The 72089-nt window shown below is 37.3% G+C and overlaps 1 protein-coding gene across 2 annotated transcripts; it reads left to right on the top strand.

The window, feature by feature from the left end:
• Nucleotides 1–30990: 30990 nt before the first annotated feature.
• On the top strand, nucleotides 30991–64106 carry LOC126480915 (mitochondrial inner membrane protein OXA1L). Of its 2 annotated transcripts, none has more exons than XM_050104322.1 (7): nucleotides 30991–31073; nucleotides 42861–43269; nucleotides 48338–48481; nucleotides 56334–56419; nucleotides 58988–59260; nucleotides 63511–63676; nucleotides 63799–64106. In XM_050104322.1, the coding sequence occupies exons 1-7, from the start codon at nucleotides 30996–30998 to the stop codon at nucleotides 63963–63965; spliced, it is 1323 nt and encodes a 440-aa protein (XP_049960279.1). In that variant the 5' UTR covers nucleotides 30991–30995; the 3' UTR covers nucleotides 63966–64106. The 2 variants fall into 2 exon arrangements, with proteins under 2 accessions (XP_049960279.1, XP_049960280.1); XM_050104323.1 differs by having other exon boundaries at nucleotides 30992–31073; nucleotides 42891–43269.
• The last annotated feature ends 7983 nt before the right edge of the window (nucleotides 64107–72089 follow it).

Here is a 72089-nt window from a genome sequence, read left to right as displayed (position 1 = left end):
AAAACAGTAATTAAACATTTTAATGCCTAATATTTATGTCTTATGTTCTTGTTTAACGATTACATTTATAGAGTTTAATTAGTTGATGTATTTTAAATATACATCTTTCAAAAATATTACAACCATATTCATCCAGACCAGATTTATCATCATTTCTAGACCATGAACAACTACTGTAATCTTCACTAAACCATCATTCAATTTTCTCTAATTTTTCATATTGTTTTAAATAATCAGTTGCTTATTTTAATTCATTTATGTGTTGGGGTAAAACACAATCACTGTGTTCTAATATATATATATATATATATATATATATATATATATATATATATATACACGATATCACCCTTTAAAGTACTCATTTAATAAGGATAAAGAACATTAATACTTAATGAAATCCTGTATTTTCTATCTGAACTTACCTTCATTCGGTTTTCTAGTCATATCTATTGTAAAAACTCCAAACTGATCATTCCAACATTTACTATACATTTCTTTAAAGTCATCAAAATTTAAAACAACGCAACGAACTCATGATAAATACAATTTAAATTTGTGTCATCTTGTTTGAAAATATTCCAAAAATTAAGATTATCTGTAACTAATTGTTTTGGTATTTTTGAGTAAGTTTGAGCTATATAAAAACAATCTATTCCTTTATGTCTTCTTCTGGTAAAATATATAAAAACAATCTATTCCTTTATGTCTTCTTCTGGTAAAATATTCCCTCACTATTTTATATTTTGACTTTCAAGAATGAAGTTATCAAACACTGTTACAGAACGATCTATACATTGATCTAATGGAATAATTTCATCGTTATTTTCAATAAAAGTTGTAATTTTTTTGTAGTTTTTATTTTCAATTTTTTCACATCTTTCTATAAATTCTTGATACATCGATTGACCTAAACTTTTTGAATAATCATATAAAGTGTCAGATTTATTCTAATTCAACCATCCTGCAGATAAATTATAATTGTCATACAAGAAGGTTATTTTTCCACGACCACTTGGACCTATGATTACATATCAAATAGAAATTGGTAAAAGTTTACCGTGTCTATTTTTTGTTTTTTTTTGTCTGGAATTCGCAGTTTTGGTTCCCAATTTGCCATTTAGTTGGTAAAATTTTTTAATAGTAAGTGGAACGCAGTCAAGACTTCTATCACAGTAGATTATTTCACTTAAGTGATAAGCCATCTATTCTTAAAAAAAGATTAGCTCTTCCAATAAGAGAAACTTATAAAAATGTTTGACTAGTTGGCTTTTATTTCATTTTTGAGCTCCAAATATTAGATCGAAAAATGATAAACTTTACTATGACAGAGAAACAATGGAAATTCCTGTGGGTCAATACAGTTTGAAATATTCAGAAAAATTTATTCAATGGAAAAATCCAAATATTCATATTAAAGCAGATGAAATTTTAAATAGAGTGGTTGTTGAAAGTGATGTTAAATTATTTGTGGATAAAAAAGTTTGGGTGTTCAATGTTTAAGGAATTAATAATCAAATTATTGAAGATAATAAAAAACTGCTGCTAAAGATGTTGGGAGACCAATAATTTATGAAATATGTTCTACATCTACATTTATACTCCGCAAGTGTGGTGGAGGGCACTTTACATGCCACTGTCAGTACCTCCCTTTCCTGTTCCAGTCATGTATGGTTTGCAGGAAGAACGACTGCCGGAAAGCCTCCGTGCGTGCTCGAATCTCTCTAATTTTACATTTGTCATCTCCTTGGGAGGTATAAGAAGGGGGAAGCAATATATTCGATACCTCATCCAGAAACGCACCCTCTCGAAACCTGGACAGCAAGCTACATCGCGATGCAGAGCGCCTCTCTCGCAGAGTCTGCCACTTGAGTTTGCTAAACATCTCCGTAACGCTGTCACGCTTACCAAATAACCCTGTGATGAAACGCGCCACTCTTCTTTGGATCTTCTCTATCTCCTCCGTCAACCCAACCTGGTACGGATCCCACACTGATGAGCAATACTCAAGCATAGGTCGAACGAGTGTTTTGTAAGCTACCTCCTTTGTTGATGGACTACATTTCCTAAAGACTCTCCCAATGATTCTCAACCTGGTACCCGCCTTATCAACAATTAATTTTATATAATCATTCCACTTCAAATCGTTCCGCATGCACACTCCCAGATATTTTACAGAAGTAACTCCTACTAGTGTTTGTTCCGCTATCATATAATCATACTATGATGGATCCTTCTTTCTATGTATTCGCAATACATTACATTTGTCTACGTTAAGGGTCAGTTGCTACTACCTGCACCAAGTGCCTATCCGCTGCAGATCTTCCTGCATTTCGCTGCAGTTTTCTAATACTGCAACTTCTCTGTATACTACAGCATCATCCGCTAAAAGCCGCATGGAACTTCCAACACTATCTGCTAGGTCATTTATATATATTGTGAAATGCAATTGTCCCATAACACTCCCCTGTGGCATGCCAGACGTTACTTTAACGTCTGTAGACGTCTCTCCATGGAGAACAACATGCTGTGTTCTGTTTGCTATAAACTCTTCAATCCAGCCACACAGCTAGTCTGATATTCCGTAGTCCCTTTTTGTTTATCACGCGACAGTGCGTAACTGTATCGAACGCCTTCCGGAAGTCAAGGAAAATGGCATCTACCTGGGAGCCTGTATCTAATATTTTCTGGGTCTCATGAACAAATAAAGCGAGTTGGGTCTCACACGATCGCTGTTTCCGGAATCCATGTTGATTCCTACAGAGTAGATTCTGGGTTTCCAGAAACGACATAAGTGAGCAAAAAACATGTTCTAAAATTCTACAACAGATCGACGTCAGAGATATAGGTGTATAGTTTTGCGCATCTGCTCGACGACCCTTCTTGAAGACTGGGACTACCTGTGCTCTTTTCCAATCATTTGGAACCTTCCATTCCTCTAGAGCCTTGCAGTACATGGCTGTTAGAAGGGGGGCAAGTTCTTTCGCGTACTCTATATAGAATCGAACTGGTATCCCGTCAGGTCCAGTGGACTTTCCTCTGTTGACTGATTTCAGTTGCTTTGCTATTCCTTGGACACTTTTTTCGATGTCGGCCATTTTTTCATTTGTGGGAGGATTTAGAGAAGAAACTGCAGTGCGGTCTTCCTCTGTGAAACAGCTTTGGAGAAAGGTGTTTAGTATTTCGGCTTTATGTGAGTCATCCTCTGTTTCAATGCCATCATCATCCCGGAGTGCCTGGATATGCTGTTTCGAGCCACTTACTGATTTAACGTAAGACCAGAACTTCCTAGGATTTTCTGTCAAGTCAGTACATAGAATTTCACTTTCGAATTCAGTGAACGCTTCATGCATAGCCCTCCTTACACTAACTTTGACGTCGTTTATATTCTGTTTATCTGAGAGGTTTTGGCTGCGTTTAAACTTGCAGTGAAGTTCTCTTTGCTTTCGCAGTAGTTTCCTAACTTTGTTGTTGAACCACGGTCGGTTTTTCACGTCCCTCACAGTTTTACTCGGCACGCACCTGTCTAAAACGCATTTTACGATTGCCTCGAACTTTTTCCATAAACACTCAACATCTTGTAGACATCCATATATTTGATCCTATTCAAGATTTATAAATTGCTATAACTGTTGAAAATGATAATATGATTTACTTTAAAGGCTCTTCTGTAATGGCTGTTTTCAAAATGTCTTAATAAATTTTATCCTTAGTAAATCATGAACAAGATCTTCAATTATCAGTTTTGCTCATTCCCTGTGAATGAGAAAACAAAAAATAATTTAAGTGCACCCAACAAGGATACAGAGCTTGAAACAAATATTGGAGATCGATGGCTTCATCCAAATCATGCACAATTATACATGAACTTTAGAATTGTTACAGCTGATCCAGGTGGATCAGAATCAGATTATCCAACATCTCACAAAGTCCAGTAAAAAAATTAATCGACAATTGTGTAGCTAAAATGTTTGATTTTGTGACCATAAAGAAAGGAAATATTATTTTATCTAAAATCGAACATTCTTTTATATCATCAACAGCTATGTTATATTTGACTTCATTTGTTACTAATAAAATAAGCTTTGAAAGACATATTCCTTATAACAGAAAAATTAAGAGTAAGAAAAATGAAGTACTTTATCCATTATCAATGCTTCGTGAATTTTTTAAAGATTATAAAGAAATTATTTGGGAAGGAGATTTAGCATAATTTTTGCAAGGTCTTCTAGTTCTGGAGATACAATTCTTAGATGGACTTATTGTATTGATGCTGCAATGGAAATTGAAGATACACTTCCTAAGGAAGGAAAAATTGTAATAGAATCGATGGAAATCTATGTACCAATTGTCAAATATGAATGAACTTAAGAGTTAGAATAATGATAAAAAGTTCTGAAAAATCTGAAAATTCTGATATCTCTTTATGAACTACAAAGTGTAGAAGTTGCAGGATTAAGTGGTAAGAAAAAGTTTCTAACTTGATAGGCCTATTACAAATTACTGTAAGTCAGTGGAATTTGATATGCCATATTTCGTATTTGTTACATTTCACACAAATCGCAAAAATAATCAGTTACTCGAGCCCTCATTATTCGACCATGTTAATCTACAGAATATAGGGTGAGTCAGGAGGAAATGTACATGCTTTGAGAGGTGATAGTATTAGTGATTCTGAACAAAAAACTTCATATGGATGTATATCCTGTTCCGAATTGTTTCCAAGACAGAACACATTTAATATCACATTTGTACGTTTTTCTTGAATGACTCGGAACCAACACCCTTCAGCGAAAACGAGTCGAAGTACAAATTTAAACTACATTAAATCTCCTACAAAAGAAGGTCCTATTCATTTATTCTCTAGAACTAATTGTTTGTGAGAAGAGAACGAGAGAATGTTGAAAAACTCGCTCGACATGCGTGCGCTGTAGCTTACATAGTTTTTGTAGGCCAATTTGAGGTGGTTTACCGACTTGATAGATCACAAGTGTCCCGTATCAAACTGTACGTCTCAACTTGCTACCTCAACATGTTACCTCAAGTTGGCCTATAAAAACTACGTAAGCTACAATGCATGTTCGTCGAGTGAGTTTTTAATATTCTCGCACTCTCTTCGCGCAAACCATTAGTTCTAGAGAAAAAATGAATAGAAACTTTTTTGTAGGAAATTTTATACAGTTTAATTTTGTACTGCAAGACATTTTCTCTGGAGGGTGCGGTTTTCGAGTTATTCAAGTGAAACGTACAAAAGTGATATGAAATATGTTCTATATCAGAAACCATTCGTAATAGGGCATATGTCTATGTGAAGTTTTTTGTTCAGAATTTTAATACTGTCACTCCTCAAAGCATGAACCTTTCCTCCTGACTCACATCGCATGTTCTTGAAAAATGGAGGAAACGAAGTTTTCCCATGGGAAATGTGGAATATTAATCTTTTAAATAATTTCCTCAAACCAGACGATGCATTTCACTATTTTAAACGAGTTGCACTACTCAAATCAGACACTGACATAACTACATATAATTTCATAACGGTCTACCCAGTCTATGTAATTAACATGACTCATAGAAAGAATGTTGTATCTTTACAGAAAACGACTATGAAACTTTGTACAACTTTTAGTGAAAAAATTCCTACAGACACTTTAGCGTATGTAACGATGTATGGTAAGAAAAGTGTAACTGACAATGCACAGCACAGAATATTTCCTGAAAATTTTTAACTATAAATGAATAAAAATTAGAAAAAAACAAGAAATCTTTACAGCTTGTTTGCATTTCATTTTGAAGTAATGTCAGAAAGAAAGAAAAAATAAAAACTGCAAAATTCTGTGTGTCAATTGGAAAATTATATCCAATAATCATTTTTCTGAATAGCTCTTTTTATGTAGATTACATTAGCATTTTGAATTTTCAGACTCAGTAAATATCTGCGTGACATCAATGGACAGTGCTCATAGTTTGCAATTCTTATTTTATCTGGCAGCATTCAGCCTCTAGAAAAGATATCGCAACACTTCCCATCACTGCAAGCAAGGTCATGCAATGAGTGAAGTTTCATAGACATCTTCTTGTGCTGTTTGCAGAAGAACATTCTTTCGCACTGTTCAGGGCAGAACATGATCCACTGAAAATAATAGGGGAACGTGTTTCTCTTTAAACACAAATTATTATTATTTAAGTTGTTTTCAGTATTCATACTAACTTTTACATGTTATTTACATCTCATTACTTCAAATAAAATACGAAAATGTGAAGAAAATAATTTATTTACACCCGAAATAAACTGATAAAAATGCATTTAGAAAGTAGTTAGTGACTCGAGTACCAACTATACATATAAAATCTTAGAAGTTCTTTACTCTGTCAAACCCCTTAACTGAGTACATTAACTGAAGGACATTTCGCCATTATCTCACAGAGTCATCAAAAAGTTAGTATTTGGAGGAGAGCTAACCATTTGACAAAACATTCAACACTTTAGCCTATGTATTAATAACAGCATGAATAAATGAAGCAGTTCTGTTAATTCACAACTTAGTCTTCATGTAGCTCTGTGTACATAGGGTCAGAGGAGTCCAAAAAAGAACAATGTGGTGGTTTTTTTTGCGGTTTTCAAGAATGAATTTTTATTTTTCCTATTAAATTTTATAATTTTTAACATGGACAATACTAACCAGCTAAAGCACTGTGGTGACGGTCTAGAACAACCAAAATGAAAAAGAATGTTAAAGAATTTCATAAAGATAAGTATAGAAAAGATGGATTTTGTTGATTTGTAAAGAATGTAAAAAATATTACCTGAAAGTTAATTGTAAATGTGGTAGAACTGTAAATAAGACTTCTCTCAAAAAACGTTTACAATCGCCAGTTCATAAAAATCTTAAGACTGCTCAAGAAGAAAGAATTAGGAAAATTTTAGGAAACGAATAGAGTTCTTAAATTCACCCTAATGCATTTTATTTAGTTTCTTACATTCACCTTTTATATAAAATATTAAATTTTATTTCCTTATGTTCTTCTTATGAAAGAAATAATTATTTTGTAAATTGGTAAACGTAATATAAAAAAATATTCATGTTTACAAATTTTTCTAAGTAATTTAAATGAAATTAAGGGATTTAGACTTGAAAAAGTGATTATAGTATGATGATTCAGTTGGTTCTCGGTAAGATTTCGTTTTCTAGTCTAGGAATGCGTGAAATTAGTGAGTGAGCTAGAAAATGAAAACTGAGCCAGAACCTATTGAATCATCCCACTTACCACCACAGTGATCATTGCAAAGTATGAAGAACACGAAATTTCTTTATACCACATAGCACATTGACTACAAAAACACTAAAGGACAATCCACACTGGACATGACAGCACCGTCACATCATGACAACATCCCACCAAGGTTTATTCACACTGTCAGGTGTGTCATGGCACGTTAAGTCAATTCACGTCATGTGATCCCAACTCGCATTGCTGTCCTTAAATGTTTCTTCATGAGAACTGCAGTATTCACAAGATGATTTTCAACTTTTTTATACTCGAAGTGCACATAAACAGCACAGTAGCTTATCTATGTGGACACTGGAGTCCACATTTGTACAAAAATGGCATTTATTGGGCTCAAATGGTTTGCAGCTTGCAGGGATACCATATATACATTAGAGAAGGAAGGCAGAAGTGCAAAACAGCGCAAAAGAGAGTGTGGGTACGAAAAATGTCATTATTTGGTTCAGAAGGAGAATTCCACACACTATACAAGGAGCTTGCGGAAGAAGAATCTGCATTTTATATTTTAGAAACCTGAAGCATCCGTTTTTTTTATTTGTTGCATCAAGCTGCACCCTGAATTGCTAAAAGGAACATGGTGCTATGAGCTACTATCACATCCGGTGAAAAATTGGTGTGTTTAAGGTTAAGTTTAGTTGTGAGTAAAGTGCAAATTGTTGTGGAATAGTCATATTTCCTCCAGTACCTTTCCCTTCAAGATCTTTAGGTTTTATTTACACTTTGTATTTGGTTATTAATAGTTCAAGTGCCTTATTTGTACTGAGATTAGCTAGTGAGTCTACATAAATATTGATCATTGATACTTGCAGAACTGTTTCAGGTACAATCCACAGAGCTACTTAACAATAAATAAGCCTGCCACAAAAACATATTTAAACAAGCAACTAGCAGTATCTAAAAGTTTCAATCCATTTCTTGATGAAACACTGCAAATGCATGACAATGTGCAAATAAATTCCACCTACTGATCAATCTGATTCTACACACAATTCTTTTATTTTTACTTCAAGTTGCAGCCACATTGCTATCCATTTCATTGTAAAATATTAAATATGGTACCAGTATATGTACACTTTATAAAGAAATATGAAATCCGCACATGGCTGCATATTGAGAGGAAATGAGCGTCAGGGCCACGTGATCAACAACAGACAGATGACATCAGCCATCACAACTTTCTTCCCATGAAACTGTGACAGTGCTGTGATATGATGTGTCGTGACGTGACAGCCATTATGAATGCAACCATTTGAAATGCACTGCAGAGCATTTTGATGGGACGTAATGTGATGTGATATGAGTGACGGCCAGCATGAATTAGCCTTAATAAGCGGTTGGAATTTTACAAAGAAATAGTTACAGCAATCATCTGCATTTTAAGTTTCTGTACTATGGATGACGTTAAGTTTATGCACAAAAAGAAAGGATATGTAAGGAGATATGAAAATCCAGGTGCATTGAAAGTGTATATGAGTGAAATAAATTTATTTAATTTTACTCCAAATAACCTGTCCAAACCTACATAAATTCCTCATTAGATGATTTATATATTGGTTTGCATGTTTGTCAAATAAAATGTAAAATGGTACACTGTAGGATTTGAGTATTATATTGAAAGGTGGAATACATTTCGCCTGTAGCTAGAAATCGAAACTTCGCCATGAGACGATCTTTAGCAGACATAGTATTCATGATTTAAATACTAAGACATGACACCAGTTATATATTTTTTGTCATTGGCGCAATGCTTTGCCAGAATGTAGCTCATGAAGTACAGTTCGAGCTTCTCCACTCGCTATCCACAGTTTCACCCACAGCTGTTTCCATTTCTCTTTCACATGCTGTTGTTAATTGTTTGGCATCTGTTTCCAAACGATTATGACGAAAAATTTTACCATCATGTAATAGCTCCAGTGACGTACCTATGAGAATTACAGTGGCTGCGCTACTTTTCAAGATATACATTGGCTGTCACAAAGGCATCAATAGATCTCTCTGTTGTCAAGGTAACGTCGTGACTGAGGCAGCCACTCTAGCAGATGAAGTAAAGCAGAAGTTCATTATATGTTTAAATGGTTCATTCATTGCAAATTTGGAAACAAGTACTGCCTTTTCTTAATCTGAAAGTTACAATCTGCCCACTTTATACTCGTTATTTACATAGAGGTATATAGTACAAAAATACTTTAGAAGCTCCCCCAACGCTCCATAAGTGAAGTATGTTCTAATTTGTGCGAAAATTACAACTATTGCCGTATTTTCTCTCTTTACAAGTGAGAATCTGTCAACTACATACTACTCATTTAGATAGTGGTATATATTAAAAAAGTACTTAAGGAGAATTTCCCCCACTGTTGAATAAATGTGCTGGTTATGTGAAGTATTTTCTAGTTCGTGCGAAAAATTGCAGTTCACTGCCAGGAAGGTAAACTTCTTCCTTTGCTGTTGGAAGTAACTGAAACACCAGCAGAAATATGCCTGCACCAGTACCAAAATATATTTCATCTGTTTACGTGCTTAATTTGAAGACATTCTTGAATGGAAAAAAGGAGTCTCCTAAAAAACCTAGCTTGTACATTTTCTTTTATACTTCATAGGCAGCTGACGGTGAGACTAAGTCACCTTTTAATTCTTTCTCACACATGTCGCTCTTTTTTAAGTTTTCTGCACTGGCTGTGAGTGGTATTTTGTTTTCATCAGATAATCAATGTGTTTTGAATATTCACTCCCATTTCCATGTTTCATGCTTAATTTGTGAATTATTGACAACGACAAGTCCCAGAAGCTCTCATATGCTTGAAGGTGAATAAGAACATTTTTACAGATGGCAAGATGCGAACCAAAACTAGCGCATTTGCAATCCGACCTCCTTGTCTACTTCTAGGGATGTTAAGCCACATCCACACTGCCACTGGAAACATGTTTCAGGTGGAAAAATTGTCTCCTGTCGTGTTTTGCGCCTGTTCCTAACTTCGTTTCCTGTCTTTGTTTCTGTCCACAGTGTTGGTTGGGGAAACGTTTCTCCTAGTGTATTCCTAACGTCTACAACGCTATAGTTTTCACATCGTCTGCTGCTATGTTGGGTGATGAGGAAATTGTAATGATGCGTGGTGCTGCACCGTCAATACTGGAAGCTGAATGCAAACAAAATGAAGGATGTTATCGTCATCGTTGGTGGGCGAAAACATATTATGGAAGAAGTGGTAGGAATAATTTGCTACAGGAGCTGAGTATGGAAGACAGCTCAGGTTTCTGTAACTTCACTCATATGACATAAAGTGAATTTGAATTTCCGGCAAATATGATAGCACCAATTGTTTCAAAAAAAGACACAAACTTCAGGAAAGCGATTTCTGTGAACCAAAGACTTGCAGTTATTCTTGGTTTTTTAGCAATGGGAGAATCATTTCAGAGCCTGGTGTATTTATTTCATATTTCAAAGCTAGCTATAACTCAAATAGTAGCTGAAGTTTGTGGAGCACTAGTGGAAGTACTGAAGGATTATGTAAAGGTAAGCAAATAAAAAATACTTTTAAATAAGCATATTATCTATTTTTTATTTCTTCTGTATTCCATTACAAAAATCGTCAAACACTATTTCATCTACCACTTTGTTGTCATATCAGTATGACAGGGGAATCAACATAAGTTGCTGATGTCCTGAAGCATCCACATCCACTGATGACTCCAGACTTTCATAATAGTCTATTTGTTCACTTAATAGCACTTCCTCCAGTTTGATCATTGTTATGGTTCTTCATACCTGTGGCATTTTCCTCAACATTGGCGCCATGTACTGTCTGTAGGCACTACATTCATCATTTAATTGCTGTTCCTGTCGCTTTAGAACAGTACTTAATAATGTGAAAGCCACATTCTATGTTCCGTTGTCGGTCTTTGCACAGCCCACTCACCTTGATGATTTCCTTGGTTGAGAAGTCAATGTTGAAGGACCAGCAATGTCCTCTTCCTCATCGTTCCCACCATCTATCGAATCTTCCACAATCTTAAATCAAATTTATTTCTGTCAGATGCCGGAGACTGAAAATAACTAGCATGTGTGTTCACACAAATACTTCACTTCCTCCATTGTGTGGAAGCAATTGATAGCAGGCACATAGTCATACAATCCTCTGTTGCTAGTGGTAGCGAATTTTGGAACTGCAAAGGTCCATTTAGCTTTGTGCAAGGACAGCATCTATAGCTTTTTGTATGCAAGTATTCGTTGCTAAGGAAGAATTTCAGATGGCGATGTCTTCAAGAATGCGAGCGAAGTAAACTTACTAACAAGAATAAGCAGAGCTTGCCACAAGCTGAATGCCAGCCTAGGGGGCAAAGGCCCTACCCTTTATTTTCGTGCCAGACGACGTCTTTCCGTGCAAGAAAACATAATGAAACGTTACCCGGGAAAGCATATTCAAGGTTCCAAAAAAATAATTTTTAATTTTTGTACCGATTGTCTCGGGCGAGAATGGAGGAGGGAACGCATTCGGGATTATGGCTTCGGTTTTTCGCTTCTTTAGAAGAGCGATGTTGCTGCAACCAGAAAAGAACTCTTACAGCTGTGTGTCTCCACCATTTTTAAGGGGAAATGTTGGAGCACAGAAGCAATTTAGCCCTCAAGGAAGCTTCGATTCTTATGACAGACAGACAGGAGAGATATTCCCAGGAACATGGAGTCGAGATGACATTGCATCGATTTCTGCTGCATGCCAAAAAGTATCACACAAACCTTCTAATACAGACAAACAGATTCGAGAAGAATTTACAGATTTCTTTGTAAGCCCAGAAGGAAGTGTACCATGGGAAAATAACTATGGATGAATGTTATTGTATCCTGTTTTTTATTATTGTTTTTATAATTCTTCTTCCTTATGTCCCACAAAATGTCCTCTGTCTGGCAAAGTCATAGCAATTCCACTGTTCGCTGCATAGTCCACTCCATTTTCAACCAAAATCGATCAAAATACTCACGACATCACGACGCTAGACAGCTCGTGACAACTGACAAACACAACACAACATACAAACAAACACTTGAGGCTAGCAGCGGTGATGTATGGTAATGGGCCTGAAACACTGTTTCCTTTGATCTGTACTGACACTGCTACAGATTGATGTTTCCATGTTTCGAAACATGGTTGTAAACAGTGTGGATATCAAATAGGAGGAAACATGTTTCGAAAACAAGTTTCACACTCAGTGTGGACGTGATTTTGGACTAAACCACAATGATAATTTGCTTGTCACAGCTTTCTCCTGTGCCATAGGTCTCGTGAAACCTATAAACGCAATAACTCATTATCTGACATTTAACATCAATAAATTGTAGCTTTTCGAGAAATCCTCAATGTGCTAGTGTTTTGGAACAGCATTTATTTATAGGAGATAAGTTATAATATGGTTATAATGTAAGACATGCCAAATACGAGCTGGACGACATCCAATATGGCCTCACTAGGTCGATTCAGAACTGTGTTGTAGTAGAACTACATTACTATTCTGGTGTAAAAAGTATACTTAAATAGACAACATTACAATACGTACATGATTTTAAAATGGATGAGTAGATCACTTAAAGTGAAAAACAGATAAAATCGAAAAAGATGAGGCAAAATATGGCTTATTTACTACTGCAAAATCAATAAATCAATTTCAGTCTTTTAATACTAATGAGGTGCACACAATGATTTTATGTTAGAGACAATTTCTGAAAGAACATAACCTTGTTGTTCATAAATTACTTTCATGCTTGTAAATAATTAGGTGTTAAAAACAGCAACCAGTCACATTATTTCAGATCGGTAAACTGCTGTTCCAAAAACTTTCCCTAGGTGGTGGAATGTACCAACATGGACTCTTTTGGCTATTGCGTGAAATATTCTCCCCATTTTTCGTAGAGTAATTTTTATTAATAGAATAATAATACAAATCATAATTATCATTTTTAAATTGCCATTGACAAAAGTTGTACATACAGTGATAGCTTCATATTGCAGAAATGGAATGTAAAAAAGAAAACAAGCGTGTTTTCAGAGGCACACGACAAGGAAAGGTGTCTGTGTGATCCTCTAGATACGCTTTACCACTATAAAGTACGTCCAGACATATTTAATTCTGAGTTTACATGTTTCACGAAAGTGTGGATCTAATTTTGCTTTGGATGTGTACCTATCGCCTTAGCTGGTGAAAGTACAGCATTTATTTTATTTGATTGCATCTTTTGTACTATTTCAGCATGACAGGAAGGGTAGTGTTGTGAGAATAGCCGCAAGAGTCAGAGTAGTTGTGCTAGCCACGTCCAGTGAGGACTGAAAAAGTCGCTGTGAATATTCGCGGTCACACTGATATCAAATAGCGTCCCTCATTGTTCTGTCACTTGCGCACGTCCTGTAGTGTATCATCGATAAGGCACATCCATTCTGACAGAGTTCCTAAATTCTTGTGGATCTTCGGTCTTTAACTCCTGCATTAACAGGAGATATATGCCCTCCCTTCAAAATGGTTCAAATGGCTCTGAGCACTATGGGACTTAACATCTGAGGTCATCAGTCCCCTAGAACTTACAACTACTTAAACCTAACTAACCTAAGGACGTCAGACACATCCATGCCTGAGGCAGGATTCGAACCTGCCACTGTAGCAGTCGCGCGGTTCCAGACTGAAGTGCCTAGAACCGCTCGGTCACTGCGGCCGTCGTCCTACCTTCACCCCTTCTTCCCAACCAGAGTCGAACCCAATTCCTGCTTCTGGTATTACCTCGTCGTTCTACCCTTCTCCTAACGGCTAAGGCGGGTACTTAAGGCAAATGATGCATAGGTAACTACGTCGTCCATGTATAAAATGCTGTGAAACTTAAACACAGATAATCATTTTCTTGTACCAACGGGACATAAAAGGAACACATTGTCCATAATGCTGTATAATGGTAACGTAATTTCATTATAGCTGCACAATATAACAATAACTGCTTAATAAAAACGAAGTTACACCTCTCACAAGTTTTAGTGAGAATAAATAGTAGCTTTACTAAAATATCACCTTTCACACTCAACGATGTAACTGACGCAAACAAGCCTGTGGTTCCGCGTATGTTCCCTTGGAGTACTAGTGCAGACTACACGTTAGGCTGCAGTCGCAATGGCACCGATATCGGTTGATTCCGCCGACAACCGACGTCATTCGAAGACTGCCGATCTTTTGAAAACAGTGCGTCACTACGTGTGAGGTCACAATGTAGCTGATCTCGTCGCCCGAGAGTTTGCTATTTTCGGTCACGAATGGCTAACACAACACAACACAAAACATGGGCAGTGGGAAAATGATGCATTCAGTCAAAGGAGTAGTTTGTGGTATCCTGAAAAGGAGAAACATCATAATCGGATATAACACTGAATCTATGGACTGAAATCGCAGGTTTACTGGAAACAGCAAGTAGGAAAAAATCATCATCAGAGATTTCAGGTGTAGATTATCACCTCGAAAAATAATTTGTTCAAGTGACAAGGATGGTTTTCCTTGCGGTTAAAGTTAGTGTAGTGGGTCTTTTTGGGTTGTGGTAGGTGGACATTAGCTGTCTATAAATTATTGTTACTTCTTATTGGCGTTTTCATGCCAGTAGTCTGGTTATTCTGTACCGTAAAGTGGTTTGTGGCTTGCAAATGCGGTGCACGTATGTTTTTCCACTTTACAGAACTTTAGATGTGCAAAGTATCTTATTCGATAGTTCATGTATGTCTTTCATACATATGCTGAATGACAGTCATTGAAGGTTACCTGATATATGACTGCACAACTTCAAATAAATTCAGCAAAACAGACTTCTAGTGCTTGCCTAGACATGTGATTTGAACTCTATTATAAAATCAGATATTCACATTGAAGATGCAATTCTGCCTCAAGTAAAACTAGAAGTGACACTCTGAAATTTTAAATCTGGTGATTATGTCTTTTCAATGATTAGGCATTTACCGCATTCTAAAAAGTGCAGTTTCAAAGTTTTTGTGAGATATGTTGGATGTTACTTATCAAGCCCAAAATACTAATTTAAAAGCTAATGTTTTCACTCTTGCGTCCCAAATACTACAATTTTTTTGATTTAGCCTATACAAAATTTTGGAGCTATGCTTCGTTGAAGTGCACTAAAAGACACTATAATATAGCTGATTGTTCTTACTAAAGGCTCTTCTCAAGTTGAAATAATACGGCCACCAGAAATCTTGTTATATCCTTTCTGAAATCCAATGGGCAAGTGTTTAAGGGACAGTGAAGTTTCCAGTACTAGAATCTGACTATCTGAACATACCTACTGCCAGTGTGGAGTTAATATACGCCATTCTGAGAATAAAGTAAGCTGCTGTGAAACCGCAAATCTACTTTTCATTAATTACATGATACTTGCTTATGCACAAACACATTTCGTGCATTCATTGTATAATAAAAACATCCACTTTCACCATGTACATTAACGTTTATGTGCACGTGGCCTAATTGGCAAAACCATTATACACCAAAGTTGTCAATGTAGCATATAAAACCTTTCTGCGAACAACATGTTTTGAAGAGATCCTTAGTGTGGTGTTCATTGAAACTACATATTTTCGTAATATATGGCTATTTCGTAAAGCTTCTCTGGTAATTTCAATAACTGAAGCCAGAGTATACAGTACTCAGACCGTTCTTTTCGAGACAGATATAGCTCATTAGGCATCTTTTAATAGCAAATGTCACATGGCAGCACTCGTCTCCAAGCAAAGAGGACTCATGGTATCCATCCCACCCATGGAGGTTACAATCTAACCTCCTTCATACACAGACTGGATACTAACCTAACCTAACAGGCTCATCCCCGCCAAAAACTGACGAATGAGATCAGACACAGCGTGACCAAGCTGTCATCCGCTGTTATCGGGCGATCTCTGGAGAGAGGGTCTGACGATTGTTATCTGGGTCACTGAGGACGCAAGTGCATCGTGTAACAGGTTAATGAAAAAGTTGGCAGTTCCAGACCTGTACAGTTGGGTCGCAGGTGCAAAAGTGTACCTGTCAGTGCCTTTTTAGAAAGGAGACTGCAAGCTGGCTGCAGCGAACCACTTAAGACAGCTATTGGACGCTTCACTGAAGTTACGCCAGCAGTTCACACGAGCCTCACCTCACACCTTCACATCACAGTTGTTTCTAAGCTGGTGATACTCATAACATGCTGGAAGTGGAAGAATTTGCCATTGTCGCAGCTCTGGCTGTATTTAAAAAAAGGAAGAGGAGGACGGGGCCACAAAAGTTTTTTAATTTCTATTGTATGCCAGTATCATCGTTTGATCAGCTCTGTGCTATTTCGAAACCACAATTCAATGTGCAGGACACCAACATTAGAAAATACGTTTCTCTTGAGGAGAGGAATGCCGTGACTATGAGGTAAGAAGAAAATGAAATAATGTACTGAAGTGTAAAAATATTTATTGTTTCTTCTTTTCCCCCACATGTCATCAAAATACAATACTATTTATTACATGTAATCTGCAATGTGCCGAAATTCTATTCATTCCAGTGATGTGACGAAGCAGATCTATTAGACAGAAGGAGTAACAGATGGGTTGTCACATGATGATTGTTCCTAGGGCAGTGTTGACTGAGGAATGCGGTGACAGTGTATTTTTAGTTAATAAATCTGTTGTGCTGATTGTGGGCAGTGTGTCTTTTGATGTGGGATTTCTGGAAAAAACACTGTTTGGTTGGGATGAAACAGCTGATTTGTGTGTTGTGGAAAACTTTGCAAAACACGATTGGAAAGAAGCTGTGTTAAAGACTGGCGTGAAGATTTGTACCTAGCAAGTAACTTGTACCAGTTGAAAGGTTGTTACACTGAGTCACAGCGCCAGAGATCGCGCCATAGTGTTTTATTCCGCCGCCTCCACTGGCAGTGCTTGTTCAGAAGTTGTGTTAGTGCTTTGCTGAGAGGATGTTGATAGCTGTATTATTTGAGGCCATGTCGTGTGCAGTTGTTTTGATGGGCTAGACAGCAGATGTTGTTCGAATGGAGATGTTGTAATGATCAGAGTGTATTTTTAGTCAATATATATGAAGGTAAAAAACATTTTTTTATTTTTTTTTTATTTCCTAACTAATAATGCCTCTTGGTCACAGGTTCAGTCAAAAAAGCATCTGGCGTGTGTTCATGTATTAGACTGTAATTCGGGTTTCTATGTGCAATTTCAATTTTATTTAATTAATTCAGTGTAAGTGGTATTTAAAATATCTTGTCTTATTGAGGAAGAACCGTGCCAGATGTGTACGTTGAATCACACTTCCACACACAGAACAGTTACACTTGTGCTTTGTTGTTCGTAGTTTTTGTTTCGTAGCTTTTATAGTTGCTGGGGACTTAATTAATTAATTGTGGTAACGGAAATTTCCTTTCATTCTTTGTTGTTATTCTATGCAGTCAGATTGCGTACTAATACTAGTCAGGGCCAACGGGTTACGAGACTTCGTAATCGGACAGTCAGCTACTAAAATTAAAATTATTTGCATTGTATTTAATTAAGCCCCCATGCACGTGGCGAACGCTGCTTCGGATCTTCCTTTGGAAAGCTTTTGATAGTAAAATAGCAGACAGTAGTATTGTTGAAATAATTTGTAGTTTAGTAATTGTAGTCTATATTGCATGTGTAGATTTGGTAATGAACATTTGTAGTTGTCTTGTCTTTCTTCTAATGGTATTTTTGCAGAATTTAATTTTTGATGACTTGTATACGCGTTTGAAAATTTTGTGCAATTATAAAGATTTCAATTGTTTGTTAATCGTGTTTGAGAGAAGCATTTCGTGTGAATGGTACTGTTGGTGATAAAGTGTCATATTGTGTGTAATTTTCGTATATTGACGAGTTTTGTATGTATTGTAAATGATTACGCGATCGATGAAAAAGGCAAAAATGATGGATAGGAAGAATGACGAAAATGTTAACATGGCGAACTCGCCAACACAGGAGAACAGTAAGATGAATAATGAAGTAGAAAACAATTTAGTAAGTCGGGAAAATAGTCCAGAACCAGTTCAAAATTTTTCTCATTCAAAAAATTCACAGAATACGAGATTAACGATAGAAGATTCTGAAATAGTATCGAACACAGATAGCTTTACGGCTATGACGAAGGAAGTTAGTTTTATGGGAAATATTAGGGGCGAAAAGAATTTTGAACCAGTTAATATGGAGCAGTTGATGGGTGCTATATTAAATTTAGGATCACAGTTAGGATCTGAATTAAAAACAGTGGCAACACGGTTAGAAACTGATATGGGAACAATGGAAACACGGTTAGACTCACTGGGATCACAGTTAGGATCTGAATTAAAAACAGTGGCAACACGGCTAGACTCACAAATAGGAACAATTAAAACAGAGATGGAAACAATGGAAACACGGTTAGACTCACGAATAGGGACATGTTTCAAAAAGATGAAAGATGAATTAAACAAAGAAATCAGAGAAGAAGTACAACAGATTTTGAATTCTCACAATAATAGATTAATTGCAATAGAAATTAGACAAAAGGAACAGGATAGAGAACAGGAAGAAAGAGATCGCATGATAGTACAAAAATTTTCAGAGTTAAATTTACAACGTGCACACGACAAGGAAGAAATATTTGAAAGAATCGAGGAATCCGTACCAAATGACAGAATAAATAACCTAACACAACAATATGAACAGTTAACTACTAAATGTGTTAATACTGAAACCCGAGTCGCGACACTTACGGAAGACGTAAATAAACAGAAAGAACAAATAGGTGACTTATCGGAAAGAGTTAAGGAGATTTCAGATAAATTGACAAGTCTTAGTTTAGATGGGGACAGAGATTCAGATGATACAGCTCCATTGCAATTTGCAGAAACAGAAGAGTACCAGAGCATAAGTAAACATGTTGAAAATCGGGGAAAGCTTAATGAACGCGTTAAAAGGGAATTTGAGGCATTATGAAAGCAAGTCAAACAAATTGAAGGCGAAATCGTAGGAAAAGACAGCAGAAGAAATTTAGAATCACAGATAGCAGCTGGTTTTGAAGAAAATAATTTATTTCATTTACGAGATGCAACAAGAGAGCGCCAGGCGCGCGAACTTGACAATAATCGACATTCGGACTGGGACAGGCGCGGTAGGTCTTTGTCGCCACGAGGCGAAAACTTTGACTATAAACACTTTTTAACTGTTCGTAAATTTAAGATGTTTAGCAATTCTAAGAATGACATACATCCATGTTCATGGTTAGATCAATTTATGTACGCACTTCCACCAAATTGGCCACTAAGTCACAAACTGGAATTTATGTGTGGATATTTAGAAATCGAACCAGCGACGCGGATGCGCGCACTTATTAGAGATTGTAATAATTTCAATGATTTTTATCATGCATTTCTATCGGCATATTGTTCCGAAAACACGCAAGACAGAGTCAAAAATAGTCTTATTATGCAGCGTAATTTTAAACAGTCTGAGTTCCGCACGTCAGCAGAGTACTTTGAAGACATGATTCGAAAGAATCAGTTCCTTTCCAACCCTTATAGCCCGACTGAATTAATTCGCATTTGTTTAATTAAGCTGCCACAATCGATAAGACACATTGCTTTAGCCGGAAGATGTAAAGGTCCTCAGGGGATTCGCTACACTAAGTGAATATGTGCCGTAGCGTGCACAGGGCCCCAAGCTGTAGTGGTGCTATTTCCCTTTTAGTTTTCTGCACCGCTGCCTACTCTTTTACTATTCTTTGTATCTATCAAAACAACTCTTCAACTATCAATCTATCTAGAGAGTCGGTAAAGAATAACCGGATATGACTAGTTTACCCAAAAGTGATTTCAGAAATTTCCGTTTGGACTTACTGTATCTTCAGCAGCATTCATTCGTAGTTTAAATGAAATTTTACCTGTTTATCTTCGTGACAATATTACTTCATATGTTAACGATATTCTTATTGCTAAACGTTCTTGGAGTGAGCACAACAAAATTTTGGATTCATTATTACGTATTTTTGCAAGAGTTGGCATTACAGTGAACTTGGAAAAATCTGAATTTGGTCGTTCTCAGGTGAAATTTCTTGGTCATATTACTTCTACAGAAGGTATTCTTCCTGATCCAGAGAAACTAGACTCTATTCGTAATTATGCTGTTCCTACTACAAAACGTGATGTTCGTAGTTTCCTTGGTGTCTGTAATTTTCTTAGACGCTTTGTTAGATTGGAGGATTTGGCCACACCTCGTTTATGTGAACTATCTGGAAAGAATTCTAATTGGTGTTGGGATGAGGAAGCTCAATCAGAATTTGAACAACTTCGTGATGCTTTAGTTGCTGCTCCACTTCTTTCACATCAGGATTTATCTACAGATTTTTGTTTGGCGACGGACTCATCATAAAAAGGCCTAGGTGCACATTTATTTCAAGAGATAGAAGAAAACGGCGTTGTAGTACAGAAAACTATTGCATTTGGAAGTCGTGTTCTCTCTAAATCAGAAAAGAATTATTCGATTACGGAACTTGAAGCTTTGGCTGTTATTTGGGCTTTCACAAAATTTCGCATATTTTTGTATGGAGACATACTAAGGTTTACACCGATCATCGAGCTCTGGAATTTCTTATGTCAACAAAACTAACTCATGGAAGATTGTCACGATGGGCGCTGTATCTACAGGAATTTGATTTTAGTATTGTTTACATACAGGGTTCTTCAAATATTATTGCTGATGCTTTATCATGTGCACCTATGGGTTTGAAACAAGGTGCTGAGGAGCACTGCAAGGAAAACAATTATTGTTTGATGTATATTCAAGGTGCTGCGTTTGAAAATTTTATTTCGTCTTCGCTCCAGGGCATCGCTAAGGAGCAAAATAAGGATACAATCTGGAAGGACATTAAGGAGAAGTGGATGAGAAAGGAAAGCGTAGTGATTAGACAGTATTATTTAGTTCGCAATGATATTCTTTTTAAACGAAAATCGGTCGACAACTCTGTTTGGTTAGTTTGTATTCCTGATGAGTGGGTTAATAAATTGATTTGGTATACACATTTCAGTTATGCACACTTTGGTCCCAGAAAATGCTTTCATAAATTACGAGAAAATTGCTGCTTCAGTAATATGGAAAAACGTATTCGATCTGTTCTTGCCAAATGCAAATTATGTCGAAAGGCTAAGCCGTCAACTATTTCTCACAGAGCACCCTTGTTTCCTATCATTCCAGCGAAATTAAAGGAGATGGCTGCAGTCGATTTGTTCGGTCCAGTGGTTCGTTCTACTAATGGTTTTGCGTACATTTTGGTAGCAGTGGAATTGACATCAAAATACATGTGTTTTACACCTTTAAGCAAAGCAACAGCTCGTTCAGTATCTAATGCTTTCATCAAACATTTTCTTAAAGAAGTGGGTCATGTTGATAAGGTTATATCAGATAATGGATTACAGTTTCGCTCTAAAATTTGGCTTCGTACTCAATGGCGTCGTAAGATTAAACCAATTTTCATTTCACTTTTTCACCCTCAATCTAACGCTTCAGAGAGATGGATGAAGGAAATCAATAAATTGTGTCGTCTTTATTGTCATCAGAATCACAGAACTTGGGATCAGTATCTCCATATTTTTCAAAACATTCTGAATGAACTCCCTAATGATTCAACTTCTTTACCGCCAATACTGATATTAAAAAATAAAGCACCGACAAATCGCATTTCTGAACTCGTTCCTTTTCCACCTACACGGAAACTGCGGCATTCTGAAGTTGTCAACCTGGCTCTACGAAATATTGCATTTGCGGCTGCTAGCAGAGAGAAATCAGCTAAACTTCCTGGTCGTTTAAAAACCTTGTCAGTTGGTCAAAAGGTGTTAATTAAGTCTCACCGTTTGTCTCACAAAGGAAAAGGCTTGTGTCGCAAATTTTTCCTGCTTTATAACGGTCCATATAGAGTTCGCAAAATTATTCATGATAAAACTGTCGAAGTAGAAACTCTCATATCTCGACGCTCTAAGGGAATACATCATACATCGAACGTTAAAATTTTTGTGGAATGACATACTTTTGAGAAACTAACAGTTATATGTAAAGACACGGAGAGTACAAGGATACCGCGCCGTGTTCTGGCGGTGGCACATACTGAAAGCAACAGTCAAGTCTGCGCGCCGTACAAGGCAGTCGTTGACCGCAAACAATTACTTCCTACGTCACGCGTACCTACAGCTGATCGAGCGCTCAGTGCGAATGCACCGACAGCCGTAAACAAATACCCAGTCTAAATTCTCTGATTAAATTAAGTATAAAGCTATAGTGACTTGATAAATTATGTTATTAACGTTGATTATTTTTCAGGATACAGTTGTATAAAATATTTAAGAACTTCAGGTAAATTCTGTGTGTGTCCGACGTTAAGAGGACTTGCTATCGAGAAATTTTCAGGAAGAATGTAATTTCGAAGAAGAAACTAATAAACTAAAAAGGTAACTATTAATTGAGTTTATTTTTCAGGTAACATATTTCCACTTAGGTACGTACTTCAGACGTAATTTGCTGCTCGCGATTACGTGATTCATGCTTTGTGTTAAATATCATGTTCTATGAATTTACTTGTGAAGCGACGTGCTTGCGTACATTAACTGATTTGACAATGATTGATTAATGAACAGGGTTGTTATTTGTGTATATTATGCATTGCATGGCTACACTGCTTTTTCACTGATGTCATATTTTTTAAATTATGTGCCTGCTGTGCTTATTTATTTAAATTATAATTGTCACCTGATTAATTGTGCTGACGGTGGTTATGTATGTAAGTTATACTTTGTGATTTATCTGCTTGCGCCTTCATGTTTGCTTATTAAGATTACATATGAACATTTATTTGTTTGTGCTGATATGATGCTAATGACCTGTTTATTATGTAAGATACATATTTGCTGCTTTGCGTATGGATTGCATATTTATACATTTCTTTTTGTTGTCATAACTACTCTTTAATTTGGTATATAGAAATGCTGATATGCGGTGTACGAACATGGAGTTTAGGTCACACTATGGTATTAATTAGAGATTGTTCGCTTGGCAGAGCCTCGTTGTAGGAATTGTGCTGCATCCACTTGTTGACATTCTGTTCTCCACTGGTATATTTACTCGTTATTGCATGTTTTGCTTACGCTCAGTGCCGTATATTTTTAAGATAAGATAATGAACTGCTATAATTCGACGAACGACATTAGTACAAGAAACTTCATAGAAGTCACATGAGCTGGAGGTTTTATGGAAGCTGTATAAATTTATGCTAATAGGAAGGAAGCTAACGACATGGCATACCAACACTAGGTTTAGACCATTGACAGTTATTACACTGCATTCTTCATGAGCAATTGAAATAGCAAGTGACGACACAAGAAATACTCCACATGTTTGCTTCTGTTTTGCCATGATTCTTAAAGTGGTGTACACACTGTGAATTATTACTATCATTCACACTCTGTACTCGTACTTACTTACTGAGAGTTATTCAAACAAAAGGCTGTTAGAGGTCATGTATGCATTTCTTTTATTTAATGATGGACAAGGTAACCAAAATGTATTTTATAATTCATAATGAGTAGAAGATTTGGGTCAGGTGGATTACACAGAAGTTGTGTGTGGACATTGTGTCTTCGGATTGTATGGGATGATGAATTGAAGTTTGCACTAGGATTTTATCTGAACTTGTTCGAGGAGACTGACTAGAGGAAAGAGTTGTTATGGAAGTGAAATGATATTGGCCATAAGGTTTGTATGTGTCGACGTATTAAAGAGGTATTATTGAGGTATTGAGACTGTGTGAAGTTGATGATTATTGGAGTTTTGGTGGACAAGAGGTAAGGTAATTGTTATTGATGATAAGGTTTATATGTATCGATGTAAGAGGTATTATTGAAGTATTAAGATTATGTGATGCTGATGATTATAGGAGTTTTGGTGGATAAGAGGTAAAGTAAGTGAGGAGCATATTTTTTTGTTGGTTTATATGGAACAAGGAGGATGAAGATGGCAGACTAGAACACTCAAGTAGAAGGTAGATTGTCTACACACACACTTTGTTACATCAATAAGCGGTATATACTTTTTTTGGAGAGAGGAAGTATTTGAATATCTTGGCACATTGACAGTTGTTCAGCAACTGTACATTTTGATTTGGCTTGGCAAACATTGGTCTTGACATGATGACTATGATGTTGACTAACTATTATTGATTGTTATACACTGTTGCCACTACTACTTGATACACATGTTGAACATCAAATTTTGACAGAATTGCATTTACACAGTTAACACTATTCAATTACACAGTAGTATTTAATGTGGATGAAAGATGAGTGAGTGTGTTTTGTGTGTTTTCCTTTCCTAATCCCAAATGATTGGTACCGAGCTATCTCCTAAATATTATTTTACTTGTTTGTTGTGGCTTGCACTGACACCCATAAATATTATATGCTTACTGATATTTGTGTATTTGTAATATTTAATATGACAATTATCTGATATCATTTTATGTTTAGTGTAAGAGCATTGATGATAATTTTGTAAAAGCAATTGTGTGTGCATTCAATCTGTTGTTCATGCCTGCACCTGTTCAACATCAATGGCTGGCACTTGGAAATGTTTAATTTGTGCTAATGAACTCTGATGAACTGTCTGATTAGTGATAGTGAATATTATGGACTGTTACCTGCACTTGTGAACATGATGGGTGCCACTTGGAAATGTTTAATTTCTGCTGATAAACTCTGATGAACTGTCTGATTAGTGATAGTGAATATTATGAACTGTTACTTGCACCTGTCAACATTACTGGGTGCCACTGATGGAACTGCTTCTACTTACATAATGTCACTTGTTGCTGTCTGCACCTGTTCAACATTGCTGGGTGCCACTGTTGGTGCTGTTTAAATACTGCTGATGAAATGTTATGAGACAGCTATTTGCACCTGTTGACCATTGCCAAGTGCTACTGTTGGAACTGTGAACTACTCTGAGGAGTGCCACTTGTTTATTGAAATATTGAAAGGATTTTATGTGAATATTTGTGTAAACTGATTTTTTTGTGTATTTACTGTTTATGAAATGTTGTGAGGTTCCTACCTGCACATATTCGTCATTGCTGACGCTATTGATTGAATTGCTTAAGCACATGATACTTGTGTAAACTATTATGTACAATCACATGTATGCAAGCATTTGTATTCCTTACTGTATTTTATATATTAGGTTATTGAAGGGTCAGTGCAAAGCCAAAATTTATCTAGTAATGTTATATTTACTTATTAATATTATCTTCTATTTTTGCCTGTATTTTTTTTGACGAATTTAGTGGTATTTTCACCACCAATGCTGGCAAAAATACCATCAAATTCTAGCCCGTGGAGGAAGGGCATATGAAAGGTGGCTACACTGAGCACACAGCGCCAGAGATCGCGCCATAGGGTTTTATTCCGCCGCCTCCACTGGCAGTGCTTGTTCAGAAGTTGTGTTAGTGCTTTGCTGAGAGGATGTCGATAGCTGTATTATTTGAGGCCATGTCGTGTGCAGTTGTTTTGATGGGCTAGACAGCAGATGTTGTTCGAATGGAGATGCTGTAATGATCAGAGTGTATTTTTAGTCAATATATATGAACGTCAAAAACATTTTATTATTTTTTTGTAATTTCCTAACTAACAATGCCTCTTGGTCACAGGTTCAGTCAACAAAGCATCTGGCTTGTGTACATGTATTAGACTGTAATTCGGGTTTCTATGCGCAATTTCAGTTTTATTTAATTAATTCAGTGTAAATGGTATTTAAAATATTTTGTCTTATTGAGGAAGAACCGTGCCAGATGTGTACCAACAATCACACTTCCACACACAGAACAGTTACACTTGTGCTTTATTGTTCGTAGTTTTTGTTTCGTAGCTTTTATAGTTGCTGGGGACTTAATTAATTAATTGTGGTAACGGAAATTTCCTTTCATTCTTTGTTGTTATTCTATGCAGTCAGATTGCGTACCAATACTAGTCAGGGCCAACTGGTTACGAGACTTCGTAATCGGACAGTCAGCTACTAAAATTAAAATTATTTGCATTGTATTTAATTAAGCGCCATGCACAGTTCATATTTGGCTTAGCACTTCATATCTTTAGGGATATCTCTTAAGTCATTGACTAAAGATAGTGAAAACAATCTGCCCTCATCTGAAGACTGCTCGTCTGAATGCTCACGTCGCTCGATATTTTTGTGTAGAGCATCACAAAGCTTATTGATATCAGACTGATTTCCAACTGTGCTGCTAGGCTTCCATTTCCTCTACGCTCTTTGTTCACCGGTAGCCTTACTATGTCGTTCATATCTCTGACCCTTTTCAAATTCCCCTGCATCTTGCGAAAAATCACCATCATCAGGAATGTTCAGTACCATTCTGGGAACGAAAAGCAATATTTGTTCGAAAGTATTTGTCTGTTGCTTCCACAACGCTGTTGCACGTTACTGACACGAATTTTACACAAGAAAAGACTTTCACTCTTATAAAGAAAAAGAGATGCAACATTACTTACAGTTTGTTTTCCAAAATTGGGGTAAAAAACGAAAGGATTTCAGTACAAATATATTTCGCCCTTCTAGCTCTAGCAGAACCTGATTTCGAATTTCTTGTCTTACGAAAATATCTCACAAAAGAGAATCTCAAATTTTTCCATTCCTTTTGTAAACCATTTTCTGAAATTCAATGTGGAAAGAATATTCCACAGAATAAAATATAAAAAGCATTTCAATTTTGAAATTAGTGTTTATATCTCCACAGTTATCTTGGATCAGGATGTACCATGACAGATTTATCCTACAGCTTCAGACTTGGAATTATATATCTAAAATAATAAACGATGTGTGTATGAAGATTTGGGACCACTTGAGAGACATCACAATGCCAACACAAAGTAAAGAAATATGGGAATAAATTGCCAAGGGAATTTTTTGCAGCAGCTGATTTTCCGAACTGTATTGGAGCAATGGACGAGAAACAGGCGGAAATGATTCAACCTAAAGACAGTGCATCAGTGTTTTACAGTTGTAAAGGCTAGTTTTCTATTGTTCTCCTCGCTGTCTGATTCTAATTATTGTTTATCAGCAGTAGACACTGGGAATATGGAAAAAGTTCGGATCCGTCTCTATTCAAAAATTGTTATTGGTAGAAAACTTGAGAAAGAGAACTGAATCCGTCATTCGCATGCCCACTGCCTGGGACAGCTGAACCAAAAATACCATTCGTATTTGTTGCAGATGAGGCATTCGCCCTGTCACATAACGTAATGTGTCCATTTGCAGATAGAGCCATACAACTGGGAAAGAGAGTATTCAATTATCGTTTCACTAGAGCCAGAGGTTTTATGGAGTGTACTTCTGGAAAACTGTCTACCAAATGGCGAATTTTCCACCGACCTTCGAACGTTTCACTTGATGTTGCAGAAAACATTGTGAAAGCGTATGTCATACTTCACAATGTTGTTAGAGTTTGTGATAGTTATAAGTTGAAAGATATGCTACAGTAGGAAGATTTAAATGATTTCGACAGTGAAATGATTACCAACGGCAGACCAAACACTACAACAGGTGTAAGGAACAAGTTCGTTGAATACTTCTACAGTGACACTGAGAAACGTATATCGCAGTACTCACATGTGTAAAACTGAAGGAGTATCTTATGTACTATGGAATTATCATCTAACACAGCAGACTAGGAATTAGTATTGAAATTTTGTTACTTAATTTACAAAAATAAAAAAAGCACTCCGCCTTCAGGCCACAAGTAGCCCATCGGGATCATCCGACCGCCTTCTCATCCTCAGTTGACGATGTGGATAGGAGGGGCGTGTGGTCAGTACACCACTCTCCCGGTCGTTATGATGGTTTTCTGTGACCGGAGCCGCTATTATTCGGTCGAGTAGCTTCTCCATTGGCATCACGAGGCTGAGTGCACCCCGAAAAACGGCAAGAGCGCAAGTGGCCTGGATGGTCACCCATCCAAGTGCCGGCCACGCCCAACAGCGCTTAACTTCGGTGATCTCACGGGAACCGGTGTATCCACTGCGGCAAGGCCGTTGTCTACAAAAATGAAGACAACCATTTACACTTTCGGTACTGTTTTTTTTTTTAATCAAGTAGAAGAACGTTAAGCCTCATTTCGTTGAAAGAATAATTAAAAATTTAATGGTACTCATTCTTACCTCTATTTTAGCTATTGTGAAACAAAACTCATATGAAACTGTTCTTCCAAGAACCGACGGAAGAAGGCATCGAACTAATGTAACTAACTGTGTGTTCCATAGCTTCTTAACAGAATATTTTATGTATTGCTAATAAATAGACACAAAGTTTAAATAAAAGCGCCTCAAGTGTTTTGTGTTTTTATTTATAACAGCACTAATTAAGCTGCACAGAAGGAATGAAATTGTACCATATGAGAAATATCACAAATGAGTTCTGTTGAAAAAAAATGTTGTAAGCTATGAAAATGAAATTCTTACCGATCATTTTCTCCTCTTCCTGGGGCAACGTCTCGTAGTTGGCGTTATAAACCCTGCATAATTCCTTCCATGCCTCAACTTTCTTGTTTTTATTAGGATAATCTGCTTTTGAGGAATCCCAAATTGAATTTCGAGCATAAATTCTTCAACATCTCTATTTTCTTTCGGCGCGACAATAATCTGCCAATTGAAAATAAAGGCTGACAATGGACACCAAGAGTCGTCTGCTCTGCTCACGCGCTCTCGTCTTCATGCATGTATTATGCTCGGTTTACACTAGCAAGTTATTGCAACAATTTACTTGCGCGGAGTAACTTGCGGCGCGATTTGCGAGTGTAAACATATCGTCAAGTCGACTTGCGACTGTAGCAATTTATTGCGGAAGTGACTTGCTGCACGTTTTTCGCTTCCAGTGTGAACACCATGCAAGAAGTATCTGTAAGTAACTTGCAGCTTTTAGGATTTATTTCTATTTCCTGCAAGTAGGAAGCGCAAGTTATAGTAAGTATGTCGTCTCCATAACATTCATATTTAACATTTTACTTAATGTGGTGACTTAATTTTATGCAACCATCTTACGTATTATGTGCAAACAAATTTCAGAAATGGAGGGGAAACGGGAATGGATGAAGCAGGATACAGAACATTTTATTGAAGCCGTGGAGAGCTACCCCGAAATACGGAACGTGCATAACCGAGAGTTTAAGGATAGAGTGAAGAAGATGAGCGCTTTAAATGAAATCTCGTCGATATTTGACACATCTATAGAAGAAGTACATAGAAAGTAGCATAACTTGAAGACACAACGCCTTTGCCACCTGCATCCACTCGCTTGTTGTTTTAGGAGTCTAGAAAAAGACGATGTGTAATTATTACATGTTCTATTTACTTAGCCTTTCACTATCCATTTTATGAGCATTAGAAAAAAAAACATTTTTATAAGCATATCATTCTGTAAAATGCAGTTTACTTGAATAAAAATTTAATTTAATTGTTGTGTTTTCACATCCCTTCAAATAATTTTCCCTTTTCAAGACGTTAAAAAAGGCTCTACATACATCGGGTACGATCAGAGAAATCGTGCAGACGGGAATATGAAACAAGTACATTAGGGACTTGTATGAGTCTCCTACAAAGAAATGATTTCAAAATTCAAACTTTTTTTGGTTGTATGTTTCACATAAATAAATGAAATGCCTATTTTATTCGTAGCTCACCACTAGCTATAAATCATAGAGTGACTAGCAAACGTTCCTTTGCTAAAATAGCAGAACCGAAGTTTGTGTCTCGTTTTGATACGACGGGCGCTATTAACATCAACAAATACTCAGGATCATTTGCGGACATTCTGCAAAAGTATCCACGCTCTCGATACTAAGTTCTTGCAAAAGGTTATTACAGGCACCATTTTGCGATATTCTCATTATCTACTCTCTAACCAAAATACTTCTCTTTTTCTTTCTCACGTTTTGCATTACAATTACAAGAGCTGCAGCATATCTCACCCGCCTACTTGTCATTTTACACTTCAGCTGACACTCGTAGTGGTACTGAAAGCATATGTAAACAGTATCAGCAAGTTGTTGACGCAAGTTTCTTGCCAAAGAACTTGAGAAGAATCTTGCTTAATTCTTGCGCTGCTGTGTAAACATAGCTGCAAGCGGCTAACAATAACTTGCAACAATAACTTCTGCAAGCGACTTGCTAGTGTAAACCCAGTTTTAGACTCTGTTTAATGCGAATAGCAGGCGATTCGCTGAACAGCCGGCGTGTCAGCTGCAGAGAGTCTAAGCACCTGCTGACGCGCGCTCGTCTGAAAGCTCTCATTTGACCGCGTGTTGTGTAAATCGATCCAGCTCACTGCAGCCGGCTCGCAATTTATCGTCTAAAAGGGCCCTTAGGTGTGTTGTGTAATACAGGCTAACACTACATTGCTTACATCACACAGACGTGCTCTCAGACCTTTATTTATTGTACGTAGCGACGTTTTGTGAACAGGAGGTTAACGCGGCTTAAACGTTTACGTTCGCGCCATATTCAATCGGTCGATTTCAGCCGAACGCCAGTTATACCGTACTCATTGTAGTTGCTTGTGGACTAGGCACCTGTGCTTTCATCACAACAATATCTTAGAAGACTTAGATTACTGATTAGAGAGATGGCGGCAAGTGTGTTTACTTGTAACGCGCGTGGATCGACTGTAACGAATTGTGTGTTCATAGCGAAAGTATTGAAGGTACATCAAGAAACAGCAGTTTATAGTTCATGTATTTATAGTGTGCAGATCATGTTCGTTTCGGAGGTTCTGTAATGACTGTCTGGAGAGTTTCGTTAATACGTAATTGAAGCAGTTACACCCTATCGGTTTTCACGTGATGTTTTACAGTGTTCTTATGTTGGATGATGTATATGTTTTATTTGTGTTTGCAAGTAAACTATGTTACAAATATACAGCAGAAACTGATATGTGTGATTATTGACTACTTGGTGACAGATAATTTCGAAGTATCTGTTAATTGATTGTATTTCGTCTGCCAATTAGTTAAAATCTCGGCAAATACATCGTTCTAGTAAAATGTGTTGCCATCGAAAATCAGTGGCCTATCACTGTTATCGTTCTCGGATATGTTGCTAAGCAGAGCCACTGCCAAGCAACTGCACTTTATATATCTGACTTTTACCTTATTTTAAGCCATTTCACGTGGGGTTCATTTGTTCGCGGTATAGTATATTATTGACTCTTCATCAAACCGCTAAATAAGCATTGCCTACACTAATGACAGAGCATTTAGTTTCGCCATTCATGATCTGGTAAAGGACGCGCACATGCCAACGGCAGCGCTACAGCATTAGAGCCTATAGAGAACTCATAGCCATAAAAGTGGATGTGGTAGTTTGATTGAGAAGATGGCAATAAATGGAGAGGTTGGCCTATAGATTTCATTCTTGGACATCATGTCTTGATGCTGTGGCAGGAATATATGAATCAATTTGGAACCTAATAACTGAAAGGCAGACATTCAGGAACTTTGTGTCACACCGATGCTGTGCATTGTTTTGTGGGAGACTGATGGTTAGCAGTCAGTAATTCGTGCATATATTCCATGAATTAGACGAATGTTGAGACCTTAGCAGAAATAGAGAGAAGTTCTAGAGACATCGAATTACTGTAGAGGTTTCGTGGCTTGTTGTCATAAGGATCTTTGAACATTAGTTAATTTGAAAGGTTTGCTGGGAATAACTCAGGGAAAGGGGGTGACATTGATTGACAGAGTAGAGGAGAGGAATGCTACTATTTGAGAGTGTGTAAAACGATGAGATTACACTGTCATAAATTAAGCATTGGCCTACTATTGTACATAAGGCATTAGATTGGAAAACGACTGACTTGTACATACCTGTTTCTTATTTTAGCTCTTAATGACTCACCAGTGCCAGATATTTATTAATGTAAATTCGTTTACTTTTTTTCCTATGTATACTGAAAGTTGTATACTGCGGATTCCACCATTTCTTGGGTGACTAAATTGAAGAAATAGACTTTGTCTTGAAATTGTTGCAGGTCGATAGGGAATGAGAGTATATAAAATAAGCCAGTATAATTGTATGCAACCAATTAAATTGCCGAACTTGAAAAATAGGGTCAGTACTTTCCAGAATACTTAGCTTCTCTGCACGTATCATTTGCAGGTCACATGTTTCGTGTATCCACTGGTGGATTGTTTCACACAGAACCAGTGAGAGATGTGAAAATTATCCAGTTATATTATTACTGTTGAAATTGACTGTTTCCCATTCCGATATGAGTTTGTCTTGCTGTCTACATCTACATTTATACTCCGCAAGCCACCCAACGGTGTGTGGCGGAGGGCACTTTACGTGCCACTGTCATTACCTCCCTTTCCTGTTCCAGTCGCGTATGGTTCGCGGGAAGAACAACTGTCTGAAAGCCTCCGTGCACGCTCTAATCTCTCTAATTTTACATTCGTGATCTCCTCGGGAGGTATGAGTAGGGGGAAGCAATATATTCGATACCTCATCCAGAAACGCACCCTCTCGAAACCTGGCGAGCAAGCTACACCGCGATGCAGAGCGCCTCTCTTGCAGAGTCTGCCACTTGAGTTTATTAAACATCTCCGTAACGCTATCACGGTTACCAAATAACCCTGTGACGAAACGCGCCACTCTTCTTTGGATCTTCTCTATCTCCTCCGTCAAACCGATCTGGTACGGATCCCACACTGATGAGCAATACTCAAGTATAGGTCGAACGAGTGTTTTGTAAGCCATTACTTGGCGTGATAGGCTATGTCTTGACTTGGCTCAAATTGCCACCCTCACAGAGTTTTGTAGTTCCACAGTACCTTCTTAAGTTTGTTTTCAGTATTTTTTTCTTTTAGGTATATCAAACATCGTGGCATTGTATTACAGTTTAGGTATGAGAAATTAGCTTCACACCACTGCTACAAAACACATTTTGAGAGGCTAAAGCCTCCCAGCAGACATCTTGAAGGAAAAATTCTTGGATATCCCTTCAGAAGTGAGAGTCAAAGTGGGATAATATTTCAGTGTCAAATCAAGATTCCAATATCAGCTGGGCTGATGTGGTTTGGTGTCACACACCATGCCTTTTTGACTCTTGTGTCTGATGTTTTCCTTCACCATATTATTTGTTTGCCATTTTCCCATCGTCTGCTTAAAACCAGCTCTTTGCCTACGCTATTGCATTTCTCGTCACTGTGTTCCCAGAACTGCTACCTAGGAGTTGCAAAATGAGTAAGTAGCACTTACGTACTGCATCGGCACTTACCAGTTACCACACAATGAGTTATTTCTTAAGAGGTTAATTAAGGGTGGGAACTTGTGTATTAAAATATGTTGTTTGACGTGATATTTATCACTAACTATATGTGGTTGAGCAAAAGTTCAGTACTAAATTAGTTTCTTAAGCACAATCCCACCTCTAATTGTAGAAGAAAAGTTTAGTGTGCATTCTGTGATTATATTCACATCATAATTTGGCACAATAACTTAAACCCACTGCTATAAATTCTGCTGCCTATTCGATACTTACAGCTAGTTAGATAGTTGCTTGCATGTGCCATTGATAAATTGCACGGTACGGTAACCGTTGTGATGTGGAACATGTCAAGTGCGCAAGAAATGCACATATGAAACAAGATTTTTTTAATACAATACAGATTTAAATATTAATATTTCTATTATTTACCCAATTCCCTTAAATGGCACAAAATGCATATACTATATTTATAGATTTATTTATTCCTATTGAAGAATTCATCTACATAGGAGTTGTCAAGGAGATATGATTTCAGTTTATTGTAGAAGCTATTACTGCTGTGTGTCAGACATTTTATTTCACCTGGTAATTTGTCGAAACTTTTTATAGCAGCATATTTTACCCCTTTCTGTGCCAAAGATAGGTTGAGTAAAGGATAGTGTAAGTATTTCTTTTTTTCTGGTATTATAATCATGAATGTCACTGTTGTTTTAAAAACTGGTCCAAGTTGAGAACTAATTTCATTAGTGAGTAAATGTACCGTGAGACTGTTGTAAGAATTCCAAATCTTTTAAAAAGATGTCTACAAGATGTGCGACTATGAACCTCACACATTATTCTAACCACTTTCTTTTGAGCAGTGAATACTTTTTGTCTAAATGTTGAGTTACCCAAAAATATTATTCCGTATGACTTCAGGGAGTGAAAGTACGCAAAGTATGTTAGCTTTCTAATTTCTATATCCTCAAAATTGGCAATTATTCTGATTGCAAAAGTTTCTGAACATAGTTGCTTTGGAAGATCCAAAATATGAATTTTTCAATTAAGATTCTCATCTATACGTACACCCAAAAACTTAGTAGGCTAAAAAAGTAGGCTATGCTTTACCCTGTTTACTGACTTCTGTTGATGTGTTATATTTATTGAAGGAACAGTACTGCATTTTTTCAAAGTTTTCGCCTGTCTCATACATCTTGCTCACCAGATGGTAGAGTTTTGTCATGACTGGCTCTCCCAAGGCCATCAGTAGTTCTAATGGAATGTTGTCTACTCCCGAGGCCTTGTTTCGACTCAGGTCTTTCAGTGGTCTGTCAAACTCTTCACGCAGTATCTTATCTCCCATTTCATCTTCATCTACATCCTCTTCCATTTCCATAATATTGTCCTCAAGTACATCGCCCTTGTATAAACCCTCTATATACTCCTTCCACCTTTCTGCCTTCCCTTCTTTGCTTAGAACTGGGTTGCCATCTGAGCTCTTGATATTCATACAAGTGGTTCTCTTCTCTCCAAAGGTCTCTTTAATTTTCCTGTAGGCAGTATCTATCTTACCCCTAGTGAGACAAGCCTCTACATCCTTACATTTGTCCTCTAGCCATCCCTGCTTAGCCATTTTGCACTTCCTGTCGATCTCATTTTTGAGACGTTTGTATTCCTTTTTGCCTGCTTCATTTACTGCATTTTTATATTTTCTCCTTTCATCAATTAAATTCAGCATTTCATCTGTTACCCAAGGATTTCTATTAGCTCTCGTCTTTTTACCTACTTGATCCTCTGCTGCCTTCACTACTTCATCCCTCAGAGCTACCCATTCTTCTTCTACTGTATTTCTTTCCCCCATTCCTGTCAATTGTTCCCTTATGCTCTTCCTGAAACTCTCTACAACCTCTGGTTCTTTCAGTTTATCCAGGTCCCATCTCCTTAAATTCCCACCTTTTCGCAGTTTCTTCAGTTTCAATTTGCAGTTCATAACCAATAGATTGTGGTCAGAATCCACATCTGCCCCTGGAAATGTCTTACAATTTAAAACCTGGTTCCTAAATCTCTGTGTTACCATTATATAATCTATATAATTTATATCATAGAATTGTAATATCTATAACATAATGTCATGGTTCACATAATCAAATGCTTTGGACAAACAGAAAATTCCTATTGGTCACATTTTACTATTCAAAGACTCTATTATGTGGACAGTAAAATTGTATATTGCTGTCTCAGTGGAACAACATATTTTTCAAATCCGAACTGTGATTTACTAAGTATCCCATTACTGTTGAGACGGCTAACCACTCTTGAGTACATTACTTTCTCGAAGATTTTTGAAAATGCTGTAAGCAAAGATACTGGCCGATAATTATTGACATCTGTGGTGTCCACCTTTTCGCAGAGAGGCCTGACAATGACATATTTTAACTTGTCTGGGAAAATACCTTGAGTTAGTGATGCATTACATTTGTGACTCAGAACATCACCTGTAATTGCTCCACATTGTTTTAGTATGTTATTAGAGATGTCATCTACTCCAACAGAACATTTATTTTTCAAAGATTTAATAATTTTACTTATTGCACAAGAGGTTGTTACATGAAACTTAATCTGACTAATTGTTTTCAAAACACTCTCCCATGTACTGCCTGGCTTTTTCTTTTGAACTGTTCTCGCCAATTTTTTCTCCTACACTTTAGAAATGGTTGTTAAATACATTAGCTACTTGTGTACTGTTGGTTAGGATGGCCTCGTTCTCTTTAATAGTAATACTACCTACCCCAGTGGTTACTTTTCCGGTCTCCCTTCTAAAAACATTCCATATTGATTTGATTTTATTGCCGGAGTTGTTAATTTCTTCTTTAACATTCATATTTCTTGATTTCCTTACAACTTTTCTCGGTATGGTAAAATAATTTTTATAGTGTAAAACTACTTCTGGATCTTTACCAGTTTTTACTGTCTCATACAGTTTTCTTTATTTTTTTTTCTGAAGACACTTTAATGCCTGTAGTAATCCAAGGTTTCTTTGAAAAGTGTGTGGTGTTAAATTTAGTAATTTTCTGTGGGAAACAATGCTCAAAAAGGAATATAAATTTACCAAGAAATATGTTGCATTTATCATTAGCATTTGGCTCATTATATACGCCTCCCCAATTAACATTTCTTAAGCTTTCTCTGAAGTGATCTATAGATATCAGGTTGAGTGACCTCACATTTTTACTTAATGGTTTCTGAACTGTACACCCTGTTAGGTTTTGTAAGTTAACCAGTCCATTTACCACAGGGAAAGCACGTGTTTGTTTTACATCCTCTCTCTGTACAAATACATTATCTATTAGTGTGAACATGGACGATAAATAGTTTGGACAAAAAGAGAATAGAAGCTTTCGAAATGTGGTGCTACAGAAAAATGCTGAAGATTAGATGGGTAGATCACATAACTAATTAGGAGGTATTGAATAGAATTGGGGAGAAGAGGAGTTTGTGGCACAACTTGACAAGAAGAAGGGACCAGTTGGTAGGACATGTTCTGAGGCATCAAGGGATCACAAATTTAGCATTCGAGGGCAGTGTGGAGGGTAACAATCGCAGAGGGAGGCCAAGAGATGAATACACTAAGCAGATTCACAAGGATATAGGTTGCAGTAGGTACTGGGAGATGAAGCAGCTTGCAGAGGATAGAGTAGCATGGAGAGCTGCATCAAACCAGTCTCAGGACTGAAGACCACAACAATAATATTAGCGTGCTACTGTCTTGAGCTACACGTGTAGGGGAATTGATCACTGATTCTAAGTTATATGTCGCTCATAACACTTCTAGTTCACTTTTCCTATCAGAATTACTTAGAAAGTTTACATTGAAATCACCGCAGATTAATAACTTCTTCTTTTTGTCTGACAGACAGCCTGATCAGGTACTCGCACATCCTCTTGAGTTTCTATCACACCACATCGTGAGAACTGCCAGCATTGCTCCTTACAATATGTTAGAAACTACACTGCCCCTGATCTTGCCATTGTTGTTTAATAAAAACAGACATATTTGAGGTGACAAATGAATTATATGCTGTGTGTTATTACATTGATTGGAAAGCCATTAAGGTGTTAATGTTGGAGTAGACAGACTCACTCATAAGTCTGAATTAGGAATTGAAAGAATAAATTAGAGAAAGAACTTGTTTGAAAGGATATAGAGTGATGCTTGTATGATTCTGCCTGTATCCTGGCCTAACTTAATTGCTGTGAAAGTTGAAAAGTAAGTGGAAGGAAGGGGAAGGCAAGAAGAGAAAAGATCCAATAAACAGCCATTAAGAAAAATGGAAGCCCCAACCACTGTGTGGAAGATTGTTCAAGAGGAGCAACTGAAGTGATTTGAACATGTTTTCACATCCATTGCCAAGTTCACTTTTGTCCAAAATTATATAAACCAAAAGTCTTCTATGTGATGATTGAAAGTAGTTTCCATACTTGCAGATTGACTGTCTGCTAGGAAACAGTTGTATAGAGGGTTTAAGAAGACACCTTTTGAAAGAAAGACCAACATACACAAATAAGTCACGCTTATTTTTAAAGCGTGTTACAGGGCATAATTCCTTGGTCTAAAAGTAGCTCTCACACATCTGAGGACAGTGGTTGTCACCCTGTGGCCTGAATAAAGTATTCATGCAGCCTGTGGTTCTCCCCCAGCTGAATTTTATCATAACATGCACCAAGCAACAAACAGCTGAATCCAAAAAGTCAACTAATGTTAAGAGCATGTCAAGAGTGCATTTTTCTTGCTTAGTAAGAAATGAAAATACTTAGAGACAGTAATATTTTAAGATAATTACCAATGGTGAATTCAGCATTGAGCTATATAAAGTCTATCACTCATGCCAGGGACAGAGTGGTATATAGGGCAGTCACTACAGGTTTAATAGAAGTGAGAGTGGGAGTATTTTATTGTTTGTCTTTCATTTCTGACAACTCACGACCATACGCAACCAGCACGTTCAGCCAGTGTGTTATAAATGTCTGACAGAAGTGATATGCATTTGTGGATGCACATTATTGAGATGGTCACTTTCAAATACAGTAGGCTACATGTTTGTGGCAAGTAATATGCAGTTGAATTAATGTGTTGTAGCACCATGCAATGAATAAAAGAAAAGTGACGTTCAAAATATTTGTGATTACGTTGCATATTCCACATTCTGTTATTAATATAATGTGCTAATTTCTGTAGGTTACCAGTTAATACTAAGATCGGTAGGGGGAAGGCACAGTAAAATTACAGGGGCTGGGAAAGTGGCATATTTTTGGCCGTGAACAGCGCCACTGGCTGGCGAGTAATGGTCAGGCTAGTTCTAATTGATGTATGTTGCCATTGTCAGTGAGATTGACCGAGGAAGCACGCACAGTTATTTTTATTAAAAACATTTTTGTTATATTATTCTTGTTACCTCATTGTGGTTCAGTGTTTAAACAGTGTCTTTCGGTCTAAAAATGAAGTTCCGTGTTGCACTTGAAGACGCCTAAAAATGTGTGTGGAAATCAGAAAAAAAAACTGTGGGATCCTGTTGCGGTGAAGTGACCACAGTATGCACTTAGGTACTGAAAACCGGCCATCTGAGCCTTCAGAGAAGTGCATGTAGTTACAATATATTATGTTCTATTTGACTTAAAAGTAATTGGTGTGATACCCTATAATATGGCAATTCAAAACGTGTAAGTCGTAGGCTATCAATAACCGTGGTTTGGCAAAAATGAAGTTGTCATTGAGCAGCCACTTTACTCCTCCACTCCCCTTCTTTTCCAGCCCGAGGTGTTACCCTACAGTGTCGGTATTGGGTTTTAAGCAAAAAATATTGACAACCACTGATCAAGAGATGCACTCTGACAAAATATTTCTGCTTTTCATGCTTTCAGAGCAGAAGTAATTCACTTAGACAAATGTTTTAGTTCAATGAGAATTTATTTTTTCTGGAATGAGGTGAAGACCCAGCAACATCTAAGTCAAGGAAGCTAACATGTTGTTGTCTTCAGTCTGAAGACTTATTTGATGAGCTCTCCATGCGTACCTATCTGTGCAGGCCTCTCCATATCTGCATAATCACTGCAACCTAAATCTCCCTAAACTTGCTTACAATACTTAAGCCTGCTCATTTTGATGTCCCACTCTTCTCTCCATTAACAAACTGGTGATTCCTTGATACCTCAGGCAATGTCTTATCTTCCAAGCTCTTATTTTTTTCTTCAGTTCACTTCAGTATTGCCCTATTGGTTATGTGACCTACCAGCTTAATCTTCAGCATTCTTCTGTAGCATCACATTTCAAAAGCTTAAATTCCCTTCTGGTCTGAATTGTTTTATCGTCCATTTTTCAATTTCATACAAGGCTCTGTTCCAGATAAATACTTCAGAAGGCTCTGTTCCAGATAAATACTTCAGAAAAGGTGTAAATATTCAGTTTTATGTTCAATGTTAACAAATTTGTCTTTCTCTCATAAGTTCTTTATTGCCAGTCTGAATTTTAAATACTCTCTTCTGTGGCCGTTATGACTTGTACTGCTGCAAATAACAAAAATCACCTACTACATTTTGTCTCTAATTTCCAGATTTAATTCTCTTTGGATCATTTCATTCAACTACATTCCATTATACTTGTTTTAATTTTGTTGATGTTCATAACACAATGCTTGGAGGTCCAACTGGGGGTCTGTTTTACCTCCAGAATATCTTACACAACATGATACCATCATTAAGCCATACCATTGAGCTGCATTTTCAGCAAAAACCACAGTAGTCTATCTATCAAATATCAAAAGGTAGCCTGAAGACATAATGTGAAGTGAAAGACAGAACAGCCAAGGAACACTTGGGAAGGTATATTTGAAGAGAGAACTGCTAGTGAGAACTGGCCGCAGCTCAGACTTGGAGGAGGTTCCTCCACACAGTAATGCAGACATGAATGTTAAGTTAAATTTGACATAATTCAAATACATGAGTAGACCTTACCCCTTAATGGGAATTCTCTAGTTTTTGAAATACAGATCAACAGCCATCGTAGTGGAAACATAGTAAAAGTTGCCCTATTTTGCTAAAAGATAATCTCTTGCGATTTCATAATTCCTCACCTAATTGTCTGCAGGAGGTATCTGGCCTCTGTGTTGTTGGAAAGTACTGGATCAGCAGTATGATATATGCCCTGGATGCTCTGCACCAACATTTTGATGTGATAGAGTTGCCTCAATATGCACATATTTCAAGAATGGATGTAATGAGGAAGAACTGAACCACATATGTGAACCTCTTATGTGCTATGACTGTTCAGTGAGCTGCTGGAACTATCACAATATCCCATATGTTTTTCTACATCACTTGATGACAGTTGTCACTGTGTATTAAGAGGCATACTTTCCACTTCCTCATGGTGCCTCTATGACATGCTCCTTATGCAAGAGAGTAAAATAGTTTTGCATCATATGTGGCTAACTCTGGTGCTGTAGGGTAACTAAGTAACTGTAGTTTCATTAATATTTGTATGTCACCTGCAAAACAGTTAACATAAAATGTGTGATCAATCCTCTTTAAAGAACATTTTACAAATGAACATTGACCATGGAACCAGATTAAAAGTTATTACAACAGTAAAAGAGATTACTAGGAAAGGAAAAAAAATAAATGGGAGAGTGAAAATGGCTGGAATGCTTCTGGTAAAATAAACAATTTTCAAAACTAAGTTTTCAGTGTGCTCTAAAAGGAAAGTTTGCAATAAAAGACTTATAGCTATGCAAAGTATGGGCCAGGAAAGGAACTTGCTGAATTTCAAGAGCTAAGAAAGGCTAGAGACAATGGCCTGTAGAAGACATTAGAAAATATGTAGGAGCAATATGGATGTGTACAGTGAAGGCGATAATGCATGGCAAAGTCTATATGTCTAATGGCTCATGATAAATCATTATTTCTTCTGATAGTGTCATCATTATCCAAGATCAGCCTTATATTGAACATTTTCATGTTATGGCTCGGGTCTATAGGATGCAAGACTGTAAACTGTTTGACTTGGATAAAGTAAGCTTAAAAACTGTGAAGGAAGTTTTACCATGTTTCATACAGTGTTTCTCCCATGACTTCAATCTGTTGTTATTAGAGAGGCAATTGGTAAGCAAGTGCTGCTTTACTCCCTCATATCTTGTTAACATGATTAGAACTTGTTTCACAGCAGCAAGTTGGAATCTTAATTGTGAACTGACTTCTGCACTTTCAGACCAATGGTCATCATTCAAGAGTCTCAGAATGCAGATCTCATCACACACCAATGAAATAGAGTATGTAGCTTTCCTTGACATCTTGGACGTTAAGAAATGTAAAAGGGAACAAGGTGGTCAACAAGTTGATCAAAACCTGTTCATGTGCTGCAAACTTTGTCTCATATTGTTCTGAGGTGTAAATAGAAGTGCTGAGTCATCTTAGGTCCAGGTGGAATTATTTATACTTGTGCAAAATTTATTTGCCGAGATACAAAATGACACAATATAGGAATTTGGGATCCCTTTTTAATATGTAAAGATAAAAGCATTTTTCAATCCAGTAAAGGCGAATGTAAGCTAGTACTGTATGATGTACGTTTCTGTTAAAATTAGCCTGTAGGGCCTACAGGTAATACAGTTTTTTCTAGAAGTATTCATAAGAAAATACCTAGGTGAACAATGTACATCTATAGGTACACAGGGTTGAGTAATACAATTGAAACAGAAACAATCTTTATAAAAATTTGGGTTTTATGATTATTAAAATATAAAATTACAGTCATCTCAAATATAAGTAGATAAAAGCAAATGTTCTTGATTGGTACTGCTTAGATATTACTTCATTAATACTGCTCCATTAGCTAGTGTACAATGATAATTTTCTGTTCTATCAACATATTCTTAATATTTTCAGTATTCCTCAAGACTCCTCATGTAAGGAGCAAATCAATGTGCAGTGTATATGAACACTCAAATTTGCCTCATACCCACCGTTGTACAAGTTTGTGTTTTGTAGTATTGCTTATATTTGACAGCATGTGTTGTACAGTTTTGCATCGTAAAGTTTTGTTCATTATCAATTTTGAAAACTTTTTTTTTAAACTGCTTCAGAACAACAGTCATTTAATAATAATGAGGAAAGTTTGTCTCTGATGTAAAGAAACAGTATTATGTGAAAACTATTAAAATTAATGCTGTATAAAAATACTTTTCATTACAGACTGACTCTGCTTCATGTCTCAAATTACAGTCAGTTCAGCATGTGCGACATTATCACATACAGAAGCACAACTCATCGAGGCTGCTGGCTGGAAAAGCAGGAAGATGCATGCTTCAGCCAAAATGGACGAGAAGTGGCATGCTTGGAATGGCTGCTTTAAGGTTATCAAGTACCACAGCAGAAACTGGAACTAGCTTGTCCGAAACAATCCTTGAAAAGATACCTGAGCCACCAGTACCTCCACCACCAGTTCTTGATGTAGCATCAGAAGCTGCACAGGCAGTTGGTACAGAACCATCATTCGTCAGTTTAGGTCTTGGTGGATGGTCACCTATAGGACTTGTTCAGCACTGCTTAGAATTTCTCCACGTAGATTGTGGACTTCCTTGGTGGGGTTCAATTGTTGTAGGTAAGTGCACAAGCCGCAGTGCTGCCGACTTAAAGAGAGTGCTTGAATATAGTAAGTACACTGCTGCCCATTGTAAAATAAGTATGTTCTGGAAAAAAGAACGACGAGAGCTGCATACTTACTGCGACTCTTGTGGTTATACTCGTGGACGTAGGTAGTATTTATGGTTTAACTGGCATCTAGGTGACAGTAAGCTACAGACTCTCAAGATTGTGTAACATGTCAAATCTGTTGTTTTAATCTTTTCTAGTTTACTAAGATATAATTTAATTTGTGGATTCTTAATTAATTGTAGTATCCATTACAGGTGTCTAATGATGGAATCTTACAGTTCTTAAATCAATTGTAGTGTAATTTCAAAATTGGAATAAATAATACAACTGACCAGAAAATATGTTTGGCATGATAAATAAATGGGCAGCTGGTAACATCAGTTTTGTTCATGATGTAATCAAAACTACAGGACATTGATCTCCGTTGCACTGTGTTTTTCTTTGCTGGGACTATGTCAAAGTGATCCATATTGGTTCTTTTATAAACAGCCAGCTTTAATCTTCACATTCAGTATCAAGTTTTACCATGGGACTAGAGATGGAATTCTCATTTGACAAATGGATCTCGTAAAAGCTCACGTGTTGTTTGAGGCCTGTCACTGCTTTACTGAGTTCTGGAAATCTTGCTAGAATGCAGCATCCTTCGTGAATTGTAGAGCTTCACAGCAAAGTGTTATCTAATCGCGCATTTTCTGTTCTAAGTCAGCATTGCTGTGATACCACTATATGAGCAAATGTCTAGAACCACCATTATGTTAAAGTGCAACGTAAAGTTACTTAGGAGATCTGTGACTGTGGCATACACTTGAGAAGATTTACGCCCATCTGAATAAGTCACCAGAATAAACTGTTTGACTGTCGTTAAAAAAAAAAATTTTTTGTACATTATAATGATGCGTTTCAGGCGCAGCCCATCATCAGAGCATCTGCTAAACGAAAGTACAGAGTCATAGCCACAAATGTAATTGACGGGAATCATTGACAGTTAAAATGCAGAAGGTATTGTAAAGAATTCTCCAAAAGAAGACACCTAGAACTAAAGTCTTTAATAAAGTGTGGAGTCACATGCCAGTCCTCAGCATCAGTATGCAACTGATGGAGAGATGGCCTTACAAACCTTAACCACCAGGTACTGCCAGCAGTACTGAACTATATTGGTGCAGTGATGCTATTTGCGCCTATAGAAATAAATGAACAATGTGATAATGAAATGAAATAATACAGAAATAGGAACAGAAACCTAAATGTGAATCTAAATATATATTATAAAAAACAAGAGTATGCATGGCAATGCATAATACATACAAGGTTCAGTTAGGACCTGTAGGGGAGGGAAGAAAGGATAATGGGTGGGGGGGGGGGGGGGGGCATGGACTATAAAATTGTAAAATAACAAAATGCTCACAATATGAGATTCGTATAGAGAAACAAAACACAAAGCAACTATATTATTCTGAGTGCAAATTACAACTACAAAAACAGGGTGATAGATAGGATGGGTAAATAAATTGGATTGGGAGAGAAGTCTTTATTACATAAGTGGTGCCACTGCACTGACTAAATGTGATTCCTGAAAAGCTCGAACCACATTGGGAAAAATTTCTCTCAGCCCCTGTGGATTTTCAACTGAGCAATGGTGCACCTTTCGAGTATTGATTTGCCCTTGTTTGTAAATAAAGCTTCATTCATAAACAAAATCTTGCACAGATACACATCATCATTTAGAAGTTTTCGAAGAACTATTACTGATTTTTGAAAGTCATTGCCATAAAAGGTAGAGGGCACAAAGTGTAGAGAGGCTGAAATGCATTGGAAAGTACTACTTACAAAATACTCCGTTGACCATATACAGGCTGCCTCATATTGACACATGGATTGTGTATTATTGCTGCTAAAATGTTAGCATAATTTTTGTCATCAATTACTATTTCATTGACATGCTTTATTCTTCACATTTCACTTTTTTAAATTTTTGTAGTGTTTGGAAAAACGGATAGTGAGAACTTATGATCAGAATGTCTTTTAACGTATGGCCAAAGTGCTACTCGAACAAGTTGGCAATATTTGCCATAACTGAAAACCATATCCACTTTTTCAACTGTCATATACTTTATGAAAGTCTTGAGTAGCTTGACCATCAGGTTGCCCAATTGCTACAACAGCAGAGCACAATCTGATGTTAATTGTATACGTAAACACAGGCATTGCACCTCAATCACATGTTGACCTGCATTTTTAGGGTAGGACACAAATTTGTGGGATCTCTTCTCTACATGGCGGACAATGGTTTTGCAGCGCAGCTGTCTTGTTACTATTTAAACAGGTTCCACATGTTATGCCACTGAAGTCTTCTAAAAGGCTCTTTCTGGTGCTCCATGAGAAAGTTTATAGTTCCATTAATAAAAAAAAAGGTTTGTGTAATAGTTTGACAGATATAAACCTTAAAATATTTGAATAGGTCAGAAAATGTGCATTTTTTAACTTTTTGTGGCATAATGAAAAGTCCACTAAATTCTGGGTATGCAGCCAAGCAAATAAAATTTATTTCACTGATATTTCGGCTGTGTATCATCTGGCCATCCTCAGAATAAGTCGCAACTTCATGTTCTGGCACTAAAGTCTTATAAAAGGCTCTTTCTGGTGCTACAGAAGAAAGTTTATAGTTCCACAGTGTAATAGTTTGACAGATATAAACCTTAAAATATTTGAATAGGCTAGAAAATGTGTGTTTCCAACTTTTTGCAGTGTAATGAATAGTCCACTAAATTCTGGGCATGCAGCCATGCAAATACAATTTCATCCACCGATATTTCGGCTGCGTATCATCCAGCCATTCTCAGAATGAGTCGCAAGTCTTGTGACTTACTCTGAGGATGGTTGGATGATACCCGGCTGAAATATCAGTGGAAGAAATTTTATTTGCGTGGCTGCATGCCTGAAATTTAATGGATTAGGTCAGAAAGTGTACAACATTGTCCACTAGAACACACTGGAACTGCACCTCAATATAATTATTCATTCTGAATATTGCTGTGGGAACCAAAGACTCTAATGTCTAGTGCTCTAAACTGAGGATCGCGGAGATGCAAGCAGAAAAAAAGGGAACCTGAATTTAAAATTACAGTGGAACTTTGATTTTACATTCTCCGATTTTAAGTTTTTTGTTATTCTACACCATAAGTTCATAGCCCCTGTTAAAAACCCATAAGATCAAGGCTAAAAATCCTCCAATTTTACATTTCTTCCTAGTAAAGTTTACCTTGATTCTAAGTTCTTACTCGATGTCTCGCTCGACTGTCCTGTTTTCATCCTATTCACATTTGATGTGACTGAACACATTATAAGTGGCTCAAGAGACAGATGTTTTGCATCACAAGTGGTGACAGAATTAAGGGAATATTTTAGGCCCTTGTGGAGAAGGAAGATGTGAGAAAGGAAATGCTGATTTAATCCATGGTTGGTATTGCCAACACAACTTGCAACATTTAGCTTCACCACACAATTATTATACAACTACTGCTAGGTTGCAGTGATAATGGAAAAACAAGACAGTCGGTATGAATTGTTCCGGACAGAGTCAATATGTACTGAAGGGCCCAGCCACCACCTTTTCTTGTGCCAATCATAACTCAGTCTCATCTTTTTCCATGTCTTTGCAATGTACTGCAACAATATCAGTCATCAACCTTTTAAATTCAAACACTGCGTCTTGACGAATGTCTTGATCATAATTGAGAAAACGTCGCCGGTTTCCGGCTAGTGAACTCTTATTGGATAGTGACTTGTTAAGTCACCCAATAGCCAGTGCAGCTGCCACACCGTACTAACACGTGTAAAACGAGCTCACCCTACTGGATGTGTAGAGAGGGGGAGTGGCCTTTCAGTGACGGGAGTGCAAGTGGGGTGAAAGCAACTTGTGAAGTGCTGAAACCGTACTTTTTGTGTAGATGATATGCTATGGCAGAGATGTCACATGGAAATAGATCAAGGGTTTTGCGATAGCATATTTTAAGGACTTTCATGTTAAAATATGACAAGATACAGTTGCAACAACTACATACACTACAAATATATACACCATATACTTTGCACCACACAAACTACATACTGTAGATAGTAAAGATCGGTAGCAGTGGTAGAGGGCATGCATTGAAACTATAGCACCTGAGCTTTCTTTGAAATTTACATTTTGCAAAGTGTACAGAAATTCTCTAAGCCAACTGCTGATAAGCTTGTAATGTCAATTGGGGAAGTAAACTCATTTTTTCACTTCTCTGTTTCTCTCATCAAGCCTAAAATAAAACAGTGGTGAGCATATGAAGTGCAGCTCAAAAGAAAAGTGTTAAAGAATAACACCATTGGTGATGAAGTACATCATTAGCAGATATCTGCATGTATGCTTATGGTTTAACTGCTTAGCTGCTATGATGTTTTAACTTGTTCATCAATTTTTGCGTTTTTCTGAGTGACGTTGTGAACTTATAAATTATAGTCGTATCATGTTGGAAAACAGTTCGATTACTTTGTACCCAGATACCAAGTTCAGTTTTTTGATAAGTTTTTACTTGCTTTTATATAACTTTAATTTTTAAGAACTGATGAAATTCATTACCACAAATTATTGTATACACATTGTGTTGATATTTAATTTACCTCACCTAGACAGATTTAATAAAAATTATGGAAGAGGATTGCAATTTTTGATCATATGTGTCAATTACATGTGTTTTTGCTCATATTTTGGGGGTTTTTAACATTTTCCTCAATTCTGCATTAGCTGTTTCACTTTAGATATGTGATGGGGGAAAATCAAACCATCGGTAGCAAACTTATTACAGAATACAGATATTAAATGTAGAATGTTGTGGTTTAGTTTTTAAATATTAGAGTCTGAACTTCTTGACCACCTTTAACTTTTGACATTTTAGTATAAATGTAAAACTACATTTTATTTACATGTTGTCGACAGTGTTAAGTAGAAGTAGGTTCTTTTAATGCTTGTGTTTATTTTTCAGGGACAGTTGTAGTAAGAGTCCTGATGTTTCCTCTAGTGATAGCTGCTCAAAGAAATAGTGCTAAAATGAATAATAATCTTCCTCAGCTTCAAGTATTACAACTTAAAATGACTGAAGCTAGGCAAATGGGAAATGCAATGGAAGGTAATTACAATGTCAACTGAGTTTTCAGTCACTTTTTGGTAGAGTAACTTCATAATTAAGAATGAAAAACACAAAATTGCAGATGCTGTACAGTATTTGGATGATGTAAATTATAATTATGGGGGTAATTTTTGGTCACTTTTGCTATATTAGTATTATGCCTATGCTTGTTTGCTTCCACTTCTATTCTGGTAAAATTGTTCTAACATTGTTTCACAAATGAATTTTTGTATGCCCAGCATTTTCCGTAAATGAGGGTTCCTTTCATTATATTAAAGGATCAATCGAATAGCAACCAGACTCGTTAATCAACTGTATGTGTTGTAGGATAACAACCTCATGGATTTTTTTAAAAAAAGACATCATATTTGCCATTGATGGCAGTATTTATTACAGTTTCTGTTATTGTAATAATATTATGAAAAGGAAAGTTGCTACTCACCCTATAGCGGAGATGCTGAGTCTCAGATTAAAAAAAACACACACACACACCAATAAAGCTTTCGGCCAGTAAGGCCTTTGTCAATAATAGACCTGTCCATATATTGTGCTAGAGATGGTAGTTACAGCCCACAACACATTTTAGGTAAAGTATCTTATCCACTCGGTCTCCCACCTTCCAATAAATAGAAATCATTATCCATTTTTTGCAAAAGATGCTAGAAAAGAGTGATTTCCATTTGATTCACTGTTATATGACGAATGATACGTCTTTATCACAATACTGTATTGTATGTAACTCAAAATATTGAAGGTAGTTCATAGTTAAATTGATAAGCATGACATTTTGTCTTGTATTTAATGCAGTACTATTTACACAACAATCTTAGAGATCGAAAATTTCATTGGTGAAGAAATACAATCCTTCATTCAGAGATATACTGCCCACTGTAATAGATTTTAAGACAAACAGAAATTTGGTATACATTCATGAGCAATTGATGGATCATACCTGCCCAAATGTGCGTAGCACTCGTTTTTCCAGATGATGATGGCAGTGTGTTGTGGAATGGACTTCTGAGAGTTGATTGGAGCTAAGTCCAAGATGCACATTGCTTTCTTTAGTGTCAACAGATGTGGGTAATAGGATTGAAGGTGATTACCTTGTAGGGGTGGCTTTGAAGTCTTCCTTCCAGTCGCTCACCAGAGACCAACTGACTACTTTTGTGAGCAACTAGAAAATAGCCAAAATTGATTACCTGCGACCTGCTGCCCACAGATTGACATCTGTTGTTTTAACTTTAAAAGGAAGCACACTAAAATCTGCAAGAGGTTGGCGAAATTTCTTCATTTGAATTAACACGATAAATCTTGGTAGTGTTAATAAGTGTGTAGTGAATCAAAATTTTCCAGATTCGGAAAATTCTTTTGACATATTTTTTCCTGACACCATCTTGCATTGGTTGGAACTGAAAGCGTAGGTTGCTGACAATTTCAGTTCCCGACAATGAACCAAAACATATGTGCAAGTAAGTTCAATATAACAATACCAGAGAAGGAAAGTTGCTACTCACCGTATAGTGGAGATGCTCATGATTTATCATGAGCCATTAGACATATAGACTTCTCCATGCCTTATCATCTTCAGCTGTACACATCCATATTGCTCCTGCATATTTTCTAATATCTTCTACAGGCCATTGTCTCTAGCCTTTCTTAGCTCTTGAAATTCAGCAAATTCCTTTCCTGGCCCATACTTTGCATAGCTATAAGTCTTTTATTGCAAACTTTTCTTTTAGAGCACACTGAAAACTTAGTTTTGAAAATTGTTTATTTTACCAGAAGCATTCCAGCCATTTTCACTCTCCCATTTATTTTTTTTCCTTTCCTAGTAATCTCTTTTACTGTTGTAATAACTTTTAATCTGGTTCCATGGTCAATGTTCATTTGTAAAATGTTCTTTAAAGAGGATTGATCACACATTTTATGTTAACTGTTTTGCAGGTGACATACAAATATTAATGAAACTACAGTTACTTAGTTACCCTACAGCACCAGAGTTAGCCACATATGATGCAAAACTATTTTACTCTCTTGCATAAGGAGCATGTCACAGAGGTTTCAGCTCTCTGAGACAGTAGATGTGCGTGTACGTGAGTGAGTGTGTGTGTATATGTGTGTGTGTGTGTGTGTGTGTGTGTGTGTACTGCTGAGAAAGGCCTTAATGGCTGAAAGCTTTAATTGCGTGAATCCTTATGTTGTGCCTATCGCGACTCAGCATCTCCGCTATATGGTGAATAGCAACTTTCCTTCTCTGGTATTGTTACATTCCATCCTTGTAGCAGCTTCATAATGGGGTAGGCCATATGTACATGGAATGGGCTGGATCCTCTGATCCAACTGAACCAATCATTGACTGAATATGGTAATGTTGGGTACTTGGAGACCATTTGGAGCCATTCATAGACTTCCTGTTCCCAAACAACGGTGTAATTCTTATGGATGAGAATGCACCATGCCACCAGACCACAATTATTCATGATTGGTTTGAAGAACATTCTGACAGTTTGAGCAGATGATTTGGTCACCCAGATCTCCAACATGAATTCCATTGAAAGTTTGTGGGGCATAATGCAGAAGTCAGTTTGTATACAAAATGCTGCACCAGCAACTCTTATGCGATTATGGACAGCTAAAGGGGCAGACCAGCTCAGTATTCCTGCAGGGACTTCAGATGACTTGTTGAGTCCATGCCACATGGAGTTGCTGCAGTACACCGGGCACAAGGAGGTCAGATACAATATTAGGAGGTATCCCATGACTACTGTCACCTCAGTGTATTATAGTTTGTTTGTTTATTTTTTTACTCTGGGAAAGGGCAGTAACTGAAAAACAGGAAAGCAATGTTGCCAGTGGACCAGAAAGCATAGGGGGTTGTAATTCATGGCAATCAATATAGTACACATTTAAATGGAAAATAAATTTTTAAAAATGGAATAATAAAAATGTTTGAACTCTCATTTCTATGTTAGTATTAAATAACTGCTTAAGTTTTATGTTGTATAATCATTAATAAGCTAGATACCATACCACACAGTGTAAAGTTAGAAAATAAAATAAATACATCTAGACCTGGAATCGGGCTTAAGTATTCTAGCACAAAACTCTACCCACTGCTCTAAGTTGGCAGAACACTTATAGATACTTGTTGTACATGTAACTACAGTGTTGAAAAATGTCCTTTTTTTGGACATCCATTTTCTGTCGAAAATATGCATAGGGTTAAATTTTGTTGGTTGTTTTTGTACAGTTAGTATGCAAGGATCATGCTGCGGTGTCGGTGTATGAATTTGGATTTGTCCTTTATACTGGTAGTCTTCTAGTACCCGGACTACTTTAAAGACAGCTCCTGGAGTCATTGCTATAAGTTACAACTGTCTGCAGTGCCTGTTCCTTTGAGCAATACAATAGGTGAATGTGTGTGTCATTAATAATGTTACAAGTAGTCGGCAGTGTAATTCCTCAAACCATTCGAGTTAACCAAATGCCATCCACATACTTCAGACTGCTAGATAACATAACGCCATCATGCAATATTAGTCATTTTTTGTCTGGTACAAATTATCTAGTTGCCTTACACCTTTCACTATTCTTTTAACAAAAATGACTTCCCGAGCCAATTAAAACTTCATCAGGGTTTAAGAGGGGTGTCTACCTTCCACATTAAGAGACTTCCCATTGATTTCAAGGAGTATAGTTCTGATCCACCAGAAAGATCATTCACTCTCCTGCTATCTAATGGCCAAGCTAATCTTCTGCATAATCTTTCTTCCGTAGATGATTGTCAGTCATTATTAGGTCCAAAAATACATTAGCATTTTGATAGCACAGGTTTTTGCTGAAATACTCTATTGCAGGGTATTGCAAGTGGAGATTGTTGACTGGTAATGGTATTTGGATCTTCATGCTCCCAGCCTCTTCCCCTATCGCCAGTTTCTCCCCTTTTGCTGTCTCGATTCATTTGTATTCCACTATTTCCTCTCAGAAACTGATACTACTACAGAGTCTTACCTGCCAACCCCATTTTCATACTTACCTGAGCTTTTTCTGTATCCTCATTTAAATGGCTTGTTTGTGTGTTTCCACACATGCTCCCTTAATCTTTCATTTCCTTTGGGTCCATGACTTTGAAAAAGCTAAGTTTCTGAAAATACTTTTATTGCTCTAGTTGCTTCTCATTTATTTCTTGGGAATTTTCACTGATCCTACATAATTGTTGAGGTGACTGGGGTGTACCTTTTGTATAACAATGTATATTTTTTGTTATTACCATTTCATGTTTGTGTAACATATAACTCCTTTTTCGAAAGTGAGTCTATCGAAGTACAGGTAAACAGACAGTCATGTTACCTTCACAAGAAATTCATAAAATAAAGAACGACAGCCTTCAGTCACAAATTGTGATTTGCATGATGCATTTGGAGCCATTGGGGGCTCATCTTCAGATGTTTTGACAATCTACATCAATTTTTTTTTTCCTAATTTAGGTCAATTCTGTTCCTGGTAAGATTACCTTGGTATATTACAAAGTGGCATATTGTGAATATAAGTTTACAAACTTAAGACAAATTGAAAAATAACTTTTATTGTTTCCGGTAGTGGATATACGAGTGTGAATCAAATGAAAACCTTAAATTTGTAATAACAAATCAAAATTTTGTGCTGTTACCCTGTAAGTTGGTAAGTGTGCTACAAACAGTGTGCAGAATGGCCTGTAGGTGGCAGCACAGTGCAGATGCACACATACCGTCACAGTGTCAGTATAGAAATGGCTGCCCCACTTGCGACTTGCACCAGGGAAGACTAGTGTTCTGTTATTCGGTTTTTACGTAGTGAAGGTGTGAAACCTATTGAAATTCATCGATGAATGAAGGTTCAGTATGGTGATGCATGTTTGTCACAGCAGTAAGTCTACGAATGGAGTAGGAAGTTCGCAAATGGTGTGACTTCAGTGGAAGATGCTCCTCGTCCAGGTCAGGCACAATGAGTTGTGACTCCACAGAACATTGCAGCAGTTGAAGCCATAGTGAAGGAAAACCTCCGAGTGACACTGAATGACATTGCAGCATGTTTACAGATCAGTAACGGGTCAGCACACCACATTGTGCATGATGTGCTCCAGTCTCACAAAGTGTCTGCAACATGGGTGCCACGGCAGCTGACTCCTGAAATGAGAGAGTGACACGTTGATGCTTGTGAAGAACTTCTTCGGCACTTTGAATGAGAAGGTGATGGCTTCCTTGCAAGAATTGTTACTTGGGACGAAACATGGGTTCACTTCCACCAACCAGAAACAAAGAGAATGAGCAAGGAATGGCGCCATTCCTCATCACCAAAACCAAAAAAGTTTCGAACAGAAACATGAGCAGGGAAGGTTATGCTGACTCTCTTTTGGGATGAAAAAGGAGTCATTTTGGAGCAATACATGCCTAGAGGGACCACTGTCACCAGTGCATCATACCCAGATCTCCTAAAAAATCATCTGCGGCCTGCAATCAAATCAAAGCGAGTGGATTGCTGTCAGCAGGTGTCCTTTTGCAACATGACAATGCAAGGCCCTTACAACAGTTGCAACAATCACAGACCTGCATTTTGAGTGTCTTCCTCAGCCACCGTACTCACCAGACCTTGGCTCAAGTGATTTCCATATGTTTGCATCACTCAAAGATGCAATGGGAGGAAAGAAGTTCTGTTCTGATGAACAGGTACGCCACGCGGTGCATGAATGGTTGCGCAGACTACCAAAGGATTTTTTTTTCCTAAAAGAATTTATGTACTTTGTAAGTGCTGGAGGACTTGCATTGAGTGTGGGGGGGATTATGTTGAAAAGTGATACAGCTTTGTACCACTTCTGCACAATAAATAATATTTTAAAAAATATTTAAGGTTTTCATTTGACTCGCCCTTGTATATGGTCCTGAACTACAGTATAAGTAGACATGTTTATGAACATATATTCACTTTCCATTCTGTAACACGTTTGCAAACACAGGTCAAAAAATTTCGAATATAAAGATGCTGCATTACTACAAACAAATGGGTGTCATTATTTCAGAGAAAATAATAAGCTGTTACATTATTAATTATACATAGATGTCATTTATAAAACAAATATTGCTGTATGTTATCAATTGGTTGCACTATTAAACATTGGTTTCTTTAGGGAAAAAATATTAAAAAACTGTGGCCACTAAAGTTCATTTGTTCATTCAACATATTTTCAGAAAATTTTTCTTTCTGTAACTCTGTTTCTACTTATTCCAGTGGAAAAGTTTTTAACTGTGCCTTTCTGTTTGGAGTACAGTTACACTGTCGTGGATGTCACGTAGTTGGTATCTATTGAAGTATATGTGGTTATCTATTGTGGATTTGTCAAAGTGGCTACCGAGTGTGGTGGCGCAGTGGTTATTACACTGGACTCGCATTCGGGAGGATGACTGTTCAAACTCATGTCCGACCATCCTGATTTACCTTTTCTGTGATTTCCTAAATCACCCGAGGCAAATGCTGGGATGGTGCCTTTGAAAGTGTGCGGCCGACTTCCTTCCCTAACTCGATGGGACCGATGACCTCGCTGATTGATCTCTTCCCTCAAATCGACCTACCATCCATCAAAGTGATTAAGTCTAAAACTGTCAGTGAGTTCTTTGTAACATGTATGGAAAGCTCTTCCTGTTTTTCCTATGTAATATGCAGGGCAACTGTTACTATTATCATTATTGGGGTCTTAATGTTTATTGTGTGAGACGGGGTGTCCAAGTTTGTTGCTTGTGGAGAATATTGGTGTCTCTAAATAAGTCAGCAATTTTTTTCTGATGTCGTGTTTAAATTGGAAATGCTTATGAAGGTTGTTATTCCTGTAGTGCTTCTATTACTGATGTTGGCCTGTATTTTGTTGGATAGTTTGTCAGTTTATTTTTGTGAATACCCATTATTTATTGCAATTGTTTTGACAGCATCAATTTTGTGTGTTATTCTTTGGGTTTTAAACATTATGTGTGTGCCTTGTTCAACATGGATCTAAAAGCAGCTTACTTACTTGTGTTTGGGTGGTGTGATGATTTGTGTATTGTGATATCAGTGTAAGCTGCTTTCCTGTAGATGTAAAAATTGCTTTCCTGCTGTTAATTAACAGTTGTGAGGTCTAAGAAATTTAAGGATTGATTTGTTTCATGTTCAGTTGTGAATGTTGTTTTATTGTGAAGTGAGAAGTTTATCTTCTGTAATATACATTTTCTTTTTTTTTTCAGAAAGTTTAGTTTTACCTTCAAAAAAATTTGTTTTCTAAGGGGTTGACAAATATATCAGCAAGGAGACGTGACATGTTGCCCACAGCTAAGCATTCTATTTGTTGGTAGTTTTTATCATTAAATGAGAAGTAATTATGGGGTAATGCTAGTTAATCAGATCGACTTAACTTGGAAATCTCTGCTATTGTTAGTTTTGTGTGTTTCATAAGGTTTTTTTTCTGATAATTTCAAATGTCTATTTGACAGGCACATTTGTGAGTGGATTAATAATGTCAAATGAGGCAAATGTAGCTTCTCTGGGGATATTTACTTCCTTGAAGTGCATTGTTAAGTTAACTCACATGTATTTTTTTTATTGGGTATATGGTTTCAAAATAGTAAAATTTGGTGAGGATATTACGTAATAGTTAGGAAAGTATGTATGCCAGTGTATTCTTGAAGTTAACAGTTGGCCTAACTGGAGAGTTAGATTTGTGGATCTCTATTGTGCTCTGAGTTTGGGGGCAGTGGGACTCAGTTTTTCTTTCTAGTTTCATTAGCAATACTGTCTCATTTTTTGAGGACGTATTTCAGAGGTTCTCATTTATTAACACAATTTTCAGCTGCTCGATATGCTCAAGAACTATCAGCATTCATGAAAGAAAAGGAAATCAACCCCTTCAAGAATATGCTGGTTCCTTTGGCTCAGGTATGCATTTCATTATGATGTCTTTAAATATGTGTGTTGATTGCTTTTTTTGTTGAAAAGAAAAGCAATCAGTGGCCAAGGAGCTTTTAGAAGGAAAATCATAAAATACGTTGATGCTTTGGATAATGTAACAAGTTGAAGTAGGTAGCTCATATCTTATTAAAGTGGAAAAATGGACCAGGTGGAAGAGGGTGTGGGTAGATGCCGAAAAAGCTGAGGCATTGATTAAACCTTTTGTTTTAGTGAAGAAAGAGCTGATTGATTTTGCAGAATAAATTAAGTGTAAACAGCCCCATATGTAAACAATTCAGTTCCAAAACCATCCTGGAAGAATTACTGTCATGGACTAGAGGTTAATATTTGCAAACAAAAAAGGAAAGTGGTTAGAAAGGAGAGACTGGTTAGAAGCATTCAGTCATGTATACAAGACTGAGAAACATTCTACACATTTTCATATAAGATGCAGAGTTATCAGCTCATGCCCGTATCCCTCTGTAACAAAGTGCTTGCTTTGCAAACCAGGTTTTCACAGTGATAGTTAATTATGGGTGGATGTTTCTCGCTGCATCTGGCTCACAAATGAAGTATACTTCCACCTGAAAGTATTTGTGGGGGGAAAAAACTGGTAATTTTGGGGTTCTGAAAATTTCCATCTGAGTGAAGCAAAACCACTCTGTTCTTCCAAAGTTAATGTTTGAGATGTGGTATGCAGAAGAGGCATTGTTAGCCCCGTTTTTCATGTGTGAATTGATAAGTAGTGTGTGTTCTTCATGCAAGATGGGTCCCAACCACATCGGATCAAACAGGTGTTCTGCATTCTTGATGAATACTTCACCGAATCCAACTCTTTGTGACTTCTTTTTGTAGTGCATATGGAAAGACATTGGATGAGCTTGAGTTGTCAGTCTGGCATCTGAATCCATTTTGATCGAGACACTACAAGATTTTATGGCAAATTTCATTGTGCCATTCCTACTGCGAGTCTTGGACATTGTCGAAAGATTGTGATGTGATCGCAAGAAGTGCTTGCAAAGGAATAGTTTATTTATGCAAGCTGATAAAAGTTGTATGCAGCCTGTTGGAAGCCTTTGTAACTGCTATTTTGAAATCTCTGCATGAAATTGTTACGGCTTTCACAGTAAACATACTATTTATTGCATTCTTCTATTGATATTAGTTTTCATGTTATTTAATTTTAAAATTAGGGTGTTAGTAGTTGGAAATATGGTAAGTTACTTATATGCAAGAGGTACAGTATTTTTGCTGCATTCTGAAGCAAAAAACTGCATATACTTCTCACCCTACATCACTCATACAGTGTTGTTGTAGGGTCACAGTGAAGCTAGATTTTTTTCCAAAGATTTTGGTCTTACTTACCTCAAAGTACATTTTAAATAATATCAGAAGTCTCGCTAGAGGGCAAGAGGGGCTGTTGTCTTCCATATTTTGCTCAAGAATGAATCAGACAGAAATTCTGTAAGAAATCTCCTGCTTAAATAAAGTATACTTTTTAAGATTTCTTCCAGTGTCTCACAGCTTGGCATAAGCTTTCCCTGCAAATGGATTTATGTGCTCTTTTAGCTGTAGTTTCTAAATATTTGACACATTTGCAGATCTTTTTAACTCTTCACACCTGTCTGAATGTAACAGCATCAGAGAGAGAAAATATTACACACGCCACTTATTAGTATTCTTTGTGGTACATGTGAATGCATTTTTCATTTCTGGTGTGTTACTCAGTTTTGCCTCCTAGGAAGGCCTTAGCCTAATTGCATACATGATTGAGAATTCCATCCACTCCTTTTTTCTGTGCAAAGTTATAATGTGAAATTAAACCTAAAGCTTTCAGGAAATTACGAAATACAACATCAGCTTGATCACCTTCATCATAACTTCTCAGATTTCATGAGTGATTAGTGTGAGCAGAGTTTTGCTTGTTCACACCTTCCAGAATTCACCATGGTTTCTGAATTTGGATTATTTGGTCTCTTAAAAGTGACGATTTCAATTCCTTTGCTACCCCACCCCTAAAAAAAAACTCCCATGTCTCTGTGACAGTGCTGCATATTTTTTCTCATCAACCACAGAGAAACAAACAAGTTTTTTTTTCCCCCTCCTTCAGTTGGTTGATCATGATTTTTCACTGTAGCTGAGAGAGCATAATTAGAAAATACTGAATCACAGAAACTGCAAGTGCACACATGTGCAACCCCTCCCCCCCAACAAACACACACACACACACACGCGCACAGAGAGAGAGAGAGAGAGAGAGCCTAATTACCATAAAAACTTTCTTTCTGCACTGCTATTGAACTGTCAGTATAGATGTACTAGTTACTCTGGGAATGAGTGAGTGTGAAGCATGCTCTTTATTTAGCAATAAAATTAACTAAACTTTCTGTTATAAGATTATACTAAAAAAAAAAAATCTTGCTATGCCCATAAATTAAGATATAGTAGTTGTTAAAAGATCAGAGTAGAAGTTAGATGAATTTGATGGAATGATGTTCCCTAATCAGTTTGCATATTTTTAGGCATTTATTCATGTTTTTGTATTTGTTTTTCCAGGCACCACTCTTCATCTCATTCTTCATAGGCTTGCGTAGAATGGCAAATGTCCCTGTAGAAAGCATGATGACTGGTGGACTCTTCTGGTTCACAGATTTGACTGTGCCTGACCAATATTATTTGCTGCCTATAATAACAAGCTGCACAATGTTGCTTACTATTGAAATTGGGGCAGACTCAGCTCGGCTCCAGGCAGCAAATATGGGAATGATGAAGTATGTCCTCAGGGCTTTACCAATATGTGTGTTTCCATTCACCATAAATTTTCCTGGCGTAAGTTGATTGTTTATAAAAAATATGTACACAGTCAGTCTTATAGCTTTACAGAAACACTGCCTCACTTCTCTTTTATCTATATTTTCAAGTGCAAGGGTGTGGTTGTATCATGTTATTTACCAAAAATTTGACAGTGGGATGAGTAGCTGGAGGAAAGGTAGAAATGGGGGGAGGGGAGATTTGACTCAACACGAATAGAAAACGGAGCAGTCAAATGTATTATGTTTCACAGAAAGGGAATATCAGAGAGTAGGGTAAGACATATTTTGGAAGGGAGAAGGCAGCTAGAATGAGCAACATGGTCAGTTGGTGTCAAAGAGAACACAGTTGAACAGTATGTTCATCTTGTTCTTCATAGATTATGATAATTTGTAACTATAGCCATGGAGTTTCTGTTGTGCATTCATTGTACAAATGATGTGTGAGCCTTTCAGATCTTCCATTGTATCTCACGTACCACCAATTTTTGCTCAGGTTCAGATCTAACTGTTGCCCTAAGACTGTGCCATTGTACTACACCTGCAGGTGTTAGCTCCATATTCTGGTCACCAACAGGCCTGTGGTAACAATTGAATATATGAATACACAATCCAGCTGCACAGTTTCTAGTCTTTGATAAAAGTGTATTCCAATGTACAAGGGTGGTTTAATAAGTGCGGTAAAAAAGCTGAAAAAATTCACCTTATTTCTCAAGTCTCCTTTGAGGGATGTATGCTTGGTCCAGCATTCCTCCAGATTTTTCATTCCATTGGAAAAATAGGTTCTGTCAAACTCTGCAAAATACTCATTGATTGCAGCTATCACTTCCTTATTTCATGAAAAAATTTTCCCAGCAAGCAAAAGTTTGAAGTTAGGGAACAGGAAGAAGTCATTTGGGGCCAAGTCTGGTAAACAGCATGGATGAGGAACCAATTCAAAGTCTATCCCTGTACTTTCACCATTGTTATCGCTGATAAGTGGGATGGTGCATTATCCTGGTGAAAGGGCACTTTTTGCATCCAACCTTGGTCTTTTTTTTAGCTGATGCAAGTTTCAGATGATCCAACAATCAAGCATAATAGGGTCCAGTTACCATTCAGCATTTTTCCAACTAATCTCTTGTAAATCCCAAAAAAGTAGCTATCACCTTACCAGCTGACAAAATGGTCTTTGCCTTCTTCAGTGCACTTGCACCAGCTGTGTCCATCGTTTTGCCTGCTGTTTTGAATACAGTGTGTAATGATGGGTTCAGGTTTCATCAGCAGTCACAAATCGGCAGATTGTGATTAAACATCACCACACATTTTGTTGAAATGTTGTGCTGGATGCACTTTTGTTCAACTGTGAGCAATCAAGGCACCCACCTCGCACACAGGTTCTTCATAGTCAATTCTCTGTGCAGGATATTATGCACTTGCTCAGTTGAAATGACTACAGCTAAGAAATGTCAAGAATTTTTATTTGGCCGTCTTGCATTACAATATCCTGGATTTTGGTGACCTCAATTGGATGGTAAGAATCCCCTTTGTCTTTGGTGCTTGTTTGATCTCATGTAAATTCATTAATCCAGAAGTAAGATGATTTGCATGGCAGGCCAATCCTTCAAATGAAAATGTTTGATAATGGCACAAAACTCTGTTTCCTTCATTTTCAGTCACAGTTGACACGCTAATCAATTCAGACGGCTGTCAACAGTGAGCTGTACACTGTACATTGTTGAAATTCTTTTTATGATTCTTGGAATAATCGAGCTTACCAATGAAGAAGATGCAACAAAAAGGTTTCATACTTTGTGGAAATCTACTAGATTTATCAAACCACCATTGCACTATTTATTTTACTATGATGGTGATGCTGTCTCCCCAAGGGATTCGTGCTGTCTCCACAAACATGTGATATGGTTCCAAACACATTACTTAATGAATCAACAACTTGTGAGTTAAAGTATGACAGTATGCTTGTAGAAACTGAACTCCTTTGCAACTATGATCTGTAGAAAACACTGCCAGTGTTTCAGCTAAGGCAACCTGTTTGTAGTGTGGTATGTTTAACTAGACACTCAAGAGTTGTTTTACCATCGGAAACTATGATTTGCACAATTTGTGGAAGTATCAGTTATATCACCTCTATGCAATAAATAGTGATTTCATGCCATATAGGGAATAACAATAAACAATTCAGATTATGTATATGATTTTCTTGGGAAGTTTGTTTGTCTTGTAGTCCTCCTCCCAGCACCCTTGTGGTACTAAGAATATCTTTGAGAGATAAAGGGAACCAACATTTTACAGAGGTCATAGGTAGTATCATTTACTGCATCACAAGTTTAACACAAATTTGTTGTTGAAATGAAATACAGTTTCATTCTGTACCCTCTGCTGTGTGTCGTACTGAATTTTAAAGTTCTGAGCCCAACATTTTGAGCTGGGCTGGATTGACTAAGTTTGCTGTTAAAACGCTTATTACTGTGGCAAAGCACTTATCTTTGATACTTTTACTGAGATTTTTACAGATGTTTCATCTGTTAGTGGAGCAAAATGTGGGAGATCTAGATGTTTTACACTTCGAGGGGAGCATAGCCTTATCACATACTGAGCTCGGAGGTACAGAACCTGTTGCAGAGAAAACAGTCTTAAGGAGATGTAATATAGGGTGTCCCACTAAAACCTCCCTGATTTCAAGGACCTAGGAGAGAAAAACCACAGTAGATACCACAATGAAAAATGCACCGCATTGTAGAGCATCTCAAAGAATTTGTATTCCCGTGTCAGAAGTGCCAAGTATCGTCGCCAGAGTGCAGCTGGCAACTCCACAGCAACGCGCGCAAGCAGTTGTGTGGTTTGCAGAAACAAAATTGCTGAATACTGTGCAAAGAAATTATCGTGTGCATGCATGTGATCCACCTGATGTGAAAACAATTAAGGAATGGTATAGGAAGTTTCTGGAGACAGGAAGCGTTCTGAAACATTCTGGCGGTGCATGTTACTGAGTTTCAGAAGAGACCGTGGATGAAATCAGGCAAACGTTTCTCAGAAGCCCACGTAAGTCAATTTATCAAGCATCTAGGCAACTTGATGTACCTCAATCAACATTACATCGTGTAGTTCACCAGTGTCTTCGTATGTGTGCTTACAAAGTGCAAATTTTGCAACATCTGACACCGAACGACAAATGACTCCGACAAAAATTTGCTGCGGATACACTGCAGCGTATTGAAATGTAAGCCAGCTTCCTGGAAAGATGTTTAATCTCAGAAGAGGCAACCTTTCATCTATTAGGAGGGGTTAATAGACATAATGTTCAGATTTTGGGTTCACTAAAGCCGCACATTGTCATTGAACATGTTCGTGGTAGCCCTAAACTAAACGACTGGTGCGGGCTAATGCACAACGGGATTGTTGGACTCTTGTTCTTTGCAGAATAAACAGTGAATGGGTCAGTGTATCTGGACATGTTGGAGCAGTTTGTGTACCCTCAGATACGAGACTTTCAGCCCAACATCATTTTTCAACAAGATGAAGCTCAGCCGCATTGGTCAACGGCTGTTCACAAGTTCCTGGATAGGAAATTTCCCAATCGTTGGACTGGATGCAGATGACCCATTGCCTGACCACCACGTTCACCTGATATTACGCCGCACCGCTTGATTTCTTCATGTGGGAATTCGTGAAGCACCGCGTGTATGCGACCAAAGTGGACGATATTCCTATATTGTGACATTGTATCACTAATGCAATTAACAATAACAGAGGTAATGTTACAAAGAACTTGGCAAGAAATTGAATATAGACTCGATATTCTTCGTGCTACAAATCGTTCACATGTAGAGGTGTATTGATGATAAATAAATAAATTCTTTGAGATGCTCTACAGTGTGGTGCATTATTCATTGTCGTATCTAATGTGGTTTTTTCTCCCCTCCTCCTGGGTCTTTGAAATCAGAGAGGTTTGATTGGGACACCATGTATTTTAAGCTACTTATTATGTGATATAGTTCCACTACTTGTTTAAGAAGTATAATAATTGTAATATGATTTAGTATATTGTGATCTAAATTGCTGTTTTGCAAGAGATTGTCATGGAAAAATTGATTCACTGTTGTGATGGGAACACAAATTTTATATCAGGGTTCATTTGTAGGAAGGTGTACATACACTGCTTTCTGTATTATTATCTTTAAATATCCACTCATCCCACCTCTCTTTGTGTCAGTGTAGTAACAGTATGTTTTAATAGCTTGGATTCATGGTAATATGTAACTGTTTCAGGCTATCTTATGCTACTGGGTTTCATCAAATTTTATCTCACTACTTCAAGTAGCATTTCTGAGGATACCTGCAGTGAGAACGTATTTCAAGATCGAACCTCTTATTACATTCAGTCCTGAAACATTACCAATGAAACCAAAAGGATTTGTAAAAGGTTTTAAGGAATGTAAGTAAAATACTATATTGATCTAAGGACAGTGTTAATGTGCATTAGAAATAGGTATTTTTTAGGTAAAACTTGTCTCCTCTTGTTCAGTTCTCCACTGTCAGCTTGTTTTTCAATTACAGCTTGGCGCAATGTTCAGATTACAAAGGAGCTTGAAGACAGGCAAAGGTTTGACGAAGTGCAGTTTCAGAAAGCTGGCAGGGGTCCAATAGTAAAAACTTACAAACATGATCCCACAAGGGTAATACCATCTGTCAACAATAAGAATGTAGCAGCAAAGAAAAGATAATGATTTTTTTGTAAAAAAAATACTTAGTTAATTTAAGAAACTGTACATAAATAATTATTCTTATTTATATAAAATGCCACCTAAATTATTTTGGAGATGGAATGAACATACAAACTATTAAAAGGTAAATGTGTTCATCAAGCCACAAATAGCATTACCTTAGTTCCTGCTTGACTAAAGTTCTGTTCCCCTCCAAAAGAATTGTTTTTGGAAATGAAAAACAGGTCCACACAGTGTACACTCCCTTTGTCAGAAAAGTTCCAGGACAGTTTTCTTTTCTTCCCCCCCCCCCCCCCCCCCCCCCCCCCCCCCCCTTCTCTGAGTCTGGAGTCCTAAGTTCAGGAAAACCCCTAGTGAAATGTGGACTTGTGAAGGCACAGATTTCAGTGCAGGACTATCCTAGAGCTGGTCACCTATCACAGCACATACCAATGCAAATGTGAAGTGTGTAAGGCAGTTATTGCAAGAAGGCCATCACGTAACTGGGCATACGACGTCAGAAGAACTTAATTTGAAACATGGTGTGTGTGTCATTAAGATGTTACATGAAGATTTAGGGAAACAGAAACTTAATACAAAACTTGTCCTTCACACACTGACAGATGAACAGAAAGAGGAAAGATGAAGAATTTCTGCTGAACTAGTGGAGAGAGCCAGACGTGGTCCCACATTTCTGTTAAAGATGATTGCTGGGCACGAAAGTTAGTGCTAGCAGTATGACGCTCACATGAAGGATTGAAGTGCCGAATGGTGGAGTCCTGGATCAAGAGCCTCAAAAAAAGTCAAACAACGGCCTTTGAGAACAAGACAATGTTGATTACATTCTTTGATAGTAAAGGATTATTTCACCATGCATAATTTCCTTCGGGTCAGACAGTGAACCAAACTCTTTACATCGAAGTCTTGAACCATTTGTAACAAGCAATTCGACGTTGCTGCCCTGATTTGCGACATTTTCAGGACTGGTTCTTACTGCACGAGAATACTACTTTATCCGTTACCAAGTATCTGGCCAGACATTTTATTATTGCCATCCCTCATTCGCCATATTTACCTGGCTTCTCACTTTGCAATTTTTGTTTTGTTTCCACAAGCGAAAAGGCGACTATCGGAGCTGAAAATTTCCCTGCTTGCTTCTAAGACGTCCACAAATGTTGGCAATTGTGTATAGATAGCCAAGGGGACTACTTCAATAGGAGCTAGGTTCATTACTAGGTAAGTGCTGTTTTCTAATAAAACAATAATAATAATAATGCCCAGAAACTTCTGTGACAAAGGGAATACAACATCATGTTGCAGATGTAACTTGTTGACCCTAGGACATGTGGGGTACACAGAATATCCACTCAGACTAATATCTACCAGTGACAAGATGCCATATCCAGATCAGCAATTTTAGTATCGGACTATGCTAATGAACAGGGATGTATGATGAGGATAACCTACTAATGTAGCTGGATCATCTGCTGGGGTCACTGAGAAGTATTGACAAGACCAGAGAATCACATTTCTACCATATGCTGATGCAGCCTCTGCAAAAATCAGCTGATCTCTAAACCAGAAAGAAATCCAGCCTTTTGGGCAGTATGAGGGATAACCTTCGGCTATGAATATCTGAGGTGTGTCACGTTCCTTGTGGCAAGTCTAACATTGGACAGACAGAGCACTACATCTCCATATGTTTTTATGTGAAACATCTACAGAAGACTTGGCCAGGATGATAAATAAGCACTGGCTGAGAACACACGTCATTTCTGGGACAGTATCAAGGAAGCAAATTAAAGGTGCAACAGTCTCATTAATCATGTTACGAGTTTTGTCCCCTATGCAAATGGAAATCTTCATTTGTAGGTAATACAACTGGCACCACAACATACTAAATTTAAGAGGGTGGTGGTTGAATGGTTATGTACAGACAGCTGTGGACATACAAATGTTCGCCGCCACTTGCTGTATAAGGAAATACTACCTCATCAGAAGATGGAAAGAGAGTACATGCCTTCACAGATACTCTTAGAATTAATGCAGCAAGAAACACAAGTAGACTTTATTGTGTCATTAATTTTATTGTTACTAAGAAGGGGAGAAGAGTGACAGTGTGACATAACTTGTAAGCAAAAGAATAAAATTGAGGGGGTTTTAGCATGTGCAAGTTAGAGATGAAAGAACATGGTCCCAAAATGATGGCAATTCAGATATCGACCCCAAAGAATAAGGTACTGTCCTCAACTGCAAGAGGTTCTGAGTTTGAATCGTGTCAGGTGCTTTGAAATTTGTTTTTAAATCTTTATCGAAATAACTGTGATCATTATTTTCATTCAATTAATTGGCTTAAATTAATTTTTATTTCTATTCCATTGTCACATTGTTTTAATCACTGTATTAATTTTTTCAGTTGCTCTCTTTTTTCCTTCCTATTGTTCTTTTTCCACATGGAATCTTTGGGTGTGCAGATTTAATTACTTCAATTTATCTATCATAACGAAGAAATTGAAGAAATGTATGATGAAATAAAAGAAATTATTCAGATAGTGAAGGGAGACGAAAATTTAATAGTCATGGGTGACTGGAATTCGAGTGTAGGAAAAGGGAGAGAAGGAAACGTAGTAGGTGAATATGGATTGGGGCTAAGAAATGAAAGAGGAAGCCGCCTGATAGAATTTTGCACAGAGCACAACTTAATCATAGCTAACACTTGGTTTAAGAATCATGATAGAAGGTTGTATACATGGAAGAACCCTGGAGATACTAAAAGGTATCAGATAGATTATATAATGGTAAGACAGAGATTTAGGAACCAGGTTTTAAATTGTAAGACGTTTCCAGGGGCAGATGTGGACTCTGACCACAATCTATTGGTTATGACCTGTAGATTAAAACTGAAGAAACTGCAAAAAGGTGGGAATTTAAGGAGATGGGACCTGGATAAACTGAAAGAACCAGAGGTTGTACAGAGTTTCAGGGAGAGCATAAGGGAACAATTGATAGGAATGGGGGAAAGAAATACAGTAGAAGAAGAATGGGTAGCTCTGAGGGATGAAGTAGTGAAGGCAGCAGACGATCAAGTAGGTAAAAAGAAGAGGGTTAGTAGAAATCCTTGGGTAACAAAAGAAATATTGAATTTAATTGATGAAAGGAGAAAATATAAAAATGCAGTAAATGAAGCAGGCAAAAAGGAATACAAACGTCTCAAAAATGAGATCGACAGGAAGTGCAAAATGGCTAAGCAGGGATGGCTAGAGGACAAATGTAAGGATGTAGAGGCTTATCTCACTAGGGGTAAGATAGATACTGCCTACAGGAAAATTAAAGAGACCTTTGGAGATAAGAGAACCGCATGTATGAACATCAAGAGCGCAGATGGAAACCCAGTTCTAAGCAAAGAAGGGAAAGCAGAAAGGTGGAAGGAGTATATAGAGGGTCTATACAAGGGCGATGCACTTGAGGACAATATTATGGAAATGGAAGAGGATGTAGATGAAGATGAAATGGGAGATACGATACTGCGTGAAGAGTTTGACAGAGCACTGAAGGACGTGAGTCGAAACAAGGCCCCCGGAGTAGACAACATTCCATTGGAACTACTGACGGCCTTGGGAGAGCCAGTCCTGACAAAACTCTACCATCTGGTGAGCAAGATGTATGAAACAGGCGAAATACCCTCAGACTTCAAGAAGAATATAATAATTCCAATCCCAAAGAAAGCAGGTGTTGACAGATGTGAAAATTACCGAACAATCAGTTTAATAAGCCACAGCTGCAAAGTACTAACACGAATTCTTTACAGACGAATGGAAAAACTAGTAGAAGCCGACCTCGGGGAAGATCAGTTTGGATTCCGTAGAAATACTGGAACACGTGAGGCAATACTGACCTTACGACTTATCTTAGAAGAAAGATTAAGGAAAGGCAAACCTACGTTTCTAGCATTTGTAGACTTAGAGAAAGCTTTTGACAATGTTGACTGGAATACTCTCTTTCAAATTCTAAAGGTGGCAGGGGTAAAATACAGGGAGCGAAAGGCTATTTACAACTTGTACAGAAACCAGATGGCAGTTATAAGAGTTGAGGGACATGAAAAGGAAGCAGTGGTTGGGAAGGGAGTAAGACAGGGTTGTAGCCTCTCCCCGATGTTATTCAATCTGTATATTGAGCAAGCAGTAAAGGAAACAAAAGAAAAATTTGGAGTAGGTATTAAAATCCATGGAGAAGAAATAAAAACTTTGAGGTTCGCCGATGACATTGTAATTCTGGCAGAGACAGCAAAGGACTTGGAAGAGCAGTTGAACGGAATGGATGGTGTCTTGAAGGGAGGATATAAGATGAACATCAACAAAAGCAAAACGAGGATGATGGAATGTAGTCGAGTTAAGTCGGGTGATGCTGAGGGTATTAGATTAGGAAATGAGACACTTAAAGTAGTAAAGGAGTTTTGCTATTTGGGGAGCAAAATAACTGATGATGGACGAAGTAGAGAGGATATAAAATGTAGACTGGCAATGGCAAGGAAAGCGTTTCTGAAGAAGAGAAATTTGTTAACATCGAGTATAGATTTAAGTGTCAGGAAGTTATTTCTGAAAGTATTTGTATGGAAGTGAAACATGGACGGTAAATAGTTTGGACAAGAAGAGAATAGAAGCTTTTGAAATGTGGTGCTACAGAAGAATGCTGAAGATTAGATGGGTAGATCACATAACTAATGAGGAAGTATTGAATAGGATTGGGGAGAAGAGAAGTTTGTGGCACAACTTGACTAGAAGAAGGGACCGGTTGGTAGGACATGTTCTGAGGCATCAAGGGATCACAAATTTAGTATTGGAGGGCAGCGTGGAGGGTAAAAATCATAGGGGGAGACCAAGAGATGAATACACTAAGCAGATTCAGAAGGATGTAGGTTGCAGTAGGTACTGGGAGATGAAGAAGCTTGCACAAGATAGAGTAGCATGGAGAACTGCATCAAACCAGTCTCAGGACTGAAGACCACAACAACAACAACAACATTTAAACATTGGAAAATTCTAGTTTATCAGCTAAAAAACGAAAGATAAAATAATCTATTTATATTGACTGTACTTTGGTGTCAAAAATGTATTTTTTGCCACAATGTGTGCAGGTTTTTTGGATGGTAATCACCATACAATAATTTAAATATAAATTCTTATTGCACTATGAGAAAAATAATTCAGGTGAAGATTTATACGAAATAAGAGATAATAAGTAAAAGAAATTAAAGTTAGGAATAGAGGTAACGAATGCAGTAACAAGAACGAAAATATAGGAAGATAAAATGTAAGAAATTAAATCAAAGTTGACACATAAAAATAACTGACCCTTTCACTATTACGGACATGCTCTTTGCATTCCTTGCTAAGGCGGCTTTTGTTACAGCTGTACTGGTTGCCAAATGCTGATGCCTGTTGTGAGACAGTGCTCTGCCTGATATGAAATACTTCTCAGCCAATTTTTCAAAAACTGTTAGGTGAAATAATTTCATTTTTGTTTGTCTTACAGCCTGGAATCCTCATCCAATAGAGAACTGGATTTCTTTTTCTTATCCGTATACTGTGCTGCATCAAATTAAGTAAAACATTGCATGAAATTTTAAAGAGTTCGCAAGGATAAACTTTGCATATTCCTGCATTGCAGTGAATGAAATATAAATAAGATTGAATTTTTATTCAAAATTGAGAGCAGGAGGATATCTCATTTCGTTCTAGAGTTATTGGGTTTTGTCTCTTAAAGGATGGCTGCGCATAAAACACCAGTTCATGCCATTGTGCAATGTGAATAATGTGGTTACAGGAATTGTCATATCTGATAAATGAATGAAAATATTGAAATGGGGCTTTTTGGAAGTGAAAGCATGCAATGAGGCTAAGCACATGTGTTGTATGATAAATACTTGTTAGTTTTTTATTCACAGATATATGGAAATAACTCATCCGCAACAGTGAGAAGTCGACAGCTCAGGACGCAATCTCCATAGCACTTTAGGAAAATCCATGTAGTGTGTGTATACGTGTCCGAAATACCTGGGGAACGGTGTAGCAAGATGTGTATACTCACTCACAGCAGCGAAAGGGTTACAATTACATGAACAAAGATTCCAAGTGATAAAGTTACAGTAATGTATGTTGTTGTTGTTGTTGTTGTTGTTGTTGTGGTGGTGGTCCCAGTCCAGAGATTGGTTTGATGCAGCTCTCTATGCTACTCTACCCTGTGCAAGCTTCTTCATTTCCAATTAACTACTGCACCCTACAGCCTTCTGAATCTGCTTAGTCTATTAATCTCTTGGTCTCCCTCTACGATTTTTACCCTCCTCTTTAGTTACATGACCTACCCATCCAATTTTCACCATTCTTCTGTAGCACCACATTTCGAAAGCTTCTTTTCTCTTTTTGTCTAAACTATTTATCATCCATGTTTCACTTCCATGCATGGCTATGCTCCATGCAAATACTTAGAGAAAAGACTTCCTGACACTTAAATCTATACTCGATGTTAACAGATTTCTCTTCTTCAGAAATGCTTTCCTTGCCATTGCCAGTCTACATTTTATATCCTCCCTACTTTGACCATCATCAGTTATTTTGCTGCCCAAATAGCAAAACTGATCTACTACTTCAAGTGTCTCATTTCCCAATCTAATTCCCTCAGCATCACTTGATTTAGTTAGACCACATTGCATTATCCTCATTTTGCATTTGTTGAAGTTCATCTTGTAGCCTCCTTTCAAGACACTGATTCCGTTCAACTGCTCTTCCAGGTCCTTAGCTGTCTCTGATAGAATTACAATGTCATCAGCAAACCTCAAAGTTTTTATTTCTTCTCCGTGGATTTTAATTTCTACTCCAAATTTTTCTTTTGTTTCCTTTACTGCTTGCTCCATGTATAGATTTAATAACATCAGGGATAGGCTACAACCCTGTCTCACTCCCTTCCCAACCACTGCTTCCCTTTCATGCCCCTCGACTCTTACAACTGCCATCTGGTTTCTGTACAAATTGTAAATAGCTTTTCGTTCCCTGTTTTTTACCCCTGACACCTTCAGAATTTGAAAGACAATATTCCACTCAACACCGTAAAAAGCTTTCTCTAAGTCTACAAATGCTATAAACATAGGTTTGCCTTTCCGTAATCTATCTTCTAAGATAAGTCGTAGGGTCAGTATTGCCTCATGTGTTCCAACATTTCTGTGGAATCCAAACTGATCTTCCCCCCAGTCTGCTTCTACCAGTTTTTCCATTCGTCTGTAAAGAATTCGTGTTAGTATTTTGCAGCCATGACTTATTAAGCTGGTAATTTACACACCTGCAAATGGGATTGGAATTATTATATTCTTCTAGAAGTCTGAGGGTATTTCACATGTCTCATACATCTTGCTCACCAGATGGTAGAGTTTGTCAGGTCTGGGTCTCCCAAGGCTGTCAGTAGTTCTAATGGAATGTTGTCTACTCTCGGGGCCTTGTTTCGAGTTAGGTCTTTCATTGCTCTGTCAAACTCTTTGCGCAGTATCATATCTACTATTTCATCTTCACCAATGTCCTCTTCCAGTTCCATAATATTGCCCTCAAGTACATGGCCCTTGTATAGACCCTCAATATACTCCATCCACCTTTCTGCTTTCCCTTCTTTGCTTAGAACTGGTTTTCCACCCGAACTCTTGGTATTGATACAGGCGGTTCTGTTTTCACCAAAGGTCTCTTTACTTTTCCTGTAGGCAGTATCTGTCTTACCCCCAGATATATATGCCTCTACATCCTTATACACTCCTGGAAATTGAAATAAGAACACCGTGAATTCATTGTCCCAGGAAGGGGAAACTTTATTGACACATTCCTGGGGTCAGATACATCACATGATCACACTGACAGAACCACAGGCAACAGAGCATGCACAATGTCGGCACTAGTACAGTGTATATCCACCTTTCGCAGCAATGCAGGCTGCTATTCTCCCATGGAGATGTTCGTAGAGATGCTGGATGTAGTCCTGTGGAACGGCTTGCCATGCCGTTTCCACCTGGCGCCTCAGTTGGACCAGCGTTCGTGCTGGACGTGCAGACTGCGTGAGACGACACTTCATCCAGTCCCAAACATGCTCAATGGGGGACAGATCCGGAGA

This window comes from Schistocerca serialis, chromosome 5, assembly GCF_023864345.2.
Source record: "Schistocerca serialis cubense isolate TAMUIC-IGC-003099 chromosome 5, iqSchSeri2.2, whole genome shotgun sequence".
Classification (NCBI taxonomy): domain Eukaryota; kingdom Metazoa; phylum Arthropoda; class Insecta; order Orthoptera; family Acrididae; genus Schistocerca; species Schistocerca serialis.
Note: the sequence above shows the minus strand (reverse complement) of the source record. Positions and strands in the feature narration are given on the sequence as shown.

What these genes read in the sequence shown, in the direction of transcription:
- LOC126480915 (XM_050104322.1), top strand. Translation starts at nt 30,996, where the DNA reads ATGGCGGCAAGTGTGTTTACTTGTAACGCGCGTGGATCGACTGTAACG. An exon ending in TCATAGCGAAAGTATTGAAG is followed by an intron (nt 31,074 to 42,860) that starts GTACATCAAGAA and finishes TTTTCATTACAG; the next exon opens with ACTGACTCTGCTTCATGTCT. An exon ending in TGTAAAAGGTTTTAAGGAAT is followed by an intron (nt 63,677 to 63,798) that starts GTAAGTAAAATA and finishes TTTCAATTACAG; the next exon opens with CTTGGCGCAATGTTCAGATT.